The sequence below is a fragment of the Prosopis cineraria genome, unplaced genomic scaffold (genome assembly GCF_029017545.1).
Source record: "Prosopis cineraria cultivar Desert tree isolate PC_DT_omini unplaced genomic scaffold, ASM2901754v1 PC14, whole genome shotgun sequence".
Classification (NCBI taxonomy): Eukaryota; Viridiplantae; Streptophyta; class Magnoliopsida; order Fabales; family Fabaceae; genus Prosopis; species Prosopis cineraria.
This window is the reverse complement of record NW_026555345.1, coordinates 3,620,409-3,692,497: the sequence shown is the minus strand read 5'-3', so window position 1 is coordinate 3,692,497 and position 72,089 is coordinate 3,620,409. Positions and strand designations below refer to the sequence as shown.

At 33.4% G+C, this 72,089-nt stretch overlaps 4 protein-coding genes, 1 long non-coding RNA gene, 1 other non-coding gene and 2 pseudogenes across 6 annotated transcripts in view; 3 read left to right on the top strand and 5 right to left on the bottom strand.

Moving 5' to 3' along the window:
• The window catches only part of LOC129292858 (DNA repair protein REV1), a 13,774-nt gene extending 4,080 nt beyond the window's left edge, over positions 1–9,694 (top strand). Inside the window, 17 exon segments of the mRNA XM_054930523.1 lie at positions 121–171; positions 253–456; positions 1,158–1,277; positions 2,438–2,530; positions 2,986–3,045; positions 3,138–3,224; positions 3,416–3,499; positions 3,605–3,677; positions 3,774–3,842; positions 4,080–4,154; positions 4,341–4,412; positions 4,415–4,633; positions 4,703–4,773; positions 5,427–6,022; positions 6,371–6,431; positions 7,356–7,579; positions 8,952–9,694. Coding sequence (XP_054786498.1) covers positions 121–171; positions 253–456; positions 1,158–1,277; positions 2,438–2,530; positions 2,986–3,045; positions 3,138–3,224; positions 3,416–3,499; positions 3,605–3,677; positions 3,774–3,842; positions 4,080–4,154; positions 4,341–4,412; positions 4,415–4,633; positions 4,703–4,773; positions 5,427–6,022; positions 6,371–6,431; positions 7,356–7,403 — 1,983 coding nt within the window. The 3' untranslated portion in view covers positions 7,404–7,579; positions 8,952–9,694.
• Positions 9,695–22,166: 12,472 nt separating this feature from the next.
• Positions 22,167–23,092, top strand: LOC129291974 (uncharacterized). The gene has a single exon (XM_054929464.1). The coding sequence runs from the start codon at positions 22,335–22,337 to the stop codon at positions 23,016–23,018; it is 684 nt and encodes a 227-aa protein (XP_054785439.1). The 5' UTR covers positions 22,167–22,334; the 3' UTR covers positions 23,019–23,092.
• A 6,829-nt stretch (positions 23,093–29,921) lies between these two features.
• On the top strand, positions 29,922–31,167 carry LOC129293816 (uncharacterized; annotated as a pseudogene).
• Positions 31,168–44,463: 13,296 nt separating this feature from the next.
• On the bottom strand, positions 44,464–45,685 carry LOC129293920 (uncharacterized). The gene is made up of 2 exons (XR_008589238.1): positions 44,957–45,685; positions 44,464–44,869 (listed from the first exon to the last, which is right to left on the bottom strand). It is a non-coding gene; the product is annotated as an uncharacterized LOC129293920 (long non-coding RNA).
• On the bottom strand, positions 45,391–45,493 carry LOC129294008 (U6 spliceosomal RNA). Its single transcript, XR_008589253.1, has one exon. It is a non-coding gene; the product is annotated as a U6 spliceosomal RNA (small nuclear RNA).
• A 2,709-nt stretch (positions 45,686–48,394) lies between the features above and the next one.
• LOC129293818 (methylthioribose kinase-like) lies at positions 48,395–52,571 on the bottom strand. The gene is given in 8 exon segments (XM_054931932.1): positions 48,395–48,765; positions 49,085–49,299; positions 49,572–49,773; positions 49,864–50,038; positions 51,032–51,147; positions 51,149–51,330; positions 52,384–52,533; positions 52,536–52,571. Coding segments are annotated over 8 exon segments (1,242 nt in total). The 3' UTR covers positions 48,395–48,599.
• Positions 52,572–57,431: 4,860 nt separating this feature from the next.
• Positions 57,432–58,819, bottom strand: LOC129292781 (uncharacterized; annotated as a pseudogene).
• Positions 58,820–61,904: 3,085 nt separating this feature from the next.
• LOC129292780 (methylthioribose kinase-like) lies at positions 61,905–67,652 on the bottom strand. Its single transcript, XM_054930425.1, has 6 exons — positions 67,141–67,652; positions 66,703–67,012; positions 66,028–66,202; positions 65,740–65,941; positions 62,809–63,023; positions 61,905–62,220 (listed from the first exon to the last, which is right to left on the bottom strand). Exons 1-6 carry the CDS (start codon positions 67,324–67,326, stop codon positions 62,055–62,057), a joined length of 1,254 nt encoding a protein of 417 aa, XP_054786400.1. The 5' UTR covers positions 67,327–67,652; the 3' UTR covers positions 61,905–62,054.
• Positions 67,653–72,089: the final 4,437 nt, after the last annotated feature.

Genomic DNA, 72,089 nt, shown 5'->3' with positions numbered 1-72,089 from the left:
ACATCCATGGTTGGGGGTTTTGAGTGGTGGATGAAGTATTTTCTGTTATTTTTTTTTTCTAGATCTCTTTTTCCCTTCCAATTGATTTGTGAGATATTGTATTACTTGGACAATTTGTAGGTGGCTGATCAATTTTATAGTATATTGCACCAGGGCTGCAGCAAAGTTCAGGTTTGCTTATGGTTGGGCTCTCTTTATCTAATTTTGTATTTTGTTAGCTTGCCTTTAGGGCATAATTTATACTTGGTGCAGGCTGTAAGCTGCGATGAGGCATTTTTGGAGTTCACAGTTGCAGAGGGTGAAGATCCTGAACTTTTAGCTTCATCAATCAGAGAAGAGATCTTTGAGACCACTAGATGTACTGCAAGTGCTGGTATAGCTGGAAACATGCTTATGGCTCGTATTGCCACTAAAACTGCGAAACCAAATGGTCAATATTACATAACTCCTGGGATGGTATGGTTTGGAGTATGCTGTTATTCAGAAGTTTGTATTGATAAATTTCAAGTTGTCTATTGTCTGATATGGTTTGACAGAGTTATAATATATATGAATCCTACATCTTACTCCACTATCAATTTCTCCATGTCTATCCATAAACTGCTGTGCCATAATTTTATGCTAAAAATTCCTGCTTACCCTTGTTTATTTGCTGATCGAACCATTTGATAGTAACTGCTGTCAATACAGTTATGCAGTAATATATATATGTATGTATGTATGTATGTATTTTGAAAAATAGTTGAAGATAATGTTATGTTGTGCCTTAAAGTTTCTTTGCGTGACCAATAAATACTATCTTTCTAGACCTTGGGGCTTGTCTTCAGATTATTCTCAGACTCAATACCTGTTCAAAAGGAAGAGTTTACGTTTATCTATGGGGGAAAAAACTTGTACATTGACCTCATCTTGCTGCCCTGGGTTTCTAATGATTATATCTTCCTTGAGCATTAGAAATTACTTCTCTGCACTGCAATCTCTATTCCCTTCTCAATAAAAATTTAGGACTTGGGAGTCAATATATCCCTCTGTGATCTTCTTGATTAATTAAGTTCACCAATGATCATATCTGTGCATTTGTACAGCTGACATGATTTGATATCATAGTGGAAGTTATGAAAATTACCTCTCTGACTTATTCAGTTTGACTTTCTCAGGTTGATGACCATCTGTGTCAACTTCCGATTAGTGTACTTCCTGGAATAGGGTATGTTTTACAGGAGAAGCTGAAGAAGCAGAATGTTCACACTTGTGGAGAATTGCGTATTATTTCCAAGGTTTTACTGTTTCTTCACTTGATGATTTTGGGACATGGTGTTTTGAACTCATTGATTTTTTGAACAAGGTGTAATGGAAATTATGTAGTAGAGATAGAGAAAACTAGAGAATGAGAAGTTCATTTTCAATATAGCAGCCAGAATCCAAGGAGAATGGCTTTCATTTTATGACCTTTTAAGATTTAAACCCTTCTTTTAATCCATTTTGAAGTGGCTGGCAGATTTGGAGTGACTGTTTTGGTTTCTTTGAGGTTTGTCAAGCTGATCTACATGTTTTACTTGCTATCAATTTTATGGGTTTTGGCTGAATGACAGAGCATAAAATTCGCGGCAGTGTGCATTTTTTAGCTGGTTTGCAGTGTCTTTGCTTATAACAAATTAAGATTTTTTTTTTTTTTACTATACGAGTTTTTAAAAATAAAGCTTCTTACATTTGATATTTCTGGGAAGGATTGTTTTTAGGGAAAATGACACTCAAGTCCCAAAAGATTAATTTAATGTAAAGTAAGTCCCAAAAATTTTTGTCGAGAAATGAGCTGCAAATATTGATCTAGATAGATGCACATATGAAAGTCTCAATGCAAATAAGGTATTTAAGTTTTATTGGTTACTCCCAGTGATTTGTAGTAGAGATTCATATTTGCAAGTGTCTAGATCACTATTTGCAATTTATTTTTCGGCAAAAATTTTTGAGATATAATTCTTATTAAATTAATCTTTTGGAATCTAAGTGTCATTCACCCTTATTTTTACAGGCTTTTGTTTGTTTCTGCAATTTTTTTGGGAGGAGTGTCCCTTGTGGATTTTTAGGGAGATTGGAGAGCTCTGGGCTCCAAATGTATCTGTTTCCACCTGTTTTTTTTCCCTTTGTTTGAGGAGGATTCTTTGTCCTCTTCTTTTGTACCTTCTGCGTTGTTCTCTGCTCTCAGCAATAAATTTTTCGATTTTTTACCAGAAAGAGAACTGACGATACCTGATTCAGTTCATGGATCTAGTAGTCTACATCATTTTTAATTGTTGCTTTGTTGATTTTATAGTACGTTCATTGTGGGGGTATTCTTTAACTTTTTCTTGCTTAATTTGGGGTTTTGTTTCACTTTCCTTACGTGTATGAATTATTCATGATAACGTAATACTCAAGACTCTGTATGTGCGTGTAGGACTCCCTGCAGAAGGACTTTGGAATGAAAACTGGAGAAATGCTATGGAATTACAGCAGAGGAATTGATAATAGACTGGTTGGGTTCATTCAGGTAGTTTGAAAGGCCATAATGTTTTCTGAATATTGAGTTTGAAAATTCATATTTTTCTGTGTTTTAAGCATTTTGATACGTGATGCCAGATAATTTCTTTTTCATCTGCTTTTTATTTGGCCTTTTAAGTGTTTCTTGTGCTTGTCTGAAGGTGTCCGTTTTCATCAATCTATTACAGTTTTATGTTTAGGTTGACTAACAATAGTGTCGTGGACTAGAATTACATGATATAAGTTGCCCAGTTGATATGATAGATGATACTTGGTCATGACGAACTCCAGAAATTGTGCCACTTGTTGGTGGCTAATGTCGCTTTCAGCCTATTCGTTTAAATAACGTATTCTTCATTTTTCTTTTCTTTTTAGCCTGGACAGGTTAATCTGTCTATTCTAATGAGCTTGCATTTGTTATCATTTCATGCTTCCTTAAAGGTGATAGTATCTGCACTTATGCAGGAAAGTAAGTCTATTGGTGCTGAAGTAAATTGGGGCGTGAGATTCAATGATATGAAAGATGTTAGTATACTGGCACTCTATGTAGCTTACTTTATAGTACTTTATCTTGCAAACTTGGATCAATCAAAATACTGACATACAAGTAATTCCAGTGCGAAAGCTTCCTCATAAACCTTTGTAAGGAAGTTGCATTGCGATTGCATGGTTGTGCAGTGCAAGGGCGAGCATTCACCCTCAAGGTGTTGGTTCTATTATCTTAAGAGCTATTTTTGGGTTACTTATGTGGCACCTTCATTTTTAGTTGGTTACCTTCCATGATTATATGCTGTTTGGTTTCTTGAGCTAGAATGCATTATTCAATATAATATACTTCATATTCTCAGAGTCAGCAAATTCGTATTTCTTATTTTTTATCTGACATATGATCTAGATCAAAAAGAGAAGAAAAGATGCCGAAGAACCTGCAAAGTATATGGGCTGTGGAGACTGTGAAAATATGAGTCACTCTGTGAAGGTAAATAAGGAAATATGCTTAACTACTCTACTTAGTCATGTTATCTTATTTAAGTGTTTTTTTTTTAATTTTATCTTGGGGCTGATTTTGTTATTTCTATGGTAGATTCCACTTGCTACTGATTGTGTGGATGAAATCCAAAGAATAGCAAAGAGGCTTTTTGGACTTTTCCACATAGGTAATTCAACTATGTCATCTTGGATGGGATCCATATCTTTTAATCAACATTTAATTAAAATTGTAAACATAATTTCAATTTGGTGATTTGACCTAGATATCAAGGATATTCGAGGTGTTGGTTTGCAAGTTTCCAGACTTGAAGCTGTTGATGCTTCTAAACAAGGTGTCTGTTTATTTTGTGTGGGGTTTAGTTTGGCGTTACCTTTTTAATGCTGTGATGTAACATTTCATCATACACCTGTGATGCAACTGAATGTATTAGTTTTTCCTTTTACAAAAAGCAATGGAAACTTCTTCTATCTTGATTTTCTGCCTGCACAAATGCTATGGTTGCTTCATCATATCATCGTCATCGTTGTCATCACCTGCAATCTGACATCTTCATTTCATTGATTTAAAGGTTCAGAAAAGAATTTTTTAAAGTCCTGGCTTGCTTCAGGCTCCACAAGTACGAGACAAAAGAGTTCTCCTTTAGGTATTGGAAATTATTGTGAAACAGTGGATACCTGTGTTATTTTTCATGATATTATTTTTCGCATTGTTTATACATGTATGAATGTGATCCCAACTCCCCCCACCCCAAAACTACCCGACCTCATTTTTGAGATTAAGCTCAGTTGATGCATTAATTGGAATAGCTTCTGTTTGTTTTGTTCTACAGTTCATGACAATCAGAATTTGGGTCACAATTCAGGTCAAGCATCTGGAGATTCAGATGGTCTTTCGCTCAAATAGATAGTAAAATGGTAAATGATCAAGCTAGTTCTGATCGGATTTCAACTCCACCTCCTCTATGTCACCTGGATGTGGAAGTTATCAAAAATCTTCCGCCAGAAGTCTTCTCAGAGTTAAATGAAATTTATGGTGGAAAATTAGTTGATTTTCTTGTAAAAGGGAAAGGAAAAAGTGAAAGTACTAGCACTTTTCGAAACTTGTATATGGAGAAACAAGAAGGTAATATTTTATATATCATTACTGCTGGGCTGGTTCTCAAATTGCTTACTGCTTTTTGTTTCTTAACAGCTATGAACAAGGAACAAGAACTTCCCTTTTTGGAGTCGAATCCTCAAAGCAAGATGCCAATAGAAGAAAAGGTAATTCTTATGTTATTCTACAGAAGTCTTTTTTTCCCCCCTTGTTAGACCTTTTTCATTATCTCTATATTCCTTGGCTTACACCTGGTATTAGATTGGACTGCTCAGAGTTGCTTGAATTAACTTTACTATGCTTGTCTATTTGCCTTCCCTAATCTCCATGCTTAAGTTATTAGGCATGGAGGGATTATTTTATTTTATATACAAACATTCTTGTCCTAATTAATTCTCAGTCCTACTGTTTTGGTTTAATCTTATGCTAATATTTATTAATAATTTTCTTAGAAACTGATGAACCACATTCATGCACATCTCACGCTTGTTTAACTTTATTTGCTCTGCCTTTAATCCAGACCAAAATTATTCAATTTTAATTTTAATAGCCTGTAAAGCAGAGGTTTTCCTTCAACTAGAACTTAAGCTTGCTCTCATTAAAAAAGGGGAAGGCTTCTCTTCACTGTCAAGTAAATCATTAGTATCAGCATACTCGGCAGCAGCTGAGTTCTGTTTGATGGTGGCTTGTTGCCTTGATTTGACATTTTTGATTGTTTGATAATATATAAAGGTGAATATGGTTTGATTTTATATGTATTGTTTGTTCTATTTTTTTCTAATGAAATTTGTTGCCGTTACAATGTTATGTACACTTCTAGGCAAGGCAGCATGAAGCCAAGGGAATTGTAGGTTCAGGTTCAGAAGCTGGAGCCCATGGCAAGGTTCCTGACAATTCAACTTTTGAAAAAGATGATCTAATGCCTTCTTCATTGAGTCAAGTGGATGCTTCAGTGTTGAGACAACTGCCTGAAGATTTGAGAAGTGACATCCTTGAGCAGCTTCCTAAGCACAGGAGTCTAGCTTTTTGTTCCAAAGCTGTCTTGACTCCTCATAAAGAAAACCATCTGGAGTCATCAATCAATACTTCTGAGCATTATCCAAGATCCAGTGATACTGTTTCAAATGAGGATGACAATCTTTGGGTTGGGAATCCTCCTCATTGGGTTCACAAGTTTAAAGCTAGCAATTGCTTAATATTAAAAAAACTTGCTGAATTATATGAAAAACCAGGGGTCAATAACTCTTTATCTTTTGTTTTTCACCAAAGTATGTCTGAATTTAGGCAGCTAGATCCTGCTTTCCAGGGTTCTGATGAAGCTATCAACATCATGTGTGAGCTCCTGAAGCAGTATATCATAGTAAAGATAGAACAGGATATTGAAGAGATTTATATTTGTTTCAGGCTTCTTAGAAGGTATGTCTTCACGTGTTCTATTGAATGACATATTGTTTCATGTTTGTGAATATTCATGTTTCTAATCATGCAAAATTAGTATTTGTTTTGTTAAATTTTCAATCAAGCCTAATTTGCTTGATTGTGGAGATGAGATAAAATTGACCTAGCGCTGTTTGAAGTGAGGTTAATCTATATGGTGCCCGTCATATATGTATTTAGAGTGATATGACTCTGTTTTATGCCGGTTCTTCACTGGGGAATTACAGAATGATACGACTCTGTCATTGTTTATATTGATTATTGGATTTTTCTTTTGTTTTTTTCATTATGTTGACATTCTTTATAGTAACTCAAAGTCAGTGTCAGGTTTGCAGCAAAGTCACAATTTTTCCTACACGTGTATGAAATAGTTTTGCCATACCTCCAGGTAAGCCTGCTTTCTCCTGTTGACTATTATGCATGCACACATATACATAGAAGGACGAGGGAGGGAGCACATTAGTTATTTTAATTGAACTAAAGTTTACTACATGCTGGTTTGTGAATATCCAAATGTCATACAAGAGCAGGCATTTTGTTGTCCCTGTTCTTAAATCCTTGAAAACACAAACTGCTCTTGAAGACATTTTATTGTATATGCAGCTTTCTTTTTGTCTACATTTAGCCATATAAAGTCAACATTGGCTCATTCTGTGTTTGTTGGCTAATTTTTCTGACTTTTAATATGGTAATTTTCTGTGACACATTAGATTTTGTTGCAACTGGTTCCTCATCTAGTTTTACATAGGAAATAGTGGTGTACACTGATTTTGAGTACATTTATTGGGTTATCTGTCTAATTTTACATGGCACTAGACTGTCGATACAACTCCCTGAGAATAATAGTCCGTATCATCTAATAGCCTTCATCACCCTTTTATTACTTGTACATTTAAGTCTACTTTGTTTCATCATTTCTGAAAATTGTTTGAAGGAGTAATTCTTAAAAGGAATTCTCTCTTTCAGATGTATTAAATAATCTATATTCACACAGAGAACAACTTTGCACTTAGGAGGCAGAAAAGAATGAAAATCCCCTGAAACTAGGAAACTAATAACTGAATCCACTGACTTAAGAAGCCACTTGTTCTCCGCATGTTAATCCTAATATATAGGATTTCTAGGTCAATGATTCAGATATGTTGAAATAATTCAGATATATCCAAATAGTCCAACGGTAGTAATGTTTTATTTGAGATTTGATTCATGCTTTTTCTTTGTGTTGCTTGATTGATGTTTTAGGAATTGTATCTTGACTCCGAGGTGGTGTTTCACCTTCTTCATGCTTACACGTCAGAGCTTATTTTTGTAGGCAGCTGTTGATGATCATTATGGAGGGAGCTTGCTTATACCAACATAGTAATACTGGAATATCTTAATATGGGAAACTTTCCTATCATATTCTCCAGTTTAAATGTGTGAGGTCACAAGCAAGTGTTGCCATCCAACATTTACATCCTGCAGAATGTGCTTAACTCTGCAATGTCTGCAGGATATGTTCTTATTTCATCAGATTTCTATTCAAGGTCAATATAGGTAATTAATCATTTATCTTATATTCAGATTTTTCAAATGTTGCCTGTACCTGATATAAGACTGACGCTTTTCTATGTCCAAATACATTTTGGAATGCTTCTCAGTCAAAGAAATTTTTTTTCCCTGTTCTTTGGTCTTACTAGGCATATTAAACTGCATGAATGTCTGTGTTTAATCATATTAAACTACATGAATTTCTGTATTTAATAATTCTGCGTGTGCACGTGTGTGTATGTGTGTGCTGTGCAATTTTGATTGCTGAAGTCCTTGGCGGTTCATTTAATCTTTTCCATGCCCTGACTTAATCTCTCCTGTTATTGATCCTGATATAGGCCTTAACTCTGACAATGTATATTTATATTTATGGCAAAACTTTGTTTCAATTAGGCTTGATATGCATATTTTATTTTTTATTATTTTCATAGGTTTCCTCAACAGCTTGCTGCTTCATTCTTTAGATTTTATTATTGAAAGTTGTTCTTTCCAATATCTTACTTTTTCTCTTCAATAATTTCCATGACTAAATGGATGTTTTCTTATTGTGTCGGCTGCTTATTGCATTTACTCCTGAAATTTTTATCCTAATTGCCAAGTATCTTCTTTTTCTTTGTGTAACCCTAGTGTCTTTTGATATTATGGCTAGTTGACTGCCCTTGTTATTATTTTGCTTTTGGTTTGATACTAGTACTTAGCATCTCCTGCCCTCGTCTGATCCTCTGTATTGATATGTCTGCATAAATCCGGGAACTGCTGAATTAATTTAGTTTTTTTTATTAAAAATGAATTTTGAAAAGATGTCTTTTTGTTTTGTCCTTTTGAAAAGGTGTAATTAATTATTAAAAAGTTTAAGCAGCAAAGGGAACTAAGCTGGGTCCAATGTTAGTATCACTCTTTTACGGGCTCGGTTTACTTTTTAACAAGTTTGATCTACAATCAAGTTTAATATACATTTGATTATTTTGGGGTGGCAATATGGCTGTATACTCAATCACTCTAACCCAATTATCTTCTGAACTTTTGATCCAACGGTCGATTGGATTGGGTCAACTAAAAAATTAGCTTCCATGTGTGAACCCATGGTTAAATTGTTGACCCACCTTATATTCCTTCTAATCATGTATTGTTAATATGTGAATACACATAAACATGTGAGGGACTCGGACAGGTGCTTGTACACGCATGCACGTATATTCATATAAACATACACGTATGTGTGCACACTCATAAATAGACATATATGAACATGCGTGGGAATACATGTTAAACCCTACTGTAAAATCTTCAACAGTTCTAAAATCTCTTAACCTGGATAAATTTACATGTTCAGTCATTTTTAACGTTTTAACATCATTTATTTTTTTATTGTGCATAGGTGTTCTCTTATTGAAAATAATCTTATTTGAGGACTTGCATTTCACCATGACGAGGTTCGTTTGGATGGAGTTAGACTTGCAAAAGGCAGAAGATGAATTAATTTTCTTACTGGTAATCATACTGGGAAGGTTTTCCCAGTCAAATGAAGATGGGGAACCTGACCCAGCAACTCTATTCTCCTCAAGACGAGCTGATTCAATTTTGTTTGGATTGGTCCTAGCCGATCTATTGGTCATCATCGGGAAGATGTGTATAGTGTTAAGAAAATCATTAGGTAATTGACTTTTGAATTTGGAGCAACAGTTGAATAAGCCTAGTCACTACTACTGATTCAGACCGAGCCTAAGTCTTCCCAGATTGCTCACTATGGCAGTATGGCTTTGGACCACTTGGACATACAATGATAGCAAGCAAAACGAAGCAGCATTTAATTACATCATTTATTTAGAATGCCAACAGTGGACTGGTTCAAAGTTCATTTGCCAGATCCCAGTCCTTTTCGAACACTGGTTTGTCCAAGCACGCGTTATGGTGCTTTGAATCAACACTACATTACGTGACGGGACTGCCTCAACAAAGGTCTTGAATAAATGTTCTTTCAATTATTTCAATTCGCTTAGAGTTGGAGGGAGCTGAATTCAGTAATTCAAATTTATTTATTTGGAAAGATCTTTGTAATGTATACTTTTGGTACTTTTATATTTCCTTTTATTCCCAGTCCAAATAAAATATTTTATGATATCTCGTTTTAGATATTCTAAATAATTATGATACATTATTAAAATTATGTATTCAAACACACCTTGTCAAATAAGTTCGGCTTGAGTTAGCTTGGTTCCATTTCACATTTCCTTCGCGGGGTAGGATTACAATTTAAAACACCTCTCCACATTTATTTCTTGTATGGGATTTTTTGTTTAATAATTTGTGATTGTTATCATTGCCGCCATTTTATGTCCATTTTTAGTTAAAATTCGATTTCTTCGTGTGTAGGGGAAGGTGAGGTATTGTGAAAGATCAGTGTGATTAATGGTAAAAGACATGGTCCAAAATAAAAGGTAGGGCTCAGATAATAGCAACAAATATTCTTTGAAAATTTTAATAATGAACTACCAATGCCATGAGAAGTTAAATAAAATTATAAGTTAAACAAACACACCCACATGTATAAGTCATAATTTTATGTTAACAGTACAAAAGTGCATTTGAAATTTTGTCTATAAATAGTTCTTCTTCCTAATGCATTTATCTAAAATTCAATACTAGATCAAATTCAAGTATTGTTGAATTCAATCAAAACTAGTTTTCTCAATTTGATTTATTTTTATTCACAAGATTTGAACACTTATGGCTTGACATTACCTGAGCAAATTGATCAACTCTTTTCACTCGATCTAACAACTAATGATCTATAATAAATTCTACTTTAGGTAAGAAGTGACAATCATTTTAAATAAATTGCGGTTGAACAAATTAAATTTTCTAGAATAATTGTTTATTATTATTCATTAACAATTATAAACTTTTCTAATTAATGAATGAATAAAAATGATTCAAAATAAATTATTCTTTATTTGAAATTAAGAAAATGAGTGCTAAAATTTTCTGAGGAGTAAGTGGCACCGATTGGTCAAAGAAAGTTTTGGACTTTGCATTCTGAAGTTTTAAGGTCAAAACTCAAAAGTAAACGTGAAATTAAGGTACAAGTGATACTAATATTCATGTGGAAAATGATTTTTAAAAAAGGTTGACACGAAAGGGTGAATTAGAAATGAATAATATATTTTATAGTTTGGTAAAGTACGTTTGGATTGCATGGTAGGTAGATTTTCATTTCACAAGATTTGGTTGTAATGTGAAAACAAAAACGACAGCTAGCTTGCTTGCATGGAAAGCCAAATTCAATTAGTGGTAATTATTTAGTTATGTGTTTGATTTAAAGAGATAATAATATAAAGGAATGAGATTACGTGTAAGACATATTTATTCATATTAAATATATTTTTAATTATACCATACACAGTTAAACTTTAATTATATGATATCTTATCTAAAATTAATGAAAAACTTACAATTGAGAAAGACATTTAATTAAAAATAAACCAAAAATTGAACCCAAAAATTCCTTCATATAAGTTTATAAAAATTAAATGATTTGTAAAGGAACATATGAATACAGGCCGACTATAATGTTAATATTGCTAAATCATATCATCAATAAATCGATAGAAGAAACAAGTGGAACTGCTTAAAGCAACTTTTAGTTTAAAGGGATTACGAAATCATGATGGCATCACAAATCACGAAATGAAAAACATAGAGTCGGAGGAAAAGGTCAAAGAAAGATTTACAAGTAGCTTAACAATTTTTATTAAAAAAAAAATCAAATTGAAGGCCCACGCATTCACCAACTTCACTAATATTCTATTTCTTCATGTTGACTTGTTCCTAATGTCCTGCCTCCTACTAACTATAAATCTTCATTGGTCAAAAAACGCGTGATTCGCGTCCTAAAATGTAACCTTGTTTCCTTTTGCCTACAAATCTTGTTGCCATGAATTCCTACTTCAACTTCGCACTGATTCAAATTCAAACTCAAAAAAGTTCAAAACTCTGAATAAAAAGTTAACCTTTCAACTCCGCCAACCTCAGCCCATGCCAAATAGTCAAACAATGCAACTTGAGTATATATCTTTTCTTCCGGGCCCCACTCTCACCCTATATATGTGTGTGTGTGCACACACAAGCATTCTTCATCAGCTTCAAACCATATTCTCAGTTCAATACAGTTTGTTTCGCTTCTTGTTGCTTTGAGACTTTGGTTACCAGTTTCATTAACGTTGTCAACTTCAAGTCCTAAGAAGCTAATTGCAGAAGAAAGAATGAAGGGTCATCGTGGAGCTGTGGCATGTCTTAACGCCATTACCATCGTCGTCATCGTGTTCTTCGTGTTGACGTTGTTCTGCATGAATGTTGAGGGCATGAGGCCTCTGATACATGAATCGAGACCGGATTCGTTCTTAAGCTTGATCATCAACAGGGCTTATTCTGGACCAAGCCACAAAGGAAGAGGCCATTGATCTAATTCAACACCTGTTTTTGATATCTTTCAAGACTCTTGTTCTTTTTTCTGCAGACACACACACACACACACACACACACACGACACCTATCTCAATGCTAAGCAGCTAAGCAGAAATGATACATGGTTTTCGGGGGATTTATTGTATGTAGAGAAAGCATAAATTTATTAGTACATTAATATTCTTCATATACATTCTGTTCGGTGAGAATATATACTGTTTGACGATGAGCATGTGTGAAGGAAAAATGTTGTAGCAGTAACCATGCGTTGAAATTAATCAACTTACGCTTTATTTTATTAAAATTCTGCTCTGTGACTTTGTCTCCAACAAGGTTGAGATGCTCTGTTATGGTGTTTGGTTGGTGAAACTTGGTTAACAAATAATTATAAACCAAAGTTTTCTTTAAAATTAGCTAATGCAATATGTGGGTATGTAACTATTAGTTGATATTATTTACTTAACGAAGTAACGAGCCCAAATTAAAAGACAATAAAAGCTTAATTACATCTAGGCTAACTAGCCAAATTAATGTCTTTGGCACGAGCTTGTTTATCGATATGATATACAGTAAAGAATATTTAAGTGAAATAAATGACTAGGCCAACCGATCGATTTTATTAGAAGTCCAATAACAAAGTTCATAAGAAAAAATAAAATAAAACAGACAATAACTGAATTGCCAAGAATATTGTTGGATGGGAGAAAGTAATGCAATATTACAATTTAATTAATTAAATTCAATCACAATCAAACTACCCATTCTATTATATAATTTTGTTCCACTAAAAAATACTAGACTTAATAAATTGGAGTGGTATTGTAGAAAAACTATCTAACAAAATACTAGACTGAATTAATTCACATTGGTCAGTTCCTGTATTGAGAAGTTGACATATTAAAATGGATAACCATTGAGAGGAAAACCTGCAAGTGGGCCACATATGCCATAAGTTTTTGGGCTCCACGAGTGGGCCTGGATGAGGAAGAGTGCATTTAATATAAGGCCACAAATACCCAACGAACTTCTGGTTCCAGCTTGTGTAAAAAAAAAAAAATCTTGTCCCACCTCATGTTAAAGAATAATGTGAAAGTTAAATCTTTGGCAATCAAGCTAAAGAGGTGGACGGAGCTGCCAATCAGATTAGTCAAGTTAAAGATCTAGAATATCAGAACCAAAAAAAAAAAAAAATCAGTTCTCGTACTTTCAATTTTGTAATCAACTTCCTACTCTATTTCAACCGTTAATATTGCATACTTCTTGCTAAAATACTAGAAACGTGGCGGTTAGTTTTACACAGTACCTCCTTTGGTAATTAGTAATTTCTTATGTATGAGTCGCAAAAGCAAGTAGGAATTTGCGGGCATAAAATGAAGTGAGCCAAGGTCCAAATAAAAATGACAGCCGGTAATACTAATAAGCGATGATAAATGGTGGTAAACATGTTTTTAAATATAAACACTTATAGAGCCTCAAAGTATGTCTTAATTTTAACGAGCTTTCGAGATTTAAGTTACCTAAATGTTTTGTTATAAAAAACATATTTTTAAATGAGATATTTTTTTTCACATGATTTTTTTTAACTTGAAAAATATTGTTTAAATTAATATAATCAAATAAATTTTTATTTTGTTTTATTTAAAAAATAAAATTTTAAAATTATTTTAAGAATTTTAAAATAAAAAATGGAAGAAATCAAACAGCCTCTAAATCTAGCTACGTGTTAATTTTTGCAGTAAGATTCTCGAAAAATAAACGCGTCTTTACAAATTTTGATATACATTGACTCAGTGTTTGAAAATTCTTTTCAAAGTGAGGTTCCTTAGTGCTAAGGGTATAGACGAAGACTTATACTTCTTATTGCGATTGTGATTGCTGATAGCTCGCAAAGTTATTATGATGATGGAACAGAAGAAGTCAGATTTTAAAACAAACATATTTTCATTTTCATTAATATTAATAAGAACATTAGGTCATTAGATTGGTTTGTGTAACTTATTATCAACTTATCTTTATCTTGATGTCAATCTTCATAAAATCACCATATGTTATCTTCAGATTAATGATTTTAAAACCAGATCAAACCGAATGATCCAACTAGTTAGATTATCGATTAGTCACTATTATGATTTAGTTTGGACTAACTAACCATTTTTTCTTTTGGACTGAGTTGGATTGCTCCTGAGAAGTGGTTGGACTGCGAACCAAAAGCGGTTTTTAATGAATTGGGCGGTTCACTTTTTTCTTAGTTTTTTTTTTTTTTCCAATTTTAATCCTAAAATGTAAAAAAAAAAAAAAAATTTGCCGCCTTTGTCACTCGCACTCACAGACGCAAGTCTTTGAGTTCAATCCACTCGACAGTGCTTAGGCCCGTGCTCCTCTCTCATGTCTTTGGTCTTCACGATTTCAGAGCTCCGATGGCGAGTCCATCCTCCCTCGTCCCTCCGTCCTTGCATCACCGAGTAAGTTCCAATCACTTCTTTGTTTATTTTGGTTCATTTGTTCCTATGCTTTCTTCAAATATTATTTAATATTGTGGGATTTTGATTGTTGAACTTCCTCCAATATGGAAAAGAACTTGCCTCTCTACACTTCGTCTCCCTTACTCCACTCTTGCCCACCTCTTATAATTTCCTTCTTCATTCATTTTGGTTCATTCGTTCCTTTCCTTATTTGTTGTATGCCTAAGTGCTAATGCCTTGGAGATCTAGTGCTTCAATGCTTGGCGTTCTCGGATGATCTTTTCTTTTCCCTTTTTTTTACACCGAATAATCTTTTCTCTTGGATAAGTTTATATGAAGAATGAAATATAAAAAAAATGCATAATTCATTTATAAATTTAATTATATATTATCAGTATCATTCGATTACACTTTTTATTTTTAATAAAAATAAAGGGCTTTTGTTTTTTATTTTTTAACAATAAATATTTCAATATATATATATATAGAACAATTTCATATTTATTATATACATATATATATATATATATTATATACATATATAATATTTTAATTTAATTATTAAATTACCGGTTTAACCCAATTGAACCATGCGAATAGAAAATCGCTAATTTTTTTAGTTCAATATCCGGTTCGATTTTGAAAACATTACTTTAACAAATTGTAAATCTACATGTTGATATTCTAGCACAGAACTTCTAATCTTCAATGAACACTATTTTTCTGAAGCTACAATATAAAACATTTTCTAAAAAACTTCATTAGCCCAAGATATAGGGCATTTGATATTTTTTATATTTGTTTTCTCAAGTATACCACTACTTCGTTTATTACTTTTTGTAAGGGTTAAGATGAGTGCCATATCTGCATGCAATTGCTTCCAACTATAAAAGCAATGGTCGTTTTATCCAACTTAACAACAAAGATTCAAGCATTTGGAATTTAAAATTTGAGGGGTGTTTTTGCATATTTCAGGAGTTCAAAATCTAAGATACTATTTGTGTAATAGTTTAGAGTTTAAGATGCTCATTAACGCTTTATAATATCCAATTGGTGACTTAATGGTTCAAGTATCAAGATTGGTTTTTATTATAAGTTGAACCATTTTATCTTCTTCTTGTCTTTATTCACACTCCTTCTAATTTTATTTATAAGATAAAGAGATAGTGATTTTTTTATCACCTATATTTATAAGTAACGTCATTGATCTTTTATTATAATTTTTTTAATAAAGGTAGAATGAAAAATTTAATAAATTCTTAGATAGAGTTAATTAATCATAATATATTTCTTTTAATTATGATAAAATATATTAAAAATGACATATACATATATTAAGGGTTAAGAGGTAAAAATGCCCTCGAAAGTTTTCTAAAAGGAGCACTAGGTATCCCATCTTTTAGTTGGAGTAATATTACTTTGGAAGTTTTGAAAAGGGTGCAATTTTGCCCCATCGTTTATATTGTCTAACGTTTGATTGTTAATTTTTTTTTTTAACTAGATGGTTTACACATTTCAACCTCTCCCTCTCTGTACACTCTTCTTCTTCCTCTCTCTCCCCTCTTCCCCTGCATCTGGTTTCATCGTGCTTTAAGTCAGCCTCCCATTTCACTCTACTCACTTTCGATGAGGCAAACCTCCAACTGAAGATTCATATCAAAGTCCAAAGTGGAGGCCATGACTATGAAGGCATGTCATACATTTAAGGATTAAGAAGCCTTTCATAGTCATTAATCTAGGCAAGCTTTGCTGGATCAACATCAAGAACTTCATGGGATCAATGTCAAAATCCTAGACAACACTAGGTGGATTTAGGTTGATGACAAAAGAAAGCACCAATAATGAAGAGTAAAGGAAGGTTGGCAACCACACTGATAGTATTCAATTGTCAATTTGATAGCACAGGAAGCAAATTTCAAACGTGTCCCAAAACTTTATCTGAAATCCGATTGAGGTAATTTCGGTGTTTACACGGAGCTTTTTCCTAAATCTACCTATTGAAATAAGTTTTACGTTCAAATTCATTTTCTATAAAGAGTTGGAGGCCAAAACTCATTTTTACTCCTTTTTCACAAAAACTTACAACAATGGTGTCCAAATTCACACACAGGTGCCAAAAGCTCACATGACTACTCAACTACACTCAATAGACCTTAGAGGACTTGTGCAATACACCATACTTATACAAATGCACACATATCAAATATTTTACCACTCAACCTCAAATTTCATAAAACACAAGGAGGAGGAATTTTTTGCACAAAATTATTTTCATTTCAAACAAGTCAAAATACATATTTTTCTACTTGTACAAGTATTTTGGCCTTATAAAAGAGTTTACAAACAAAACTTACTAACCAAGGGCGTAAAATACATAAGTTATACATTATAGTAATGCAAGTAGTTCAAAATAATCATGCGAATCCTAATTGAAAAATTAACATGACACATAAAACAAACACAATGAGGCATACAAAAAGAATTACTCTATAATCCTATGCCTTGGCATGTTTTTCTCGGTCTGGATTCAATGAGCTAGGCCCTGAAATATTAAGAATTGAGAGGTGAGTATAATCACTTAGTAATTAAGTTTCACCTAATCTATACAGTTGTATATAAATTAAAAATAGATGCAAATGGTAATAACTAGACAATTAATGCACGTTTGACAAGTATGGCCACAGCTCACAACACTAATAATTATGTGACCGAGCCTACATCACAATATTCATATTTATCAACAATTACATCATGGGGTCATAATAATACCAATCATGCACTCCTAACACATGTTGGACCACAATAATAACAATCATGTGGCCAGATTTAAATGCATGATCAAATGTCAGCCTTATATCCTCTTGTTACCTCTAACATGAAACTTGTGGCTATTATGTAGATTGTCCTTCATGGATTAACCTAGTCTTCCACTTATGAGGGGCTATTAGGCCAGAATTAACTTACTCATTTATGTATCATGGTTTCTCCTAATACTAATAACCATAGGGTGTTGTACTTCTAATCTAGCCTTCTCATAAAACAGTCAAAACTAGTTAGGTTTGAGTTCCTTATAGAATAAGTGAGATAGTCCTGAATCAATCATGAGACAAGGACTACCTCTCGATTTCAACGGTTGCTGCTAATACCATGTGAATTTACCAACTACTCCTCTCTTTAGGTGAACTTCCGCCAATAATCATGCTATGTACACATATCTCTCACACACGCATTCTAATCAACCATTCATATTACATGAATCCACATATCCATACTCACATACTCAAATTACTGCACATTCCAAATACCACATTTTTATCAATTTCACAATGACATGCCATCAATCAAAAATTAACAATCACAAGGTGTGACATGCATAAGGTTTTCCATTTCTAAAATCATTTCATAAGCTCATCATTTTGGCAAAAATTCCATTACTAGTTTTCTAACATCAAATAAGTTCCAAATAATGAAATATCAACAATTAAGTAATTAACATACAACTATACACTTTAGGTTTCTCTCAGTTATCTCAAACCTTTAAGAGGTCAAATGTTTATTCCTCATAATATCAACTTCCAAAGCTTTTAAATTAGATTGAATGGTGTCAAAAGAGTCACTCTACAATTAATTTCACAAGGATAATATTATTATCCCATCTTTAGTAATTTTCAATAATATAACTCCACATATCCCCTTTCTTCCAAAACATAAACTCACACCCAAACATAACTAATGGGTTTATTAGGTTTCATTGACATACATTATCACTAATGAATCATTAAACCATTATAAATGAACATCAAACACTCCCAACAACTCCATTTATTTTAAATTTTAGATATTTATGGCTCCTCCCAACTAACCATTCATAAAATCATCAATATAGGATTTAGATGTATTAAACAACTCTTATTATATTTATTTTAATCAATGGATTCGAACCTATAGTTTATATAGATCGAAAATCCATCTCCTAACTCAACCCTTAAGTTAACTCTTCTAAAAAATGGAAGTAGAAGGAAGGAAAGAAGTACATTATATTTACCTTAGGTATTGGAAAGCTTCAAACTGTCCTTAAGGGTCCCAATGTTGTGTGCCCTAGAAGAGTAATTTTGTGTTCTTCATTTTCCTTCCCTCCTCTTCTATTTTCACACGCAAACACAAACTAATAAAGCTAGATTTTTAGTCGTGTGCCACAGCGCACACTGCTCTTCACTGTGGCGCGTGACACAGAGAGGTCTAGTTTTGTGCTGAGTGCCTCTATGTGTCATGAAAAATCATCCACACGTCGCAGCATGTGGCATAGAGGACTTTTCTTCATATTTTCTTCTTCTTCCCATGCCCAACTTGACTTTGCTCGAACTCGCATTTTAGGTTAAAATCACAATTAAATACACTAATTAGACTCCTCTAGCTACATATCTTATCATTGACTAATCACCCCCATTAACCTAATTAATTATGCTTAAATTTCTTGAATGTTACACTGTATAATCAGGTTCCATAGTTTAAGTGAGTTCAACAAAATGGTGGGTTTGATTTAGTGAGTCAGCGAAGGAGCAAATGGACATGGAGTAAGGTATAGGAGGATAGGGGGGAGGGAGGGAGAAGGGAGAGGGAGGGGTTGACGTGTGTAAACCATTTAGTAAGAAAAAAAGTAACGGTCAAATGTTAGACAACATTAATGGTGGGGCAAAATTGCATCCTTTTTAAACTTTAAGGTAATATTGGTCTAACTAGAAGGTAAGGATATTCAATGTTTCTTTCAGAAAACTTCCATATATTAATAATACTTGAAAAATATAAGTTTTTCTCTAAAAAAAGAAAAAAACGCCCAACCGTGGCATCAATTCGTCTTTAATTTCAAGGAAGCAGCTGAAGATATGACCTCCTGGTACTCTATATTCTCACATCTGTTGGGTATTTTGTCTCTGACTCTCTCTAGTTGATCTCTGTACGCACTCTGTATCCATGTGTGTGTATAGTTCGATAAGTACCATTAATAGATTATTTTCAAAGTATTAAGAATAGTGTAAAGGTGTATATTTAATCATAAACTATTTTTTGAGAATCACCAAATAGCCTATGTTATAAGGTAGTGTAAAATAAATTATTAGCTGTTCAAAACGAAGCACTCAAGGCCTCCTGTTAATTTTGAAGAGACGAACATTTGTTGACCAATCTTTTGACTGAAGCTTTGTCTATGTGGCTATACATTTTTCGACTGTCTTCTTCCATTTTTCTTTTTCATCGTATATCTTTTCCCTCCATTCTTCTCATTCTGAACTTTGAACGTCTTTGTGCATCTTTTCCACAGAACCCGGCTTGAATTTGTGCTTGTAAACCAGGTGTGCCCTTTCTATTTTCCTTGTTCATCATGCTCCGCTTGATCTCTTCATTCTACACTTATGCTGCACTACTTTGATTTCTCCGTTCTACACTTGTTCTTTGTTGATTTTTTTATTTTTGTTTTAATTTATTTCTTCGTTTTGCCCTTCAATGACTACTATTGAACATCTTCCTTCATCTCGGCCCACGCGCTCCCCTCTCTCTCTCTCTCTCTCTCTCTCTCTCTCTCTCTCTCTTCGTGTGAAAGCTTTTCAAGATAGGATATGGTGGAAGCTCCATCGTTGCCGGTGATCGAAGAAAAGGAAATAGACGACGAGTTTCAACCCTTCCCTCAATCCTGGAGGGTTTCTGTCAGCACAGGCCGAGTGTGTCGGGGCGTTGCCTCTGGCTAGGTGTGATTGGAGGCCGATTTGGGGAAAATGGTGATCGTGGAAGGGCGGAGAGTTTTGGTTACAAGAATGAGCAAGGTTTGTGGGTAAGGGTGAGTTTTTGGCTTTCACGTCGATTGCGCTGCACTAGATGAAGACTTGCGATGGGTGCTTCCGAGGATTGCCATGAAATGAACTACTTTATTTATTTTGATTAGATCCATCTTCTCATCAATTCATATATTCAGATTATAATATATGCGCCCGTGTATATCAGAGTGTGTGTGTATACATGAATTTTACATCCCATAATTATTCCTATCTCGAGTCTCGATTCTAGTGTTTTTATTCTCCATATATTCATTACATTTATTTAATTATACATATGAATGCTGGACTAATCTTTAAAATCGACATTAACTTAGAAAAAAGTTGGAGATAATTCAAACCAAAGCCGTTTGGGAAGAGGGTGTCTCCTTTTCCCTCTCATCACTCTTGGGTAAAAATTTCAACTGTTCAAGTTTAATGTTTGGTAAAATTATTATTTTAATTTTATATAAAGATGTATAAATAAATTTATACTATTAAATTTTAATTTAAGTAATTCAAAATTATAATATTTTATTTATATATTTCATGTAAATTTGAACTATTAAAAAGTTTTGACCCAAAAGTGATGAGAAGAAAAAGAAGGGAAATGGAGAGAAGGAAAATGAAAACACCCTCTCCCCCTTTCAAGCTGTAATTCAAACTTGAAGGTTCCAATATGCCATCAAATTAAAACAAGTCCAAAATCATTAATTAACACGTGCATGTGTTAATTAATACAAGTTTTTCTCGTTGGATGCAATATATAAGCAAACTTTTATATATGTGAGCAAACAAATAATCAACTATAAAAACATGCATGCATGCATACACGTGTCATATGCGTATACACACACACAACAAAAAATGTTAGGTTTGGCTTGTCATTTTTTCTTGGAAGCAAAGGAAGCCGTTATCCATATCCAACAAACATATATCAACCAGAAAAAGAGATCGATTATGAAGGTCAAGATCCTCACTACTGTGTCATCATCCTAGAGATCCGGGAAAAGAGGTGTCCAAAGATTTGAATTAGTCACCCAAATATTTGGAAATAATGAAAACTTGAAAACCACTCTAATTTCACAACAGAATACGGTATAATATTAATATATGTAACCAGTAGATTAGTCTTAGCGCATTAAAAATAAATTAGTAGACAAGTCAGTTGAACTAAAAGTATAGGCTAATTGCTTTTTTATATTTTAAAAAAAATTCTAATCGCTAAAATTTTTTAAATTGCTCCAAATGTATACTTGTGCTCGAAGCCATTGCCAACAAGTTTCTAACAAATAGGCTTATTTTCCAAATTTGGTGCTCCTTTAGTTTTATTTATGAGGTAGAGAGAGAAAATTTATTTTGGCCATATTTAAAGGGCACTTTAATAATTATTATTGCATCTATTTTTACCTTTTTATCCATATTAAATATTAAGAATGTTATTAAATATTAAAATATTTTATTTTAAAGTATGTATATTTAATAAAGATAATGTTAAAAACTTGTTAAATCTTTATATAAAATTAATAAGGTTTAAAATTTTTCTTTTTCATGGTGAATATGTTAAAAGTGACTCATAAATAAAACTAGAGGAAATAACATAACAAGACCCACTTATAATTGAATATTAGCTAGATATTATTTTTATTAGTCTTTTGACAAAAATAAGATTAAAAGAAAAATATTACCATTGTTAAGATTAAAATAAATATTGAAAGAATGATCTATAAGAAATACAACAAAAACTGTGTCTTTCTATATTTGTAATCGGTGGGAAAATTTGACCAAAAACTTCACAACCTCTCACATCGTCTTTTTAAAATGATTGTCCGGGTCAAAGCAGACTACAGCCGGCCTCTTAACCATTTCTGAATTGAGCAAGCTTCCATTATTGGAGACGATCATTTGCGTGAAGAGAAACGGTCACCTTCTTCATCCTTTCCTCATCTTCTCTGTTTCCTATATAAACCACTCAATCTCCATTGATCTTATGAAGATCCCAACCTCATCTCCTCCTAAAATATAACCCACATGGCTTCAAACCTTATGCACGTCATCTGTTTGATAACATTCCTAGCTGGTATGCAAGCGACACAGGCAGTAGAATACACCGTCATCAACACCGCCCTCGCAATGGCTGGTGGCGTACGCTTTAACAATGAAACAGGCACAGATTACGCGAGACAAACACTAGATGCCGCAACCCAATTCATATGGGGGATCTTTCAACAGCAAAACAACGCGTCAGACAGAAAAGATGTGCAGAAAGTGAGGTTAATAGTGGAAGACATTAATGGGGTTGCATATACCAGCAAAGATGAGATTCACTTAAGTGCAAGATACGTCGGGAACTATTCAGGAGATGTGAGAAGAGAAGTAAGTGGCGTGCTGTATCATGAGATGACTCATGTGTGGCAGTGGAATGGGAAAGGTGAGGCTAATGGAGGGTTGATCGAAGGGGTTGCTGATTTTGTGAGGCTAAAAGCAGGGTACGGACCGAGCCACTGGGTGAAGGCAGGTGAGGGAGATAGGTGGGATCATGGGTATGATGTTACGGCTCATTTTCTAGATTACTGTGAGAGTTTGAGAAGTGGGTTTGTGGCTGAATTGAACAAGAAGATGAGAAATGATTACAGTGATCAGTTCTTTGCTGAGCTACTTGGGAAGAGTGTTGATCAACTATGGAATGAGTATAAGGCGAAGTATGGGAATTAGTGGCAGTGGAAAAAAGACGATGAATAATGTAATGTTGTTTAATTTACAAAGTCCCTTGAATTATTTGTTAGTAGGCGCAAACATGTTGTATTGCGATGAAACTAAATGTTTGACCAGACCCTTGTTTGAATCACTTAAAACTAAATACTCCGTTTATTTTAAATTATAAAATACTTTTAAATAAAATTTTACATATCAATAAATATCATTACATACACTTAATAATTTTATCTTTACAAAATAAAATTATAAATTTTTAAAAATACCCATCATTTAATACATTAAAAAAAGAAGGGACAAAAATTAATTATAAAAAGTAAAAGAGTAATATTAAAATTAATGTATTTAATAAAATATTAATCGACTAAAGTGTTTTATATTTCATGACAAATTTTTTTTTGTCAAAAGTGATCTATAATTTAATACAGAAAGTACTAAATAGGACTTCGGTCAAAATTTGTCAAGGCAAAGTCAAATCATGGAAAATTCATATCACCGATACCTGCAGGTGAAGTGTCTATAGCGTGTTCCTCTCCTTTGGTGATAATTGAAATACATAAAATTGATTGATTTTCCTTTTCTGTAATACCTTCGTTTATTGCAGAAAATATTTTCAACTGCTCTCTACGTTTTTATTTATAAAAGAAATTATCATTTTTAGTTTTTTTTATATAAGTAAAATCAAATTTTTTAGTAGGCATTTATTGCAAACTTTTTGAATTATCCCTTATAATTTTATCATTTGTAGTCATAAGAAATAATTAGTGAAGACTTGATTAATACAATTAATAAAGGGTATTGTAGTTCACTTCTTTTATTTTTAGATGCAATTAATATTGTTAGTAGATTTTTTTAAACTGTATGATAATTTTTTTCTTTTATAAATAAAGATGGAGGGATAACTCTATAATGTTCTTCTTTCCTCATCCTATCAAACAAGGACACAATTAGGGAAGGACATCTTAAATAAAGTGGGTAAATAATACTTTTTTCTTATATTTGAGACCGACAAGTCTCCCTCAAAAGAGAAATTTGTTTATATACAACATCGGCGAGGAAGCTTGATGCTTTAATTATCTATTAAACATTGTTGGTAAAAAAAAAAATCTATTGGATATTCATTCTCAAGTGGTAATCACTCTCTCAATTTTGTTTTTTGCTTAGGATGCAAGGCTTTTAGCTTAAGGGGCAAGTGCTCTAGCTTGGGTACAAGGCTTGTGACTAGAGTGTAAGGTTTTTGGCTTATGATGCTTGAGGAGTGACTTGAATGCAAGGGGTCTGGCTTGCTTTATTGATTTACTTGTAATCATATGCGTTTTTCATGTAATTCTTGGCACTCATAGAGGCGTCCTCTCTATGTGATTTAATTTACATATAATCCTTAAGGATTATAAGGATTACATGTAAAATTCATTATTAGTCTTGCTAATGACTTTCTCCACCTATTAATTTACATGTAAACCGTATATGTTTTCATGTAATTTTTGGCACTTATAGGGGTGTCCTCTTTATGTGATTTGATTTATATGTAATCTGCCAAAGATTACATGTAAAATTAGCTATTAGTTATGCTTGTGACTTTCTCTACCTATTGATTTACATGTAAACCATATCCATTTTCATGTAATAATCGGCTACTCACAGAGGTGTGCTCTCTAAGTGTTTGAATTACATGAAATCTGCCAAGGATCATATGTAAAATTGGCTATCAGTCATGCTCACAACTTATATAAGAATTTTTTGGCTCATATTAATATAGATTTATAATAGAGTAAAGTATGAACTTTAACCACATCTGAGAATCAACCATGAATTTGGAACATAATATAGGCCAAGACTATAACCTTTAATGGTAAAAGACTCAAAAGAATGGTCTAATAAAAAGGCAAGTGAAACACATGATTAACAATTAGCCTTACAGCTACTTTGTGCCTTTGTGTTTGCTGCTTTGTCTCAAACTTCAAAACACATGTTTTAGAGCTGGCATTTGAAAACAAAAAAATTAGCTTTAAATGTTTGATTGCTCATTATTATTACTAGAAATTTCTGTCTACTATTCCCAGTGATTTCAAAATTAAGTGTTAGAATTTTATACCTTTATCGGTTTTTCTACAAAACCTTTACAAACCATGAATGAAGAGACATCATATGCAATGCTTAAATAATAGTCTAGTTTATAATGAACCACAAGTCCACAACATGTGCTACATCCAAATCATGAAGAACTTCCTTCACCCTACAATTCTTTCCTCAACATGTGTAGAAGATAATGAAAGGAACTGCACTATATGGTTCATAACTAAAATCTATAATAATATTCACTTTAGGCTCATCAACCATTCAGCTTTAAAAAATATTAATAACATAATATGAAATAAAGTAGACTTAAAGTAGCTTTGCAAAGTTGTACTCCTTCTATGGCAGTGAAGTAAATCAGTAAAAATAATATTTGAAGTTTCTAATATTGCTAACAAGTCAGGAAGTGGAGACCTAAAGCAATAGTGACATTAAATGAACAAAAATATGGCCTTCTACTCGTCTACACAAGATTAAAAATTCAATAAAAGAACACATGAATGTTGGGAAACCATGTATATAAATTCCTTAAAGACAAAGACTTGTGTATTTGAACTATTCATTCTGTAGTCTTAGAAGGATCTTTATATCACAAGCATCAGTCTCTGTATCATAGGGTTAGTGTTCATCCCTTCTTTTTCTTTTTCTTTTCTTATTACAATATTTATACTAATAGGGGATACAAATAACAAATCTATATCATACCAATATGTGCACCAAAAATGAAGTTGTTTAATTTTTGGCTCATTCTTTTCAATAGTTTTGTAGCATTCATAGGATGGATAAGCATAGCCAAAAATCATCCTAACAACACAGGAAAATATATTAATTTTTGAATATTACAAATTGAACCTCTAGCATTATAAAAGATGATAGGTTAGGGTGGTATAAAACATAAACAAGCACCTTAGTAAGAAAGGATGCTATCATTTTGTGTTCCTGGCATAAAGAAAAGGAAAAATATTAAGTAGAACTATAATGATATAATTATTAAACTTCATGTAGAGCAATTTTAAAACTTTGATAATGGAAGAACATAAAATCACAAAGACATAAGCTCAAAGAACAGGGGGATATTTTAATATTGTAAGGCTCTTTAGGTAATGATTATCAGTGAGGAAACATGGAATAGTAAACAAAGAAATCATAAAGTCTCTCCTACTAATGGAAGTAGTAAGTGAATTCAACTGAACCCCATGGTAAATAAAATTTAAATTGCAAAGACATTAATATCCTACATCCTATCATTCTTCATGATTCATAGTTGACTATCTCTTCATACCTTCTACAGCAACCAACTATAAATTTTTCAAAATATAGGAAAAAAAGAAATAAACAAATAGAACAAGAAATCAATTCACATATTCTGGAGAAGGGCATTTGAACATTTGAAATGTGATTCTTGATAACCTAAATAGCAATTTATACCTCCAAAATCTAGATCTATAATGGCGATGAACTTCTCCTATGAGGTGTCAATGATGACAAGCTTCTCTGACAAAGTCTACCACTAATGCATAATTTATATTTTACGTGAGACTTTTAACATCGATTAAAATGAACCTACTGTTGAAAGTAAAGATGGTAGCATTTTTGTAATATTAAAGCCAATATAGGACTTTTTGTTGTTGAAAGTAGGAATTTAAAAAAATAAAAAATTGCAACCTTCAACAGCCAATGGCTCCACCCTTTATTGAAAGGATGAATTTAAAAAAAATAAAAAATTTCTACTTGCCACAGCGGGTGGTCCTCACCCGTTGTTGAAAGTGAATTTTCAATAGCAAGTGGAGCCACCCACTGTTGAAAGCAAGAATTTAAAAAAAATAAAATTTTTAAATATTCAACAGCAGGTGATGTCATCGGCTATTGCTGATTCAAATTTACATAAAAAAAAACTGCTCCCTCTCCATTATTCATCATCTTTTTCCTCCCCCCCATACCTCCCCTACATTGTAACCTGCCCCCCTTCTTCATTATTTATCATCTTCTTCCTCCTCCCCCACACCTACCCTGTTGACCCCTACCCCCTCCCCTCCCCTCCCCTCCCCCTACCTTGTTGCCCCTCCTCCACAGTCACCCCACCCCCTCACCTCCCCCATCAGCCCCCCTCCCTCCCCTATCACCCTCTTGCCCTCCACCCCTATCCCCTCCCCCCCTCTAACTTATATAAATTGTATAGAATATTTTCATTTGAGAAATTGAGAAAATAAGTAGAAACAAAATTATTATTTTTCTAAAAAAAATCACTTTTAACAACGATTATGGCCATAACCATTATTAAAAGTGCACTTCTAACAGCAATTTTTGCCTTAACCAATGTTAAAAGTCTTTAAAAAAAATTCAACGAGCAACTTTCAATAGTAGACATAGACGTGTTATTGAAAGTTTATTTTTAACAGTGGTTGTCCAACCAATTTTAAAAGTAACATGCTTTTAACATCTCCTGAAATAACAGCAGTTGCAGAACTGTTGTTAAAAGTATTTTTTACCCGCTATTAAAATCCTATCCTATAATAGTGTACGGCTCTTGCAATGATGGATTGGCTGTTATAGATGGAGGACATCATCAATGGAGAAGGGGGGAGAGAATAGAAGAGTGAGAGAGCTGAAACCACAAAAACATTTTAGTCAATTAAATAGAGTGCTTTATGAATAAAATATTAGAGTCCTTAAATTTTACTTAGTCCTTGAGAACAATTTATGTTTCAACTAGGTTTTTATTACCAATTTATCTAATAATTAATTAATACACATCCACATATTAATTAATTAAATTTATTCCAACGGTGATCAGTATATTTATTGACAATGTAGGCACTGACCATTGAATAAATAATTGTGAGAGAGAGAGAGCCCACCAGCTTCCAGCCTTCCACTACTATAATGATTCATTCACATCAACCGGGCGGCTTCTTGAGAAGATAACATTATTATAAAAAATACAAAAATACATTACTGCATAAAATGACCAAAGTACTAATATAAAAATTAGTACTTAAACCATGGTCAAACTACAATAAGATTGGCTACGAACAAAATATTTTTATTAAACTAGTGATTAACACACTAGGTCAACATTTTATTGTTTGCCGGTTTAATCGGGATACCCCATTTTCAATACCATGGTAAATTTGAAAATTTTTCTTTTTTTTATATGCAATATCAATAATTTAATTACATTTTTTATTATAAGTTAGTTAGAAGTGATTTATATATAAGATTTGAGCCAATATTTTTTTTATCTTTAAAATTACTCCAATAAAATATAAAATCAATTTTTTATCAAAAAAATAAAATCAATAATAAATTATACTATTCAAACATGATGAACAACACGACTTGTTTTCCATATTTAAAATAATAATCCAATTTCAAAAAGCAAAAAATTAGTTGAACAGTTCGTTGACCACTAGTTGGTGTTCCTCAAACTTGTTCCTATAAAATCTTATAGTTTTTCTTAAAAAGACAACTTCATATAAATTTATAGATTTCAACTTCATATAATTATCTTAGTTACGTGCATGTTTGGTCATTATTACTTTACTTTAAGTAGCTAATCTAGCTAATATTGCACCTGTCGAGAAAAAAAATCCACAGATAAGTGACTAAAATACACAAAATATCATATTCATCTTATAGTCTCTCAGAAAAAAGATTTATATCATAAGGGGTTAATCAATTTATCAATGATTAAGTCATATTTACAGGCAGCAGGTTGATTTCGTGATGGACTTTTGACTTTTGAGAATGATTTCATGGGTGGGACGACAAAACAATTAAAGCTTATTTAAGACTATCGGACAAAATTAACTGATAATAATCAATGCATTCCATTACTTGTGTGATCCAACATCCCGTTGCACACTTTTCTTTCATTCAAAATTAATCCAAGAATTATTCCAGAATATTCCCAACCACGTATCAGCATGAGAAGTATACTTGAACATAATGTGACTGACCAATTTCAGAGCGTTGAGGCTGATGCCTTGCACCCTTCCTTTTGGCTGCTATTCCATTCGTTCTAATTTATAAGAGATAAAATTATATACATTAATAAAATTTTTAGATATATATTTTATAATTTTATTTTTTTAAAATAAAAATATAAACTTTAAAACATTTTTTTTTATTTGATATTCCATTTGTAAAAACATATTTCTAATTAAAAAGAGATAATACACATAAGGGAAACGGTAATATTAGAAAAGCATTAGTGATATATCTTAATTTTTTTCAAAGTATCTTATATTTTAAATATTAAATTTTGTTTTGAAAAATATTTTATAAATTGGGATGGAAGAAGTCCATAGAGAAACAACAGAGAGATGTATTTAATTATTTATGTTATATTATTATCAGAGAGACTAGAAAACGTTAAAGCAAGGTGTTAAGAGGATGAAGAAGGACTTATCAGTATCACCACCGATTCATTGTCTGCGAAATTGTTTTATGTTTCGTGGGACAAAGATTATCCCTCTTGATAAGGGCCTTTAATATATATTATGTTTTCCAGGAAACTACGAAATTTTTATTCTGATCCACCAGCGTCGGTTCTAGTGAAAAATGTTATGGTTTTGAGTTTGAATCCGTCTGAATACAGAAAACTTCTTTAAAAGAGTCCTCAACTGGATAAACATCTAATAGCCCTTCAGAAAATCAACAATTAAAGATTTTTAAGATCAAAATTTATCCTCCAAAGAAAAATATGAAAGCAATAGCATTAGTTGAACAGTTCGATGACCACTCTATTGTTGCTATGTGGATGCAAGTTGCAGTTATCCCTCAGACTTGTTCCTATAAAAACCCCCAACAGACACCTCTTGTCTGAATCATCTTATCCTTCAAGAGCTCCAAACACAACCATGGCTCAATACTTCATCCATATTTTCTCTTCGCTTCTGGTAATTCTTGCTGCATTATTTGAAGGAACCCAAGCAGTCGAATACCCCGTCACCAATAGAGCCCTCGGCACAGCCGGCGGCATCGTCTTCCGTGACAGAATCGGCAACGCCTACGCGGGGCGAACAATGGAGTCTGCAACCAATTTCATATGGTGGATTTTTCAGCAGAATTCTCCTGCAGACAGAAAGAACGTTCAGAAAGTGAGCTTGTTCGTGGACGATATGGATGGAGTGGCATATGCTACAAACAACGAGATTCATCTAAGTGCAAGGTACGTCGGAAGATATTCCGTAGACGTCAGAAGAGAAGTAACCGGCGTGCTGTACCATGAGATGGCTCAGATATGGCAGTGGAATGGGAATGGTCGGGCTAATGGAGGGCCGATCGAAGGGATTGCTGATTATGTGAGGCTCCGAGCAGGGTAAGCACCGAGCCACTGGGTGAAACCAGGTCAGGGAGATAGGTGGGATCGAGGCTATGATGTTACAGCTTACTTTCTGGATTACTGTAACAGTCTGAGAGACGGGTTTGTGGCAGAACTGAACAACATGATGAGGACTGGTTATATTGACGACTACTTCTTGCAGCTCCTTGGGAAGCCTGTGGATCAGCTGTGGAGAGACTATAAAGCCAAATATGGCAATTCCGAAGTGTTGTCCATATAATTAGCTAAGATAGAGCTTGCTAGTTTAAAGAATAAGATGATATAAATGTGTGCGCGCTGTATCATCGTCTGTGTCGTATGTTGCTGTAGCTGAGCAAGCTTTTGTGGATTAATCCAACAGTCTGAGAAATTGGTTTGTGGCAGCAGAACTGCACAATAGTGACAGCAACTTTGTGCAGCTTCTTGGAATCAAGTGGATCTTCTGTGGAGAGACTTATAAAGACAAACATGCCAATTTGGAAGTGTTCTATATTTAGTAATTAGCTAAGAAGAGCTTGTGAGTTTGAAGAAATAAGATGATATATATGCACTGTATCATCGTCTGTGTCTATGAAAGCATCAAGTTACTGCTTATAATGGACATGTTAAGCGTATGGTGCTCTAGCTGATCAGTAAGCTTTTTAAATGTTTACATTTAAGGATGAATAATGATGTGCCACTATATATACCACAAGGGTCGTCAAGGATTTTGGCCTCGTAAATTTTTCTTCGGATCCTTTATTGATATTCTCTCTCTCTCTCTCTCTCTCTCTCTCTCTGTGGCAATCCTTTTTAACCTTAACTAAACTAGTGTTTGGGTCTATTTATTAGAATAAAGGTTTATTATCATAAGGGTGAATCAATTTATTAATGATTCATTAAGACAGGCCAGTTAAAGCTGATTGAAGGATATATATATATATATATATATAGTAAGACAAAATTAACTGATAATAATTAATGCACTCCATTAAGTGTCATAATGGTAGATCCAAGAATCAACAAACACGTACGATCCAATTCCATTGCACATATTTCTTTCATTCAAAATCAATCCAAGAATCATTCAAGACTATTCCCAACCACGTGTGTGCAATAAGAATAGGATTCCCAACAACGTGTGTGCAATAAGAATAGTACAGATGTATGTTTATATCTATATATCCTTGAACATGACGTATACTTGGCTGACTGATTCCATGAGCGGAGAGATTTAAGCTTATTATATAGATTTCGTTGTTAATCCTTATGATAATAAGGACAGAGGGAGTATTTCTTTATGTTCTATATATAATATTAAGGGGAATTGCTTACGTGAAAGCAAAGCGCTGAAAGGATGAAGAAGGACCTATCAAATGCATTGATTACGTCATTGCTTTATTAATCAATTTTATGTTTGGAGGGACATGGATTGTCCTCTGGATATAAGGCCTCTAATACTAATCCTGCGGCCTATCACTTTGTTCTTAATATAATAACATGTATACACAATACCAGCTCCCCCTATTATCTTCATTTGTTTCTTATATAGATAGTGTTATTGTATCCAAGTTATTCTTACTATAACTTATTAAAACATAGAGCCAGTAAACAAGCTTAAAAAAATTTAGGACTAGACTTACAAAAATTATACAGTTTTTTTGTTCGGGCCAAGCTTGTCCAGTTTCGGACTTGCCTAAATGCTCAAATGCAAGTTTAAATTTTTGAAGAAATATATTAAATATATTAAATATTAATTAATTCTTTATTTCTTAGCTTATTTTATGGTAAGAGATTATATATTTGAGTACATTATGAATCTATAAAATGCTAATATTGTTATTATTTTTAATTTATAAAATAACTTAAAATAATATTTAAAATATATTTTAATACTGATTTTTAAATTTTATGACCCTCAAATTTTTTTAAAAAAAGTTGAGTCTTCTACATATTTTAAGTATTATAAAAAGTATATTTTACATTTTATCTAATTATAACAATAATCATTTTTTAAATAAAAATAATTTAAAAAAAATAGGAAAAAATGATAATTTGGATACTTGAGCTGATTCGAATAAGTCTAAAATTTAAAAATATTTGAGTTGAACCTGATTATATAATTTCTTTCATAAGTTCGGGCCTAAATAAATCCATTTCAAATAAAGTCAATCTATCCAAATTACCAGGCTGTACTAAAACACTCAAACTTTTTAAAAAAGAGGACTTTATAAAGCCGTTGACCCAATCTTCCCTATATCCTCCTTGCCCTGTATTGCCTCCTATTTACTTATCCTTATACAGGACATACACACATATTAAGGGGGATAAAAAATTTATGCAGGATGTAATAAACATGTTTTCTTTTTTATTTTTGTCCTCCATTTAATATTACAATATTTTAACTTTTAACTATTAAAATTTTTTAAAAAGATATTACTGAAAAAAAGTCATTATTATACCTAGAATTTTGAAGAGGGACAAAATAAAAATAAAAAACAAATCAAGACAAATAAATTGGAACGGAGGAAGTGACTTTTCAGTTTTCACCCTTCAATTCTATTATTCATTTATTACGTCATCGGCCAATGTCTCCAAACTAATCGGATTCAATAGAATTGGGCTTAAATACGCACCATCAAGTCAGGCCCAACCACCAGTCAGTCACCTCGGGCTCATTTTCTTCTCCTTATGTTAAGCCCAAACGCAGCCCACCTTACTGTCTTTTAAGCGGTTAGTGCATTTCAAATTTTAGTATTTGAATAATCTTGCCTCGAAATTTCTAATAAGAAGTTACATGTGTGTACTATGAAAATTTTCAAAATGAGAAAGAGTAAGGAGTAAACAGTTCTGACAGTACAAAATTTACGACGTGGTTTTCGAAAATTTAAACTACAGGACCTTTCTCAAAATTCCGTGGAAGTGTAGGGATCATTAGTTCATTTTCTTTAAAAAATAGAAAAAAATTAATTTGCCAATTCATATAGTTTCATATAATTTTTAATCAGGTTCTTATAATGTTTTTCTTTTAATTGAGTCCTTGACATTATCTCTGTTAGTGGTGTTGGTCTTTCTTTTTCAGAAAATGTCAACCTGACATTAAAAGCTATAAAGTGACTGACGTGTACGTGCAGGGTTCGGTCGAAGTTTATTTCTCTCTCTCTTCCAATGCCTCATCATCTTCATTGCAAATGGTTCATTCACACCATCCAATTCTGCACTGTCAATGAATCTCTATCTAGAAGAAACCTACACGTCCCTGCCACAGCAACCTTAAACTACTCCACCGTCTTCCATGAGCATCCTGCATATATAGCCACCTTCAAACGAAAAATTCCAAAACGCTATTCAACCCCGTGGCCTGTATTGTGCTCATAATGATCAATACTACTTGGAACCTAGTACAACTCATCAGTTCCTGTGTTCCATTAATTAAGCAACGTCATGCTGGCCTTGATATCAGTAATGATTTTTTTTTTTTAATTTTGAAATGCTGCTGCACTTGTTCGTAGTCATATAATCATATATAGTTAAGAAACGGAACTGAAGATGAAGAATTTGAATTTGAATGAATATTCCAGTCACAGTTAAGAAGCTGGTGAAACAAGGCATGCATATTGTTGAAATCCCAACACAAACATATTTTGTCCTAGTGCACCGCTCAATGTAAAAGAATTAATTTTTTCACTAAATATCTCAATTACATTAAGGCTGTGTTTGGTAGAGTGGAATCACAAATATGGAAAAGGAATTGAAGCTGGAATCATAAAATAATGATGTTTGGTACATGTGAATTTAAATTCTCAAGAATCTTGATTCAAGCAAAAAAGGTTGAATTGAATTCTTTGATAGGAGCTATGGAATTGGAGCAACTCTATATGAAATTGTATTTTTTGAAGGCAATTTTATCCTCATATAAAAATAGAGAAGACAACTATGCCCTTGCTCATTTGTGATTAATACCGAAAAAATTGACCATGCAGACAGTAGCACAGTGAACAATTGAAAATGCTCAACTCGTGCTTTCATATATATATATATATATATATGTGCCCAATTCAAAATGTCCAACTCAGACAATTCAAATTTTTATATATATAAATTATCATGTGTGTGTGTGTGTTTATATATAATTTAAATATTTATAATATTTTATTTAAAAAATATTTTACTTATTTTTAATATCCATCATCTATATAATATTTCATTTGTATATTAAATAGTATATGAGAAATTAAATCACAATATTAATACATTTTAATTTTGATTTTAATTTTTAGGGGTATTTTTGTCTTTTAAGCATAATTCCATTTTTTATCTTACATACCAAACAAAAATAATACAAGGATTTCATTTATTTTTTCTAACATACCAAACATGTTTTTAAAATTTAATTCTATTCCAATTATGATTCCGATTCCAATTCCGATTCTAATTCCGATTCCATCAGAAATTATTCAATCATACCAAACGGGGCCTTAGATTCATACTTTATCTACCTCTCTTTTGGTCCTAAAAACAGAGTTGGACAGAGCATCCCTTTATTCTAATTTAGTTTTCTTATGATGCTGTTGAACCCCTAGCTTCATAATAAATAGACTCCTTCATGTCTTTCACACTTTTAGCATCCAAACAATATCTTCATATTGTAGATACTTGCTTCGCCTTTTCCAGTCTAGAATCCCCTATTTTCACATTTTGTTTTCTTAAGAAACAAACACAAAGCGAGAACACTTGCCTAGGTCTTGAGCCAAGATGGCGACGGTGTAGCCAAGGTGAGCGAACTTGTGGGCGATGGATCTGCCAAGTTTGGGGCCCACGCTGACTACAGCAACTATGCCTCGAGCTCCATTGGAGAAAGAGCTTGCCATGCTTCGCATATATCACAAAACCAATGTGATTGACTGTGAATGAGAAAGATGAAGGAAGATGCAAGAAGTATATACAGATCAAAGAAAGAGAGAGAATGGAAGGAAGAGAGGGTAAAGAGTAGTGTTGGGGGGTGTTTGGCATGTCCAAACCATTGCCTCCATTATAAGGGGCAATCTTGTTCTGTAACGAACATAAGGTTTTATTCCTAGCACTACGTATCTTGCTACTCCATCTCACACTTAATTATCACCCTCCCTATTTTGTTTGCTTTTAAAATTTATATCGTAATCAAAGTCTGTGATGGATTCTCACTAGATGTGACTAGATTGCATCATTGAATTGATCAAAAGTTCCTTTAGTGATATTATTGGCACCTTGCATCACAACATTTTCGTTAATAAGCTTCTTTTTGATACAAAAATCTCATTCTTAGCCATAGGAGTGTCTCTGGTAGACTTGGCAGCCGGGGAAATAAGGTTGAAAGCATTACTCGCACCAAGACTCACCTTCTCTCTCTCACTCAGGGCCGTGGAGCCTCAAGGCAATTAAGACAATTGCCTAGAGCCACAAAAAAAAATCATTAATATCCTTAATAAAGGATGCATTTGTACATATTTATAATAAATGTTAAATGAAAAAATAAAGCCCCAATTCTTTTTCCCACTGAAAAATGAAAAACATTTCATATTCTTAAAATAATGTTAAATTTTAAGGTTGGCTCCAATCTAACCATTAATCATCATGTTTCTCCCTTTTCTTCTTGTTTCTACTCTAGAGCAGTAAAGCCTAAAGAAAGCATTCATCAAATACCTTTCTTGCTACGATTTTTATTTTTAATCTTTTGAGCGAACCAAAGCAGTGGAGCCTTGGAGGGAGGACATCTATGACTACTCTATGAATTTTTGATCTCTCGATGCCTAAATCTCCAGAATCCAAACAAGATGTGTTTGTTCCTTTCTTTCTTTTTAGTCCATTTTTAATCCAAGCTAAGTGTTTTCTATAATATCCTCTTTCTCAAATTCATGATTAACTTTAAATTTCAATTACTTAAGAGATTAGATTATAGTAAAAACAAACTTACTAAGTTTGCAAATAGGTTGTAAAGGTTGGATTCCAAGTTTTCAAAATTAAAGCCCTAACAAAAGACTTTACAACTGACAAATCAGAGTTATTAATTATACGGAAGCATGAGATCACTTTAGGAATTAGTGCATTTGCTTAGAAGTCATAAAACAATGCAATTATATAATTTTTAAGGTGTGCGTTGTAGCTTGCTGAACAAGAGCCGCAGTTTGTTTGCCTCTGTGTCATGCGTCATGGCATATTGCACGGTTCATGACAACAAACTTTTGCTATCAGTTTGATAGCATTTGGGGCAACTTCCAACGCGCCCTATTCCTTCGTTTGACGTCCGATTAATGCGAACTAAGTGTTTATAGAAAGTTCTTTTGAGTTTTAACTAATACCTTTGGTTTCATGACCAAATTATTATACATTCAAAATTTAGACGCTCTTTTCAAAACATACACTTTTACAACATTTTTCACAAAATTAAGTATCCAAATCATTTACCAAAAGTGAAGAGCTATTGACACCACTTAGACCACATACGATATACCAAAATTAACATGTGCAATGCACCACATCATGCAAAATGCTTATAAGTTACATTTTTAACACTTAACCCCTTAATTCTAAAAAAAAAGGAGAGTTAAAATTAACCATTTCATCAAATAATTCATAAACTACTTAAGTCATATCCAACTCTCACTTGTACTAGTATTTTGGCTTTACTATCAATGTCATAAATCACAAACACACACCTTAGGGCCAAAAAAACACTTACAACTCACAAAAATACATAATGCAAGTAAGACGCAAAATGGATTATTCTTCATTGACAATTTCAATTATTATATACACATAAATACTCAAAATAAAGAGGCTTACTAATAGGATCATAGTCCTATGCCTCTAGATGTTTTTCTCTGTCCAATCCCCTTGAGATGTTTCTTGTAATATTGAAGATAGTGATATATACAGCTACTCAGTAACCAAGGTCCAACTAACTTAATTAATGTATATCAAAATTATGCAATGCATATTTATGCATTAGTTCATAGCATGCAAGTATTCACTATACAAGCATGCATAACAACGTCATGTTATCCATTTCAAATCAAGATACAGGATTCAATCATTAAACTCTTCTTATTCGTTGAACTCCTCAAACATGTTTTTCATTGAACTCCACAATAATATGCACATTCATTGAAATGCTCATAATACACGCAATCATATGACTCCATTCACAAATAGCCATTGAACTCCCCTATTGCAAATTCACATCATTGCACTCCATAACATAAACATTCATAAACTTTCTAAAACACAATTTTCATTGAAACTTTTCACTTTTCAAATGATTGAACTTCATTAACTAACCACCTTTTAGTGGGTTTTCAAGAAAACCATGACATACTTGCATTTCATCCAAGTTCATGCATTTAAATTTATCACATACTAATCAACAAACTAATTAACACACAAAAGCACAAGGTAAAATTTTTCTGGTTACCTCAAATCTTTGAGAGGTTAAAGATTTCACTCCTCAAATACTCACTCTTAAAGCTTTCAAGAAGCTTGAGTGGTGCCAAAGATAGTCACTCTATAAATGTTTACAATGTAATTCATTAATATCCACATTTGAGTTAGTTTTTAATATCAACCCAACACTTCTTCATTTTCAAGATTCATTCTTTACTCTTATGAAAATATCCATAGGATTTCTTAGCTTTTTCTAACTTTCATTAACATCATCGAGCTTTTTAATAGTCATTAATAGAGTCATATTGTTCCCAACCATCATATTTATAATAGATTTTTGCATATTAAATGCTCCCCAACCATCAATCATTATAAATCCATAAATATCAAGTTTCATTAGCTCAATCTACTTTTATTTACATTATTTAAGTCAATGAGTTCCAACTTATAACCTATATGGACCGAAAATCATCATTATCAACTAAATCCTAGCTTCTAACATCAGGTAAATAGAAGAAGATAGGAAGATTAAGGTGTAGGAAATTTACCTTTAAGGTTTATCCACTTCAAAATACTCCTAATGCTCAAATTCCTCAAGGCCTAGTAGAGCATTTTTATCCCTCCTTCATATACCTTTGTTTCTTCTCTTTCTCTACTTCATTTCACAATCTTGTTATAACAAAAAAAAAAGTGTCTATGCATTGCTGCAAACACACAATGCACCATAGTGCATGGCACAAAGAGCACCTCTACAGGCATATCAACACACACACACTGTGACGGCCTAATCCACAAGCCGTGGTGCATGGTACAGAGTCTTTCCCTTCGTATCTTCTCCCTCTTTTCATTCTTAGGTGACCCAACTTCTTTTGGATCCATGTTTAGGGCTGGAAAAATAACCAAACACATCCGTTTGGCCTCTCTGGCCATACACCTATCTAATAAACTCAATTAATCTAATTCAGGCTCAATTAATCAGGTTTAAAATTTGAGGATGTTACATTTTCTCTTTTCTAATTTTTTTTATTATTTCTAGTGTAAAAAATGTCAAATAAAAAGTATGAATCTGGTTATGAAAAATCAAAGAAAAAAAAAGGAAAGTTGAAAAACTGATTGAATTATAATGTGGTGCTCTTGATAAGTTTGTTACTACTAATAATAAAAGAGATATAACAACAACTTCAGTTGATGAAGAAGTAATAGAACAATCACCTATGGATGATGTTAAAAATTCTAATAACTTTAATTCAAATGAAGAGCAACAAGAAGATGATACAAATTTAAACAAAGATAACAAATTAGAAGAGAATGCTAAATAAAAGAGTTCATCAATCAACATTTCTAAAAATATTTATGACCCATGACAATGGAAAAATATTGATGAGAAGTTTAGAGATTTAATGGTAGAAAAGGGTCCAATCAAATATAAAAATTTGTAATTTTCAAAAGATAAAAATAATAGGCATTTTCTTCATCTTTTTGCCAATGAATACTGCCAAATGGAGAAAAATATGATAGAAAATGGCTAATTTATTCAAAATATTTTGATAAACCGTATTGTTTTTGTTGTAAGCTTTTCTGTTAAAAAAATAATATTAACCAACTAGTTAATGAAGGGACTAGAGATTGGAAAAATCTTGGTTCCAAACTTAAAAGTCATGAAACAAGTCATGAACATATCACTAATATGACCAAATGGATTGAACTAGAAACAAGATTCAGAAGAACAAACACAATTGATAAAAGCGTACAAGAACAAATTAATAAAGAAAAGGAACACTAAGAAAAGGTTTTACTTAGAATCATAGCTATAGTTGAATATCTTTCTAAAAATAATCTTGCCTTTCTTGGGACTAAAGAGAAGATATATCAAAAAAATAATGGCAACTTTTTGGGCTTGATTGAGATGCTTGTAGAATTTGACCCAACTATGCAGGAGCATGTTAAATGAATAAAAAATGGAAAACTTCGTGCTCATTACTTGAGTAATACTATACAAAATGAAATGATAGGATTGTTAGCTTTCCAAATAAAAAATGTAAAAATAAAAAAAAATTCAAAGACATAAAATATTATTCTTGATTGTACTCTCGATGCGGGTCATAAAGAACAAATGACTCTAATTTTGAGATGTATTGATACTATGAGTTCTTCAATAAAAAAATAGAGGAGTATTTTGTTGAATTTTTAAAAGTCAATGATATATCAGGTAAGAGTCTTTTCAATGAACTTATCAACGTGTTAAAAAAATATGAGCTTGATATTAATGACATAACGGGATAAGGTTATGATAATGGAGCTAATAGGAAAGGTAAAAATCAAGGTGTGCAAAAAAGATTACTGGACACAAATCTTAGAGCATTTTACACACCATGTGAATGTCATAATTTGAATTTAGTTTTGTATGATATGGCCAACTCATCTCCTAGAGCTATCTCTTTTTTTTTTTTTGGAGTTCTACAATGTACTTATTCTTTATTTGCCTCTTCCACCAAACGGTGGAAAATTTTGCAAGATAATGCATGCAAATTTTTTGTTAAATCTATCTCAAACTTGATGGGGAAGTAGAATTGAAAACATTAAAGCAATAAAGTTTCAAGCACCACAAATAAGAGATGCTTTGATTCAATTATCAAAATCAAGTGAAGATCCCAAAATAAAAACCGAAGCAATGTGTTTAGCTACTTATGAGATTGAAAATTTTGAGTTTTTATTAGAAATGAATATCTGATATGATATTGTTTGCTACTAATTTTATTAATAAGATCCTTCAGTCCATAGATATGCACATAGATATTGCTATAAATAATCTAAAATGCCTTTTTACTTATTTAAAGAATTATAAAGAAAATAGTTTTGCATCTGCTTTGGAATTTACAAAATAAAAAGGCTATTAAAATGAATATAAATCCTAATTTTTGTGAAAAACATATAAGTCATAGGGAAAAACATTTTGATGAAAATATGAGTGATGAAACCTTATATTTAGAATAATTTTCTTTTCGTATTGAATATCTTGTATACATTTTAGATCAATCAATTTCTTCTCTTAAAATTCAATTTGAACAATTTTTAGAATATGAAATCATTTATGATTTTTTATTTGAATCCAAAAAATTAAAAACTTTGGATGATGATGAATTGAAAAAAAATTTGTATTAATATTGAAAAGTTCTTAAGTTTTAATAACAATTCTAATATTGATGGTTTTGATTTATTTTTAAAATTAAAAGTTTTGAGAGAAATATTAACAGAAGAAATTAACAAACCAATTAAAATATTAAATTATGACAAAAGATTAGATAATTTTTTTAAATATTGTATTGCTTATAGAATATCATTGACAATACATGTAACAGTTGCTACTATAGAAAGAAGTTTTTTAAAATTAAAGTTACTCAAATCCTATTTGAGATCATGTATGTTATAAGATAAATTAAATGGACAACTTTGTTATCTATTGAGAATGAAATGCTAGAGTTATTAAATTACAAAGCTTTGTTATCTAAATTTACAGTTCAAAAAGCTAAAAAAATATTATAAGAATCGATAATTTATCACATGTTTGGTCCCTCTATTCATTTCACCTTAGGTCTCAAAATCCCTTCATATGGCCCTGCTCTCATTCATCTCGCCCCCAAACGATGCATTTTCTTTTTTAACGATAGTTTAACGTTTTGGAAGGAGAGGGACCAACACATCAAATGAAGATAACATGGAGGATTCAATTAAAGGAACTAAAGACCTAATTAAAAATTAGATGAAATTATAAGGATTAATACAATAGTTTTCCAAAAAAAATAATTCGGTAATTTAAATAAACAAGCCTTGCATGGGTGAGGAAGATTCAAAATTTCTAGAAACAATATTAACGTTATCGTACCTCCAACACGCAAGCAAGTCTTCTGATTTCTCAACAATGTTAATTAAGGCAGAATCACGTAAAACTCGGAGGGGGAAAATGATATCTCATTAAAAGGGTGTTTGGTTGGAGGGAATCCCTTCCAAATTAAGGGAATTGAGAAGAGAGGGATAAAATTTGTCATACCTTGATTAATATGCCCAAGGTGATAAGCTCAAAAGATATAGATACATTTCTTCATTATTTCAACATTAATAAAATGAGGATAAAGCTGTTTATATATAATTATTTTTTTTCTCTTTCCCTCCTAAACCAAATAAAATAATATCAAACTCCGCCCGTCCTCTCAAACCAAATACACCTTAAAATGATTCATTATCTAACTCATTTTATGGGAGAATGATAGGAGTTTCAACAAAAAAAAAAAGTTAAAAATAAATTATAAATATAAATATAAAAAATTATAGACTGAGTTTACTTTTGAAAAAGTACCAATGACGATTATGCTTTTTATCATCTTTGAAAAAAATCAATTTCTACAAATATTAATAAATTATTATTATAAAATTTATAAACTTTAAGTTCTTAAATTTTAGGAAGGATGACAATTAAATTCTAAAATACTAAATTAATAACAGTTAAATTTCAGTAAATTTTTTTAAAAAAATAAATTAAAAATATTGATATAAATTATTACAAATTCAGGAGTTTTAATTATAAATAAATATTTAAATATTAAATATAACTCTTGTCACAAAAATTTTTGTTTGTAATTCTTGAAAATCTGTCATTCATCTAAAAGGTCACTCTCCCTAAATTTTACTTTTGTTTTTCAAAAGCCAAGCACGCCGGCACGCCCTTATCTCCGAAGACACTAGCAGGTCCTCAAGTCAAAGTCAATGCATGGAAAATTCAACACCACCGACACCTTGAAGGCTTGAGCGGTGACCATGTCAATTGTCCTTTGTCACCAGTGCCCCTTCTTTCGGGGAGTAAATTAAAATACCTGAAATTACATTATTAATCATCATTAAAAAAAATTTCATTCAAAAATAAATATTTTTTATTAAAATCATAAGATATATTGTTAGTTTAGAAGCTTAGAAGCTTGTTAGTTTAAAGAATAAGATGATACATATGTGCCGTATTATCATCGTTTGTCTGCATGTAACAAATGCATTCTGAATTCTTATAATGGAAATGTCGAACTTATATATGTTGCTCTAACTGACTAATAAACTTTTCTGCAAAATTGCCAGGTTTAAATTTCACTGTATATTATATATATACACCCACAATTTACAATTTTAGAAAAGAAGGAAGATTGTCATCTTTAGTGAAAACAGTCTCTCGCTTTCATCACCCCAACGATATTATTATTACTGCCATTTGATTCTTCTTTCTGGCTATTCCACTCTCTGTTTGGCGATAATGATTTTAAAAGTAAACATTGTTGACCACTTTCAAGGACGTCAAATAAGAGATGCCTAACCTAAAAGGACAATGCATTTATTGTCTTCTTTTTTATTGTCAACTTGGGAACCCCTTTTCTTCCAAGCGTGAAATATCCCGGAATTATTGCGATTCTTTTAAAATATCACGTCTTGTATCTTGATTTTCACAATCACCTCTGTTCAATAATGTTGATGCATGAAACTAAGAAAATTTTTCAATGATGCACTTAATATGGGCAAAGTGATTTTTTAGACAAAATTAATGTGTTTAAAGGTTTCTTTGATTCTAATAAAAAAATGTTAGAAGCTAAGTAACCTATAAATGAAATTGGAAGGAGTATATTATCTATATCCACTTATCATATCAAAATATATAATATTAATAGTAAATACTCCTACATTTCAGAATATAAGCATTTTTTCATAAGCTTTTTCGGTCCAAAATATGAGTATCATTTGGTAAAATTTCGGCCATTATTTTTTTCTTCTCAGGGTCATCGTTTGGTTGTGCTGTAATCTTTGACTTGGATTTGTCTGACGTGTTGGAAAAAGAAGTTGGCAATATTTAGCGTACCTGGCTGATTTGATGAAATGAGAGTAAAGTTCCTAAGTGGAGTTTGATTCTAATCAGAAAATATCATGCAGCTTAATTCAGTCAGTCTCTTAGGTGAGTGCGGATAATACGATTTTCAAAGAATAATAGAGAAAGAAATGATGAAACATGTTCTGGAAATTCCAAAACTTTCCCCAAAAAACAATGCCTTCTTACATTAACCTCTCACTTCTTTTTCCATGGCTCTAATAATTTATCAGAACCTACTTTCACACACACACACTGTAAATTTCACAGTTAACAAGATCATTTTACTGAATATGAATGAGAACAGAAAGCATCATTACAAACAACATCACGATTAGTCACAGTTATCATACTATTTTGTTTCTACATTCCTGATCCCAATATGCTAAAGAAACAGAACAACAAAGAAAGGTTTTTTAGTTCAGCTATATTTGAACTTTTCAGCTGACAATAATGCAAATTGTAACACTACGTACTTCTCTGCTCAATATGGTTTTGGAGGCTTTTTAGCTACCGTTCTCTTTTGGAAATTAAATTTTCTGATATTTTACATTCCTCAATTGTACATTTCAACTATTTTCCATGACATTTATCTGCTAATCTACCTCTGAAAAGAAAATTACTGAGACTTAAAAAAGAGTAAAAAAAAAGATTCTGATCACTTTACCAATATCCGCACCAACCAGACTCTTCCACTCACAAGAACAGACAGTAAAAATGTAAAAGGATGATGGTATAAAACCTTGCTATGACTAGAATTCAGGCTTTCTATATACATAGATAAAAATGACACAGATTTTTAAGATGAACTTTAAATGATACAAACATGGGAGTTCTATGAATAGTCCCACGTTATCATTGAGGTGAAAATAAGAATGACCACGTTATCATTTTGGCAGAACCGAATCCAAAAGTGTCATTGAACCCCAGGATTGTTAAAAACCGATGGAAAATAGGCCTTCACCAGTACTCCTTTTATGATCCTACCAGAGTGCAATGAATTTCTAGTGGAAATAATTCCAATTATCTTTAAATGTCTTTAGAAATCCACTCCTTACAGAGCCTACAAGACATTATAGTATGTCAAGACAAGTCCTATGACCTTTTCAATCCTTCAATGATAGGTACATGCCAGGTCGCCTTATGTCATTTATCCTGATATGAAATGGCAATGACTTGATTAGAAGGAAAATTCCAGCCTCATGAAGGTGAAGATAACACAATGAATGAATACTACAGCACCTGTCTAAGAAGAAATCAGAGCCAGTTTCAACCAAGTCAAGTTGCTGGTATTGCATTAAAAGAGTTCACAGTTATCTGGAGCCAAGGGAATACATTGATCCCGAACCAGATAGATATATATATATATATATATAAAAGGATTTTGTTTTTGGTGTGAGAAACAATTAAATTCAGTCAAACAAAAATCCTTGAAACATGATCAGGGACGGAAACAATAAAATGCATCAGGTTCTTCGTTGCCCTAACAAAAATTTCCGATCACTGGAATCTTTTTGACATCCACCTTTCCCTGGTATATCGAAAGCTGTAATATGTCGGATTAAGAAACGCTTATAATCTTTTCCGCATCAACCCTGAAATCGGAGAAGAATCTGGGTTCTGAGGAAAGCCAAGAACGGAAAGATCGCGAGACGAAATTTGACAAAACCAAAAAAAAAAATTTGGACCATTTCTCGATTTGTGCGTGTCATCCTTGCGCAGGGGCCATGCTAATCTTCTCTGTATCGTTCCAATTTTATCGGATGCCCCCGAAGGGACAAGCTAAAGCCTCTGTTTCTTATATATAAATACTGCAGAAATAGGGACTTGAACGATGTGGGCTTACACTGAAGTAACTCCATCGCTCAAGAGAAGTCGTGCCCAACGTCAAGAGAGAAAGGAAAGATTCTATTAGCTGGAAATGGCACCCCACACAGACGAGCATCGACGAACACACAGACAGTAAAGAGAAAGAAGAAAATACTCTCAAACATTTATGAGCTCAAGATTGGAGAGAAGTGACTGGGAAAATTTTTTGACTCTGGACCTCTAACTCTAGGCCCGTATCATATTGGGCTTCACATCCGCTAACAAGTCCTTCAAACAACAAAAACGGAGGCACAAAGTTAATGAAGCGTCATCTTAAAGAAAAATGCAAAACAAAAGGAAAATATTAAAAGAGATGGAAAAGTAAGAAAGTGGAAGATATGAATGTAGCTCAATGGATGCTTATATGTTTGTTCTCCTGCTAATCGTTTACAAAGTTCTGAACAACTGTCATGCCTCAAGTTAGCACGTCTGAGACTTATTGCACCTAATTTTGACTGCTTTTAAGTTATTATCTCTTCTATGCATCACATTTGGATATTAATTATAAAATAACAGTAAATTTGGCTAGTCATTGTGAACAATTTTGATGAGCGTCAGCTGAATGTTCTCACTAGAGCAGAACATTGAAAATTTTCTATCACCTGTTTCTTCAGGATATGGGGATAATGACACAAATGTAAAATGATATAATAGCAATGACTAATGATGTCGCTATTTGCTTGAGATAATGCGTTCTTTGTTTCTTTTGTTTTTTGTTTTTTTAACTAACATGCTTTGTTTGAATGGACGCTTAATCCACTATTAAATTTCCGTGTATATAAATTAAATTCAATTGCAAACTCCTATTCTTCCATTTTTCAAATTAATAAAGTTATCGTTTGGAGTGGTTATGGATTAAAGTGTCCATTATTTTTTTACCTTGCTTACTCATTTCCACACCATATTTGAATGGGGTCAGCTATGATGCTTATTAGCAGGTTAAAAAAGAAATCTGATTCTTGTTAATTCATGATTTTAAATCTTTAGATAGTAGCTTAGCTATAACCATATTCTTCCTCTGTCTCAAATTTTAAAACATTTTTAGATAAAATCTCACATATCAATAAACTTTATTAAATATATTTAATAAATTTATCTTTTTAAAATTAAAATATAAACTTTTAAAAATACCCATCATTTAATATATTAAAAAAAAAAAGGCAAAAATTAATCATAGAAAGAAAATGGATAATATTAAAATTGATGCATTTAATCAAATTTTAATCTACTCAAAGTATTTTATATTTTGAGACAGAAAAACTCTTTAAAAAATATTATATAATTTGAGACGGAGGGATTAATATTTATGGTGATTGTTGAATCAGAAGTAGAATGCTCCAATTAAAGAAGAGCAACTTGTTCGATCGGGAAAAGAAGAAGAGCAGCAATTATTAATTTTTTTTTTAAAGGGATAGAAGAAGGGCAATTTGAGAAGATATAAAAATCTTAATTTGGCCCCTTAAAAAAAGCATACTTCACCATTGATCCTCCTTGAAATCGCTCTCTGTTTGCTATGTGAAAGCAGTGTTTTTCAATTTCATACCTGGACATTTATATTTTGTAATATGTTTACGAATAAGACTTTTTTTTTGGGACAAATGTTTTCGAATAAGATTATTATTATTACTACCAACATTCTCATAACAATTTAAAACCACTCAAGTGTGCAACAGACCATTAGTTTTCCGGAAGGAAAGTTAACTGGTGTGTAGAACAAAAGCTAAGGTTGATATTTGTACAAAACCAAGGAATCCCCAGAAGAGTAAAATCATTACAAATTCTTATCGCTTCATCAAGGACTTCACTAGACCAGATTCTAGCATTTACAAGAACAGACAATATAATATAAAAGATTGATTATTGAGAGGAAAAAGCTTTGCTACATTGGTTGAGGAAATAATGAGAGAGCATATTGTCACGGGCTGAGAGTCTAGCGCAGCACACAGTGCCCGTGCAGCGTCTGGAAGACCCCATAATCCTCAGGACAAGCCTTACTACATACGGATCACACTGGTTTCGCCCTGCCATGGGCTCATCAGGGAGGCGGCACTAGCCCCCGATCAGTTATGCACACAGTCCGAAGACTGAGGCAGAACACCTCCAATGCTAATGTCACCCCCCTTTACCCATATTGTGTGAGGCTAACCAGCGGATCGTTCTTTACATTGGTCTTTACACGGTCACGGAAATATCATCCGTGACATTCTCCCACACCCAATCTAGTACGCCCTCGTGCTAGGGGAGAACGACTCCGCCCAAGGATCGTACGTACAGTACTACCACAAACACATCAGCTTACTGCTGAGTGGCCACCCGAGTCCTGCACTCTTCGGACCCACTCGCACCCGCGAGCCAACAGGAGTGGAGTTGACAACGGCCAACCTTCCCGCCCGAGTCCCCACTTTTGGACCCACCTGCTCGGAAGCCTTTCTGGAGCAGTGCCGAGGCCGACCAGTCCCAACGTGGGACCCCACGCGCACACGACAGTAAAGTACGTCCTGCTCTGATACCACTCTGTCACGGGCTGAAAGTCTGGCGCAGCACACGGCGCCCTTGCGGCGTCCTAGAGGACCCCATAATCCTCAGGACAAGCCTTACCACATACGGATCACATTGGTTTCGCCCTGCCATGGGCTCATCAGGGAGGCGGCACTAGCCCCCGACCAGTTATGCACACAGTCCGAAAACTAAGGCAGAACACCCCCAATGCTAATGTCACCCCCTTTACCCATATTGTGCGAGGCTAACCAGCGGATCGTTCTTTACATTGGTCTTTACACGGTCACAGAAATATCATCCGTGACAATATGCTCTGGTAATGTTGATTATTCATAACGTTGACAATAAGAAAGTCATGCAGTACATAGGGAATCTCATATTGGAAAATTCACTATATATGGTGTGATTGATTTCATGTTAGAAACCATCAAAACCACATTTTGATGGAAACAGAGAAATCTAGTTCTGGACGGCAAAACCAAACATGGAAGCTGCAGACAGCAAAACCTTGCTGTGGCTAGAACTGCCGAATAGCTTCAACAAGTTCAGCAATTCCTTCAAACTTTCTTCTTTCCTTGAGAATCATCTTGGCAAAATCAAGTGCTCGAAGTTCGCAGGTGGCTCGTTTACTAGCATCACTAATAGATTCAAAATCTTCAACATGTACCACACCAACGATTCTCCTAAATCAGTAAGATAATTAAAGGAGAAAGTCAACCAGTCTGTCTAAGACAACTACTTGAAAGTTTTTACACGCCCATTTCACATTAAGGACCAACTAGTGCATGATATAAATGCACAGCTGACACAAGGATGAATCCTAGTCCAGACTTGACATTTACCGAAAGCTCAATAGTTTATTCAAATTCTTTTCCATGCCTCAAAGACATGATGTGACATTTTTCCTTTCTATTGACAAATCTAAAACAAGCCCAAATCATACAAACATGGAATTTATATATCATAATGGTAACAATAAGAATCTCTGATCTTTAGTCTCACCTTATCATTTTGGCTGAACCAAATCCAAGAGTGTCATGAAACAGATCTGCCATGTATTTTTTCTGTGCAAGCAGCAGAACCTTGGGATTGTTATAAATCGTAGGAAGATAGGCCTCACCTGGACCCTTTCTATGCTCATCCCAAAGTGCAATGAATTTATCATGAAAAAGATTCCAAGTGTCTTCAATTGTCTTAAGAATCCACTTTTTATATGCCTGCATGAAATTCTGTGGTTAAACAAGTTCTACAACCGTTTCTCCCCCTCAATGATTTGTACATGTCAAGTTTCATCATGTTATATGTCCTCATACGCTATGACAATAAATTGACCAAAAGAAAAATTCCGGCTCAATAAAGATGAAGATACAGTGGATAAACATTAATAAACCAGTCAAAGAAGAAACCAGAGCGAGTTTCAACTAAGTCATGATGCTAGTGCAGGACCAAAAAAGTGTCAGTTATCAAAAGCCGAGAAACTAGGACCTACTTTTCGGTCATTTGCCTGATCAACATGTCCATCTTGAGCAAAGAAAGCTAACATCAGGTTTCCTAGGAATGCTCCTATGTCAAAACCTATAGGTCCATAAAATGCAAATTCTGGATCAATAACTTGAGTTGATTCCCGAGTAACCATGACAGAACCAGTGTGTAGATCCCCATGAATGAGTGCCTGGGCCCTCTCGCAGAACCTACAGGAATATAAATAAATTCTTTTCACAGAAGAAATTAAAGTAATATTACTGCTTAGTGCGATGGAAAGTTTGTCCTAGTCATAATACTTGGATTTCAGCTCAGCAACTTCAAGCTTCAGCGAATTGTCTTCTCGAAGAGCCTCAGCATCATCATCGAGATAAGGAGCAGTCCAATGATTATATTGAGAAACTCTGTAAGGGTCAGAGAAAACAACGAGTGCAGTATGTCTGCATAATTCCACATTCCCACAAAATTTGGCAACTGCATAAAGCCAATATGCATTAGGCTTATAAGCAACTAATTAACTCTTAATACACATATATCACCAATAACAGGTAAAACAACAAATTATAATCTTAAAATCATAAATGAGTTTTTTCTTTTTTTTTAATATCAGTTTTCTAAAGAAAACTATGAGCATCAGTAAAATTGGAAGCATGCGTAATTAGGCAATGTACATACAACGGAACAGGAAGACCCCTAGTTGCGATATAAATTAGCCTACATGCCACTATGGACTCACTCAACTTTTAGGCTCAGTATCAAATACAACAGAATCAGAACAAGTGGCCTTACAAGATAAAAGACAAAAAACAAACAAAATTAGAAATTTACAGTTTTTTTTTTATAACAAACTATTAGAATTTTACTGATTACTAAACAAAGTTGTGTCCCAATGACAGGTACTAAAGGCACTGTCATGCACTGTCATGAGTCCTATATCGAGAAGTCTCACAAGTGATGTGAGATTTATAAGTTCAAGAGACTCTTCTACCTAATAAGTTAATTTTTTAAGATAAGCTCTCCCTTTGAGCTTGTGTTTGTCACATTAATGCTTTTATTGAGGCTTTAGTATCACAAAAAGGGCTACCCACGAAGGGATTTAACTGGCAAGAGGCCAAGTGAAATGTCGTGAAGTGGAGCTACCAAGGACATTGGCTCTTGATGGGCTGGCATTGTCATGAGTCCCACATTAGAAAACCTCATAAGTAATGTAGGGTTTATAAGTTCAAGAAATTCTTCTACCTAACAGGCTAATTTTTTGGGATGGGTTCTCCCTTTAAATTTGTACTCATCATAGGCACAATGACAGTATCATGCAGTTTTAGAAGACAAAAGAACATCATGAATTACCATGGCAACGCTGGCAATGTTTATGCATGCCAGACATTCTAAATCCAAAAGCTCGACTTACAGTGAGATAAATGTAGCATGTGAAGCAACACATAAAGAAAAGTGGTGGAGGAAGATTACCATCTCTCTTGTGCTCAGTAGTGGTCCGAAAAAGGAGAGTTGTGAAGAACATTGTCTTCGCCATGTAATCTGCCATGTGTTCTGCCAGTAACGGGTACTCAATTCCAGCAATCAGGGATTATATGTGGAGGTTCTAGGTAACGCATGCCAATTAAAGACATTGTACTGTCAAAATGATAAACTTCAGGGACATGGTCAGGGCATAAACGACCATGTTCTTTAAGTGCCAGAACCTCAAAATATGCTCTCTCCTTTGACATAGGCCATGATTCTCCTATGCAACGAATATATGGAAGAGCCTGTACGATCACAAAATTGGAGTCAATTTCAACTTTTTAGAAGACTGTTCTTCTTCCCCCTCAAGGAAGGCAATTGATTTAACAAAGGAAAACATAATTATTGATCCCTGTAATTTTATTACATTTTATTATTAATTCATGTACTTTATTTTTATTGCTCCTAATTCCTATAATTTCCTTCCTTTGCAAAGTTAGCCTCTCTACTTTTAAATATGTCCAAAAAGATGATGATGTGGCACTAATGATATTAAATTATTTGAGGTGTAATTAATGTCATTAAATTTTGTACTGAATGTCAAAATAAGAAAGAAAGAGATAGTGCAATTACAAAATACAAGACAAGATCGGGAGAAGCTAAGATTGAGCCCAACTACACAAAGAATAAATAAACTCCAACATCAACATTAACAAATAATAATAACAATAATAACAATAATGGTTTCAAAATCAGGAGAGAGAAAAGTAAAATAGGATATCTTAGTGTGACGAAGAGATGGGTTTGAAATTTGTTTGATGCGCATGTTGTAATGACTGATGCGATATAAAATTAATTAGAATTAAAATTTTTATTTTATTATAATGATCTTTAAGATTTGATTTGAATAAATTTAATCTCTTATATTACTAGGTTATATTTTTAATTATTTTAAAATATTTACATTTAATTATTAGGATTTATAGAATATTTTTCTTTTAATGCTTTAATTTTTAGAGTTATAGTTGAAATACAGACATATAGTGCTTTAACACATTTGTTTTGGACACACTTTTAATTGAATAAAAATTGTTAGTATTTTGTCTCTCTTCTAATTTTTTCTTTTCTCTTTATACTCTATTTATTTATTTATTTATTTATTTTATATTCTCTTCTCCATTTCCCCTTTTCAAATATGCACTGAGAACCAAAAACTACAAGACCAATAACAAAACAAGTTAAAATTACACGGATGTTGTGTTATCGTTCCCTATAACAAAATAAGATGCAGTCCTCAATTCCCACAAACTTATCTATGAAAATTTTGATCAACAATTGAAGCTAAGAGAAATCCTTACTTGCTTGACGACAAAAGAACCGGCAGAGTTGACGACAACGAAGACGAAGTTAAGGTTGCCATCTCCGACTTCCTTAACCAATAAGTCATCGAACTTATTCCCAATCCGTAAAGAAAGGGAAGGTGTAGCCTTTATGTATTCAATCAGCGAACTCTCTCATCCAGCGGACGAAACTCCGTAAAAGCCATACTGGGAATCAACGGTGACCGTCAATAGCGGCGACAATAAACTACAGAGTTGGCAGGAGCAAGATTCTAAGGAGTGGGAGGAGAAGGCATGTATCAACATCATGGTGCTTGATTTAGGAAAACAAAAACGAAAAAAAAAATTAGAATCGTTATCCTTCACCAAAGTTGACAGGGAAAGCGATGAGGAGACTTTTCAACAAGGAAAAATGCGATTCAATGAACCGAATTTACACATTGTGAGAAGATGGTGAAGTGAGCGTTTGTACGAGGATAGCGTAGGGACCATGTTGCTGGAAAAATGAAAATGGAATCTTTATACTTTTCTAATTGGATGGTAAAAGCGGTGAATTTTCAACGAGTGAACGTATAGATGCATTCTGCCTCATCCAATCGAGAATCTGATTAATGAGAATGAGGACCTTGGTGGTACGAGATATGAAGCTTATTTCATGTACAAACATCCTTTTTTCTTTCGATTCAGGCAGGAAACTTGGATAAAATGCATCATCTTCTTTGTTTACATTAACCAATATTTTGATACCCCGTTCTAGCAAAGCTGTTTCTGAGAGGGACAAAACTCGAGAACAACCAAGTCGGACATGAGATTTAGCAAAAAACCAGTATGATGGTCATTTATCCTGATATGCAATGGCAATGACTTGACTGAAAGGAAAATTCCAGCCTCATGAAGGTGAAGATAACACAATGAATGAATACTACAACACTAGTCTAAGAAGAAATCAAAGTCAGTTTCTACCAGGTCAAGTTGCTGGTGTTGCAGTGTTGCCAGGGATGGAGACGAGGACCTGAGAGGGTCACGATTCCTCCAATTTTTTTTAAAGTAAAAAGTAAGAGTTACATATTTTCAATCCTTAAATTGGTATATTATAAAAATTTTGAAACACTGAAATTTTCATTTTGATTATATATATAATCTTTTATATATATATATATATATATAATATGATTGTATAAATTTTGAAGATACAAATGTTATAGTATCTACTTATTTTCAATGAGATGATGTTACACATGTTTTTAAAATATTGATGTCATTTGATTTTGTTTTCATTTAATATTTGATAAAAAAATTATTAAAATTATTACTAACAACTTTATCAAACATTACAATAAAAATATCAAAATATATTGAATCAAATGTCATGTATTTGATATCTATTATAAAATTATTTATTTAAAAGTTAAAGGATTATGGTTAAATTGTTCTTCTAGAAGAAACTACTTCTTTTTGAGATGGCCATGCTATTAAAATTTATCATACAAATGGTTTTAACTTTGATATAATTTAATTTCATTGGCATAAAAATATTGTGCAATTGAGCATCATTACCTTATTGAGATAGTTACCACGCTATCATTATTTATCAATTAAAAAAATTAAATAATAAATTTAATGAGCAAGTCAATGGCAAAGCCATAATCTAGAGTAAAGAGGTGCAATATAATTTGATTTAAAAATTAAGAATTTTTTTAAAATATTATAATTACATTATAAAAAGACTATAGTAACATAAGTAGATTAATAATTATTTTTTAAAAAAATATTAAATAGATTGATATGGTTTTTTATGTAAAATACGTCTTACATATCTTATATTTATCATTAAAATATTATACTTTCTCTATTCAAAAATATAAGGCATTTTTAATCAAATCTTACCTTCTAATAAAGTAATTACCTATTTTTAAATTAATCATATCTTTTCATATTTAACTCTATTAAATACCCTATAATATATATAAAGTCATTCATCAATAAGGGTACTTAAAAAAAAGACAATAATTACACCTCAAAATATTAAAAATGCCTTATCTTTTTTAACATCCAACTCTTTAAAAAATGTCTCACATTTTTTAACGGAATGAGTATATCTAATAAATTTTTGAGACCAAATATTTTTTATTTTGTCCAAAAGGTGCAGAATCTCAAGAGTAAGAGGTGCAAGCAAAGTATCAAAATTTACATATACAACTTATGATTTTTTTCTAAAGTGAGGGGGAGTATTTGCTCACCCTCACCATTGAGTAGCTCCACCACTTGAGCAATTAATAGAGTTTGTTATATTAAATGCAACTTTAAATTATAAGGATACATTTTAATCATTTACTAATTTTTAACTCATTCAATTGCTAAAAAGTTTATGATAAACTTAATAATTGATTATTTTTATACCACAAAAAATTAATGAGTAAGATTTAATTAAAAAAGAAGTTACATATTTATTTTTGTTATATATTTATAAAATTATATAACAGTGAGAAGAGTGAAACATATAATTTTGAGTCCGATTAAGAGGGGTAGAGGAAGGCTTAAGAGAACACTCTTGAAAGTTGTTGAACGCGATCTCTTAATTAATAATATTCCTAAAAGCTTGATAAATGATAGAGCACAATGACATCTTGCAATCCATGTAGCTGACCCCACCTAGTGGGATAAAGGCTTGTTGTTGTTGTTGTTTTATATATTTATAAAATTAAATATAAATATGTGTGTGTGTGTGTTTTTTTTTTTAAATATTTATATTATGCTAATAATGTATACAGATTTAGCTTTTTTCAATTATTATATGTTCTCTCATCTCGGTGACTCGGTGTCTTTAGTTAAAATTTCTAGCTTCGCCTCCTGGGTGCTGCATTAAAAAAGTTCACAATTATGTGAAGCCTAGTGAATACATTTGTTGGGACCTCGCACAGAGACAGGGTAGAGAGCAAGAGGAAGATATTCTGGAAATATTCCAGTCACTTTATATATGTGTGCCCAAGAGTGAAGGCTAACGAGTAGGGAGCAGCAGAGCAGGACACTCAAGTTTATGTGATACGACGGAAGTAACAGAAGAAAACGACATGCAATACTGAGTGGACTCTGAGTCTTGGATCTCCACCCTAGGCCCATTGCCAACAGCACGGAAAAACATCGAAGCCACAATGCAACGCCCTTGTATAGTGAACGTTTGCTCTTGATATGACACAAAAATTTCCCTTGAGGCATTCAAGGGAATTTTCCTCGTAGTACACATACTCTTTAAATTTAAAGACATATTTTTAATTTTGATGAATTTTGACACCTAACTCATCTAACTTTTTCTAATGAAAAACCATAAATTCTTGTTATCAATGTAAAGAGCTTGTCAGTAATTAGTTGATATGTAAATATTTTTATAAGTACTTTTTAAATTTGTAAATATGTTTTGGTCTTGAAAACCTCTCAAGAGTCAAAACTCAACTTATTTAAAATTTTCATTTACTTAAAAAAAAAACTTGCTTTACGAGATAACAATAATGTTGGCTATTCTTTGTTATTATTGCCATTTTGACATCAAAATTGTGTTACAATTCTGTGTTGTCGTCTATAAAGGTTATGTATGAGGGCTAAAAAGAAAGAAAGAAAAAAAGAATATGTGGCGGCCATGGCGTGGAAATAAAGTCATATATCAGTAATGGCCAATGATGGCGTTGCTTGTGATAATGCTATGTTTAAATTGGAACCAAGGGTCAGATCCACTCTTGAATAATTGCCATTTTCGACACATACCACTTTGCATGATTCTGTTTGGCTCTCCTATCATGCACTCAAAATTGCTCTTGAATACTTGCCAATTAAATTGCCCCTTGATAGTTTTCCCCCCAGTACCTAATGTCCATATTTTAGTAGGGTAAACTATGATGTAATGGAACATGTCGTTAATGAAGGGGCATTAAGATCCATGGTTTTAAATTTAAATGGAAAGTGCGCGCAAAATAAATAAATAAATAAATAAATTTAAGGTTGGATCCAATAAAACTCATGTTTCGGTCGAGCAAACTGAGGTTTGAGTCACAAAAGTCAGATGGGATCCAAAGAATCTTGTTTGAATAAAATTTGTAAGAAATTGATTTTAGGCTAAAACTTAAAGCTACACTAGAAATTTTTTTTAGGGCTTTTGTTTTTATGCTTATTTATCAATTTATTTCAGCCTTTTAGAATTTAGAAATAATACTTCTTAATTATATATGGACTCTTTTATTTTTAAAATATTAATTTAAATTTTATAATATTTTTCTTATATATATATATATATATATATCATAAAATTCATGTCATTTTCAATCACTATATATTTAAACCTGCTTTTGAATTATATCATTTAAACAAGTTTCAGTTTATTAATCTAACTTTTTAAGAAAAAAATTCAAACATAAATTACTTTACATTAGAATAACTAATTTTTATCTTAACTTCAGTTTATTAGCCTTAATTTATGTAAACTTGCTTTGTAAATTTTAATCCAAGCCCATATTTTCAGATGCTTCAGTTGACGAAAAAAATTATGATGCTACAGCAATATCACAATTCACAACCTTCAACTTGAACATGAACTAGGAGCATCAATTTATGCTAGAGTAGAACTTGTTTTGGCTCCCCTCAAAATTGGAAATCAACGGTGTATTTTCTCGATTAATGATCTTCAGCAAAATCATATTCTGTTTGATCTTCAAATAAAGGGCTTTTCAATTTCGTCCCCCAAGAATGCATATTTCTTAATATATGATTTACAGATAAAATTACTATCGGCAACATTATTCTACCAATTTGAAAAATACTCACCTGAGAAAAACACTAATTCGTATAATTTTTCATTAAAGAATATGTAAGAGGTGTAATAGCAAATTAAATCATGTCCTTTGAAGTGATTTTCCTTAGGATTCATCATAATACATAAATGCTACAAGAATGAAGAGTTGCATACATTTTGCCAAAAATTAAATGTTGAAATTAAAATTTTAAATGAAGCTCTACGGTGTTTTAAGAAATTTGTTTAAACATTAAACGAAATTTAAATTTAAAATTGGCAATCCATATGAGAAAACTAAGAGAATAATTAACAACATAAATTCCATATTTCCATTACAAACAGCCATCAGCATCCATTTAGGACACACGCATATGATGATATATACATGTATCATCATATTCTTTATTTTAAGTTTAAACTTTAAACTAACATTACATGCATGCCCTTGTTATCAGCTGATTGCAGAACACTTCCTAATTGCCATATTTTGCTTTGTAATCTTTCCACAGCTGATCCACAGGCTTCCCAAGGAGCTGCATAAAGTAGTCGTCACTGTAACCAGTCTTCATCTTCTCGTTCAGTTCTGCCACAAACCCATTTCTCAGACTGTTACAGTAATCCAGAAAATAAGCTGTGACCTCATAGCCATGGTCCCACTTATCTCCCTGACCTGGTTTCACCCAGTGGCTTGGTGCATACCCTGCTTTGAGCCTCACATAATCAGCAATCCCTTCGATCACCCCTCCATTAGCCTGACCATTCCCATTCCACTGCCATACGTGAGTCATCTCATGGTACAGCACACCAATCACTTCTCTTCTCGCATCTCCTTTGTAGTTTCCAACGTACCTTGCGCTTAGATGAATCTCGTTGTTGTCAGCATACGCCACCCCATCCATGTCTTCCACAAAGAAGCTCACTTTCTGCACATTTTTCTTTCCGCAGGAGAATCTTGCTGGAAGATCCTCCATATGAACTGGGTTGCTGAGTCTAGTGTTTGCATGGCATAGGCTTCACCAATTTTGTCACGGAAGAGAACGCCACCTGCGGTTGCAACATCGTTGGTTACAGCATATTCAACTGCTTGTGTAGCTTTCATAGCTACTAGAATTAAGAGCAGCGAGGAGAACAAAGGGATAAAGTGTCGAGCCATGGCTGTGTTTGGAGCTAGCTCTCGTACTATTGTGATTAAAGAAGTAGCTATGCTGGGGTTTTTATAGGGAAAAAACTGAGGAACACCTGCAAATTGCATCCATGTTTATTATCTTAGAATAATGGAGTGGACATCTGAGTCACCATATCATCTGTATCTTCGGGACACGGGAGTAATAACGTAGAGAAGTAAAATTATAAATAATCTTAGAATAATGTAGTAGGCATCTGACTCGCCATCTACTAGTTACAGAGGACAAAAAACTATAATAATTTATCACTAACTAGCAGATTTGCCAGATCACCTTTAAACTCGTGATGCGGAACACTTGGTCTTCCTGTATCTCCAAAATGCAATGGATGTTCCACATGAAAACCTTCTACTCCTTGATGATCAGAATCTACCATATAAACACTTAAATAAACTTATTTATTCCTTCAAAAATCAACTTAACTAAATCAAGTACCCGGCGTTTGCATCAGCAATAGATTCAAAATCCTCAACATGTGAACCACCGCCAATTCTCCTGTCAATTAAATCATTAAGATGAATGCCTGAAACAAAGACTCTAAGAATAAATCACTTCACTTGAGACTTAGGTCATTACACTTTCTTTTCTTTTTCTTTTTTTCAAAGAAGCACCTTGAATCTGCAGAATAATTGCAGAAATTTAAGGTCCTTACCTGTAAAAAAAACTTGTCAGTTGGTCCTTAAGCATAATTTTTTCATTTAGTTATTCACAGTCCCATAATTTTCCGTTAATCTCCAAATTCTTTCCTTGTTAATATTTTCATAGTTATTGCTTGTTAAATAGCATGGAAAGAAAGTTCTAGTAATACCAAGAACTCCAAAATGCTTTACAATGTACCATATAGCGTTGCTCAAGTTATATGAAAATATAACATAATCTTTTTACAAAATCATTAATGACCAAGGACACTTAAGTGAATCTTTAGCAGTTGTCTTCACAAAATCACTTAAATTAAGGTTGTCGTTGTCATGTTTACATGTTAATGTTAGGTTTGACTGATGGGAAGGAAGGAAAGGGATTTTACTAGAGTGAAGAGGAATTTTAATAATGTTTCGTTTGGTTCAAGAAGGGAGGGGAGGAGAGATAGTTAAAATGCACCCTTCCCTCCAAAGCCCCTAAATTTGGAGGGTTGGGTCCATGTGTGATCATGTAGCATCAAGATCCATATGGTATAAATGTTAGGAGACAAAAGCAATGGTTACAGAAGGAATAACTTCTCAATTGATGATCATGGAAATTATACAGGACACTAGAGCCAGAATTCGTGTCACCTAGATAAGATTTCCAACAGTGTGTAGTTCAAAAAGCAGGTACTCGAAAGTCTATGCCAATATATTGGAAAGTTAAACTAGTATTTACAAATTGTTAAAAATTTTGCAATGGAACAAAAGGCGAGAAAACACAGAAATCACATAACATCAGGATAAAAATACAAGTCACTGGTCTGCAGTCTCACCTCATAATTTAAGCAACACCAATCCAAGAGAATCATGAAACAAATCTGCCATGCATCTTTCCTTACAAGCAGCTCAACCTCAGGGTTGTCAGAGATTGCAGGAAGAAATGCCTCCCCAGGACCCCTTTTATGCTTGTCCCAGAGAGAAATGAATTTAAAGTGAAATGAAATTTCCGCGTTTCTTCACTTGTCTGGAGAATGCACTCCTTATATGCATGCAGGACACGTTGTGCCTAGAATCAATTGTCTAAGACTTTGCAGATCTGATATAGTACAATGTTACCACCTCTTCAATTTAAACACCCAGAGTTCCTTCTCTTGACCAAAATAATAGGGATTCATTTAATAATAAAGTATCATTAGTTATACATGAGACAGAAAATGCACAGGAATCCAAATCTATAATCATACATGATAAGGCGGCAGATTTAGGAAACTTATTAGATGTTTCAAAATTCTTGAATGCTATAAGGGCTTCAAAATGCTACAATGCTCAACGCACATCACATGGGTTTTCACAAGCTACAAGAAAAGTATCACATATTAAATATATCAAATTTATTAATATGATTCAGTTTGAAAACAAATATAACAGTCAACTAATATGCATGAAAAAACCTAGACTTACATAAAGTACTACGATTAAGTACTTGGACTTTCACAATGTGAAGTGGGGAAAAACACCAGGATTTTTCTAAGTCACTATAAAACGCAGAGAAGGCAGAAAAGACATACGGATGAAGATCATACTCACTAAGAGCACCAACATATTGTAGTCCCTGTTTTCTTTCTTTTCAGAGGAACAATTAGCTTTAGTAGAACAACAATCCATGAAACATGACCACGGAAATACCAACAAAGAAAAAACCGGCAAGATTTAATGCAGGCATTGGCCAAAATAATGCAGACAGAGAATAAACACAAATCATGGACTCTCACACGTCATTTTATTCCAGATTTAGACAGCAAACCCCTAACGCACACTGCGCATCATGTTCTTCGTTACCCCAACGAAGTTTCTGATCATATCTTGGATTCACATTAGTCTATAGTCAAATCTTATCTTATTGCTTTTTTAAAATGTTGTATTGCTCAACTTAATCCTTCACAAGATCATGTTCCCTATTTGTTCTTTCAAAAATAAGCTTTCCCTTTTAAAATTGCCGCTCTAGATACATATTTCTCGATATGGTTTGCATATCAAGGTGTCATCAGCATTCTTCTATCAAATATGAAATATATCGAAGATACTTACATTACCTGCCAATGACCTTCATACTGTAACAGAAGAATATTGAACGAGCGAAAACCATAGTTGTATTCACAACATTTGCTGCCAGACGTCTATAATAACTTTTTAGGATTCATCCAACTCTGATCCAGAAGAGTTGCATGTGTTTTTCCCTAAAAATTACACTTCAAGTTTTAAGCAAATAATGTTTATTTAAAATTAAATCTCTTCAAAAACTTTGGGATTTTTTTTTTTTTTTTTGGAATGCAAAGTGAAACAATTAACGACGGAAGGTAAAATCAGTACACAACTAAGAATCTCCTCTTTTCATTATCCACTACCTTCCTACAATAAGGTGGAAGGAATTTAAATTTGAAATTGGCAAATCTTTCACATGGACTCCAAATCTCCATTATAAAGTCATTTGTATTCCTTTGCACACGCACAAACGATGAAGTACACATAACATGCATCATCTTGATTATTCTTTAAACCAGCGGATCTTCTTAGCTAACAAAACACTTCCTAATTGCCATATTTGGCATTATAGTCTTTCCACAGATGATCCACATGTTTTCCAAGGAACGCTCAAAGAAGTCGCCGCCATAACCACTTCTCATCCTCTTGTTCGGTACCGTCACTATCATTCCTCAAACTATAAAAGTAGTCCAATTGTCCCTTCCGGGACATCCCGTAAGTTGGAAAAATACAGTACTATACAAAACAAGCAGTGACATCATAACCCTGGTTCAATCTCCATGATAACCCAGCTCCATGACTTGGCTTAACCCAGGGGCTAGGTGCTCGCCAATCCATGGGCATATATATCGGTCATCTCCTGATGCAGCACACCAGTCACTCTCTTCTCACGATTCTATTGCAGTACACTTGAAAAGATACTACTATTGAGTACAAAATTATTCTCTTGTATCTAATATTGACGACAACAATATCATGCGGTTCGTGAGAGATTTGATTATAGGGAGACTCAATATTCCATTGAAGTACAGATAGCAAAAACCTTACTGCTGACCGTGACTAAAACTGCCGAATTGCTGAAATAACTTCAGTAATTCCTTCAAACTTCCTCCTTTCCTTGAGAATCAACTTCGCTAAATTGAGTGCCTGGCGTTCACACGTAGCTCGTTTACTAGCATCACTAATTGATTCAAAATCCTCCACATGTGCCACACCAACAATTCTCCTGCCAATCAAATAATTATGGAGAAAGCTTAAAACAAGGACTTTCAAGTACTGTATACGTTCACTTCACATTAAGGACCAATTAGTGCATGATGTAGTTTCTCAATAAACATCAAGTCAAATATCACTACAGACGTTATATCTACCAGGAGATTGAGATCTATAACTTGTTTAATGTGAATCTATAGCACTGTCTATTGAAAAATCACTCAAGGCTGTTGTGCACCTATTCATATGTAAGGGTACACAAACCATAGCAAAGCTATGCAAAAGTTGCAGTGATACACAAGTGTTGCAGTGCCAAAAGCCATAGCATTGAACTACTAGCTACTGAGGTTTAAAATTTAAAAAAAAAAAAAAACTACTACATGCAGTGTGCTATTAATAACTATGAAATGTGTAAAAAATGTGAGCTACTCAGTTAAAATAGCAATATGTTGATGCTTGAAAGTGTTTGCCTATATGCATTAGTGTGCTGTTGAAAATCTTGCAATGGAGCCGAGGATGACAAAACACAGAAATCATATAACACGATGATAAAAATAACATAACATCGAGATAAGTATACAAGTCTTTGATGTAGTCTCACCTTATCATTTTAGCAGCACCAAATCCTAGAGAATCGTGAAACAAATCCATCATGTATCTCTTCTGTGCAAGCAGCTGAACCTCAGGATTCTCATAGATTGCAGGAAGATATGCCTCACCAGGACCATTTTTATGCTTGTCCCATAGAGCAATGAATTTATTGTGAAAAAGATCCCAAGTTTCTTCAATTGTCTTAAGAAGCCACTCCTTATATGCCTGCATGACATGGGGTATTTAGGATCAATTGGCTATGACTTCATAGATCCGACATGGTATTATGTTGTCACTTCTTAAATTAAAGGGTTAAGGGTCAAAAATATCCTGAAATATACACAAAAGGTCACAAATGACCCTAAAGTCAACTATTGATTATTTATATCTCTCATCCTCAAAAATTCTTCGCTCCGTTACCCTCATTTTTTTCCATCCATTTTTTCATTTGTGGGGCCCACATTTAAATTTTTAATATTTTTTATTATAAAATATTCTTTTCTCTCTCCTCCACTTTCTCTCTCTTTCTCCCCTCTCTCCCTCCGGCAGCTCCACATTTTCGCCCTCTCTCTCTCCCTAAAGCTCATTCAGCCTCGCCGCCACCACTGCCTCCTTCATCGTTGGGTTGCTATATAACATCAATTCAACCTGCACACCACTCACATTCTCAACCCCACTGATAATCACGTCCTCAAATCAGTCTTTAATCTCTAAGTAGTCATTCTTGAACCAGTCATTCTCTCTCTAAAAGCTCCATCCCCTTAAACGTTACTGCATCCTGTGCTTCACCTTGTTGCAAGTAACATGGCGAGTGAGTGACTCCCCATTCACATCTTCTACCATCACCTCCTCCTTCTCCACATTCACCACCTGCTGCGACAAAAGCCATAGCTAAGAGCTTCCGAGAGTGGCTCATCAATGGCATCAAGGAGGGTGACATAAAGGTGTCATTCGGGCGTGACTTGAGGACTTCCAAGGCGAATATGAGCGTTGAGGTGTTTGAAGGGCTTGCTCATGCAAGATTGGCTGCCACATCACATTAAGAGAGTGAGGAGGAGAGGAGAGAATGAAAGAGAGTAAGGACATTCTTTGCATGTTCTTCCCGAGTCTCTGCATGTTCTTTCGAGTCCTCCATTCCCTCTCCCTCTCTCTACATGTTTCTTCTCTCTCTATAGACACACACACGCACACACAGAGAGTTTGAATGGAGAGGAGGGAGAGGACGAGAAGAGGGAGACAGAGAAAGTGGAGGAGAGAAAGGGTAAAGGGAGATTGAATGGAGGAGAGAGAGAGAGGAGAGGAAGGGGGGAGATGAGAAGGAGAGTGATAGGAGAGGGAGATTGAATGGAGGGGAGAGAGAGGAGAGAGAGGAGAGAGAAGAAGAGGGAGAGAGATGAGCAGGAAGAAGGACAAAAGGAGGAAAAACTAGGTCCTTTAGTTTCAACTTGATTGGAAAAAAAGTTGGATGGATTGACTGTGTGATTACTATGGATAAAAAAGTCATGAGATTCCTGGTGCCTTCACATCTTTCAGACACTTGTTTGCTTCTAAACAAAGACAATGCATCACAACTTCTAGTGACAATGCTAGTTAGAATATGTTGTCTTCTTTTTACCTCTTCCATAAGTAATAATGTTTTGATAATTTTTTGTTACTGGGAATTTGGTTTTCTTCAAACGAAGAATTCAACATGTTGTCATTGTGAGTTGGTTGAACTATAATGTTTCAATTCATGAAAGAACTAACCCTATTTATTTAACTGTTTACAAACTCGTGATGCCAAAAACTATCACGGCTTGATGTTTCAAGGGTGAAACCGGTGAACTCTCAAGAGCATAACTGCGAACAAGTTTGGCACAAGTGTTTTAATGACTGAGGAACCCCAGCATCATAGTCATGAGAGCATCAGGGAGCCTACTGATCAACCTGCCCTGACTTTAGAAAATATCAATATTTCCAGCAACTGTCCTTTGCTCTCAACAATTTTAGGAATGGACTTTGTAGCCCGAGTGTCGATATTGCATAAACAGATTCACACGCTGAAGCCAATGAACGCCATCACAAGAAATGATTGCATGTGGCTATTCTCTCTCTGTGCAACAGCTGATGCACAGAGAACGCCATCACAATTTTAGGAGGGGACAATGGAATGAGAGATGGAGAGGGGGAGAGGAGAGAGAAGGAGGAATTAAAAAAAAAAAAGTGGGGCCCCCAAGCAATATTTTATAATAAAAAAATTCATATGTGAGAGCCACATAACGGTAAGTTAATGCCAAGGTTACGGAGCAACAATTTTTTGAAATTGAGGCATATAAATGACCCATAATTGAGTTTAGAATCATTTCTAACCCTTCGTGTGCACTTCAGGGATATTTTTGACTCTTAAACCTTAATTAAACACCCACAGTTCCTTATCTTGGCCACAATTGGATTCATTTAATAACAAAGCACCATTTTACATGAAACAGAAAATGCAAGGACGTTCAAATCTATAGCTATTCAAGAAGGCAGCAGATTTAGGAAACATAGATGGTTCAAATGCTTGAATGCTATAAGGGTTCATAAATGCTATCATGCCTATGACATAGATTTTCATAGGCTAAGATGAAATGAAGCACATTTGACATGAAATCGAAATAAATTAGTATAATTCAGTGTGGCAACAGATATAAAAGCCAGTAGTCAATTAATATATACAGGGCAAAAAAAAAAACAAAGAAAGAAACTAAGGTTACTATTAAAACACAATAATAATTTGACAGTCATCCAAAGTAATAGTTGCATAAGTTCCAAAGCATGTGATTTTCACAACAAAATGCTGCAGAAAACTAGCCAGGTCATAGAGATTGTGTGAGAAAATTAGATTACAGATATTAAACTATCAGATCATACAAGCAAATAAAACAAGGGAACAGAATGTATGTAGAAATCAGGGACTTACTTTTCTATCAGTCACTTGATCAGCATGTCCATCTTGAGCAAAGAATGCCAAAATCAAGTTTCCTAAGAATGCTCCAATGTCAAATCCCATTGGTCCATAAAATGCAAATTCTGGATCAATAACTTGTGTTGATTCAGGCGTAACCATGACAGAACCAGTGTGTAGATCTCCATGTATTAGTGCCTGGGCCCTCTCACAGAACCTACAGAAAATTAAGTTATCATTAAAGAACAAGTTATAGCTACAGAGCGTTCATGTAAAAGAAGATACATAGTAGAGAGACAATACTTGGATTTCAGCTCAGCAACTTCAACCTTCAAAAGATTGTCTTCTCGAACAGCCTCGGCATCACAATCAAGATAAGGGGCAGTCCAACGATTATATTGAGAGATTTTATAAGGATCAGAAAAAACAACCTGCTCAGTAAGCCTGCATAGCTCCACATTCCCACAAAATTCGGCAACTGCGTAAAGCCACCACTTAGAATCATAAGAAACATGTCTTGCAGAACCATTTATAGATATCAACAGGTTTTAGGGATCTGGATCAATAATATTCTTAAAATCACTAAAGTGACAATTATTTATTGTGTCAGTTTTCTGATGCAAAGTTTGAGCATACGGTAATATATAGTAAGTGCACTGGTGTAAAGTATAAGCTACAGATAACTGAGCAGGTGGATCACATTTTCCAGAGTAAACTAGCCCTAATGACCACTCTCATCTAAATTAATTCTTAGGCTATCACTTCATCCAAAAACAATTGACTTGTACAAGAGGACAACCAGCAGCAGATCTATAAAGCCAAACCAAAAATTAAAAAGAAATCTGAGAAATATAAATTTACAATTTGCTGCAATGACATATACTGAAGGCATAGCTGCACAGTCAAACACTGCGGATGACATATGGACATCATCAATTTATTGTATGAGGCAGCAAATAAAGAAAAGTAGCGGATTACCATCTCTCTTGTGCTCAGTAGTGGTTCGAAAAAGTAGAGATGTAAAAAACAACGTGTTTGCCATGTAATCTGAAACATGTTCTGCGAGTACTGGATACTCAATTCCAGCAATCAACCCTTTTCTCAGGATTATGTGTGGAGGCTCTATGTAACGCATGCTGAGTACAGACATGGTACGGTCAAAATGATAAACTTCCGGGGTATGCTCGGGGCAAAAGCGACCATGTTCTTTAAGAGCCTGTGCCTCGAAATATGCTCGTTCCTTCGTCATAGGCCATGATTCGCCTATGCAGCGAATATATGGGAGAGCCTGCATATACATTGGAATATTTTAGACAAAGGCAAGCGAACAATAAAATAAAAACAGGACACACAAAAACAGAAACTTGTCAATTTCAAAAATTTCGATGAACGCCTGAATCAAAACAACATCCTAACTTGCTTGATGACAAAAGACCCGGAAGAGTTGAAGACAATGTAGACGAAGTTGAGGTTGCCATCTCCGACTTCTTTAATGGTTAAATCATCGAACTTATTCCCCAGCTTGGAAGACAGAGAAGGGGTAGCCTTTATGTAATCAATCAGCGACTTCTCATCCAGCGGACGAAACTCCGTAAAAGCCATTATTAGCAACGACTGTGGTCGATGATTCCAGCTCGGCGATCAACGATTGTTGTGGTAGCAGTAGTAGGGTTTTGAGAAGTGGGACTATCCGTGAGAGTAGAGAGCAAAGATTGCGTGAAAATCAAAATGGCATCTATAGTGATTATCAAAAGGGATCGGAGTGGGTTCAGTGAATTAGAATACTAGGAACCTGCTGGGAGCCGTATCATAGAAAAGAAGAAAAAGAAAAACAGTCAAGAGACTGGAGAGGGAAAATTGGAGATGCAATGAACCTGGACGTGACATTGAATTGTCGACTACGATGAATGCGCCAGGCACTTCCGAGATTCTTTGTGAAAAACAGCACGGGGTCACCTATGCTGAGCACGAATCGTCCACGCGCACCATTTTATTAAAAGGAACAAATCTGGACCGTCCGTCACGTGTTAATCTTAACCCAACTCTGCTTGACGCCTCGGACCCCATTTTATAAAATCGACAGGAAGGAGGGAGTAAGTAGCGCATTGTTTCGGCGCCTTTTTTAACCCTTCATCAGGCTCCAAGTTTTTGCATAGCATTCTTGAACTAGAGGGAGGGACATTGTGTCTTTATTCTGGCCATTTTTTTGGCAAGCTTTATCCGACTTTTTTAGGAATGCCCAAGCTCTCTACGATTGTTCTGAAAAAAAGAAACTGAAAGTTGAGATAGCTTTAGAAATTAACAAAACAAAATAAAAATGATAAATGCCAAATGTGATATTGGATAATATATATGTATATATAATATAACAAAACAAGACAAAAGAAAGGAAATGATACGTGCATGTTGTATATAGGCACATAAAATAAAAATGATATATGCATGTTCTATTATCTCCTTTTTTTCAGAAAATTTAAATAAACATCATAAATATATATATATGTATGTATGTATGTATGTATGTATAATATTTTTGTTCTATGCAGGAACAATGCAAGTGGAGGGTGAATCAAAAGCCGAAATAAGGAGGGAATTTGAAAGTTTAGATGATGCATGAGAGTTTTGGAGAGAATATGATAAAAGAAATGGATTTGAAGTTATAAAGGATGCTTCTTCAAAGAGTAGAAAAGATGAGTTTATTATCATCACATGTAAATATTTATGTTGTAAGGAAGGTGTTTGGAGGAAAAAGAAAAACAAAATATATTCTTCCATAAATAGGCCAAAAACAATGACCAAGTGTAAGGCAAGAATGGTAGTATCTCTTCTTGGACAAAAGTTTAAAATTATTGTGTTTGATAAGAAACATAATCACCTCCTTCATACAAAAGACATAGTTTGCTTGTTGCCATCCCAAATACAGAAGACATAGTTTGCTTGTTGCCATCCCAAATAAATTTATTGGAAACTCAAGCATATGAGATAGATCCAGTAAAAGGATCTGGGCTTGAAGTTAGGGCCACTTTTGATTTAATGAGTACATATGCCAATGATCAAGAAAATTATGGTTATATGATGAAAGATGCGAATAACAACTTGGAGTCCAAAAAGAAGAGACGTGTGAAGTTTGGAGAGGTACAATGTCCTCCTTCAATATTTTCAAAAACAAATTGCAAAAAATCTAATGTTCTGCCACAAATATTAGTTGGACTTAAACCAATACATCACTAATTTTTTTGGGCTGATACTCATACGCTAATAGATTATGCACAATTTTATGAAATTATATCATTGGACACAACATGCAGCACTAATCGAAATCATCAACCCCTTGCACTTTTTTCTAGGTTCGATCATTATAGAAGTGTGGTCATTTTTTAAGTAGCATTATTGTATGACAAGACTATCAAGTCTTTTAAGTGGTTACTTGAAAATTTTTGGATGCTTATATCTAAAAGAAGTTTCAAACTGTATTTACAAACCAAGATTAGACTATGGCAAGAGCATTTCATGAAGTTCTTCCTAATGCAAAACATTGTTTATGTAGTTGGCATTTTTTGAAAAATGGTGTTAAAAAAAGAAGGGTCACAATTTTTGACTGATTTCAAAAAATGCATGTTTAATTATATTGATATAGATAAGTTTGAAGAAGATTAGAACTAGTTATTATCTTCTTCTAATATCTAGGAAATTAAGTAGTTGAACTCTACTTATGATAGTAAGGAGAAATGGGCTAGCTATTATGTGAAGGATGCTCGGATACTAGGTATGAGGAGCACACAAGCTAATGAAAGTGTGAATGCTGATATAAAGAAATGTAAGAAGCCAAAATTAAAAATCAATCAATTCTTTAAAAGGTTTGACAAAGTTGTAGCAAAAAAGTTCTAGACTAAAGAAGCAAGGTCTAGTGTTGTCCATGATGTTAGAGAAAATGAGATTCAAGCAGATCTCAAACTTGACATTACACATAGGTATAGACAACTAATGCGCATGATAGGAAGATTGGCATCAAAGAAAGCTATGTCACTTCATATTCATAGATGTGTCACTGAGTTAGAAAATGAGATTCTTGTTGGTGATGAAAATGACACTTCTAAACCAATCATAGAGTTACAAAATATGCTAAGGGAGTTTAAAAAAAGAGATGGAAAATTAAGAAAGAGATGTTACAAAGGTTAGGAAGAGACGAATTTAAAAACAAGAAGAAGAGTTGCATCAAAGGTATTGAATTTTAATTTATATATAAAACAAGAAGCTATAACTTCATTATATTTGTATTTATTTTTTTTTATGAGATTCTCAATAGGTTTCACTATCTAAAAAGAAATGTGAGAGAAAAAGAAAATGCTTCATCATTAAAAAGAAAAAGAAAAGTTGATCAAATAAAAGATACACGAACTCAAGTTTCAATAGTTTCAAATTTAGAGGTTCCAACACAACTTGCACAAATACAAGATTCAACGTTTTCATACACAATTTCTCTAGCACAACATATTTTTCCACTTTCTACATCATGATCATTATCATTTACAACTTTGTTAATAGTATGAATCAATATATTAGTTACCAGTAAATGTTATATATGATGGTCCTGTGTTCACATGACAGTCACTAACATTTGTAAATGTAGGCATAAGGTAATGAAATTTCATTAATTGATACCATAGATCTCATGACAAACTACTCACAAGGAAATGAATAGAAAAATAAATGTGCACAATTTGCATAAAAAATAAAACTTTATTCATTTCAAAAATGTCATATATAATTTGCTTCTAATAAATGAAAACAATCTCTGTACATTTCAACTTCTTCATAGTCTATACATGTTATAAACCTAATTAATAGCATAATTTTTTCTTCATACAAGGTAGTAAAATAGACGTTAGATTGTTTTTGGTTTGTAGGGATAGCTTGCTTTACACTTTCCTAATTTACAATTTATCATTGCATATGACAATTTTTGACTTTTGGTTTTTGGAGATTGTTTGCTTTACACTTTAATGGACACTTTTTGACTTTTTGTGCAACTCAAAAGACAAATTTTTATATGATAGCACTTGCTTTGCTTCAATCATCTCCCTATAACTTACAGGCAAATCAATTTCCATCCTTCACAATACTTTTTTTTTTTAACAATTTGTAGCAAGTGTCATAAAATTGCAATGTCCAATCAGTAACACATACTAGAAAGTAATATTTTGACTTTAATATGGAAGGCTTTTATTGCAATTTTCATGCTTATATCTCAGTTTATGAGAATTCTTTTTCTTCTAAGGTTGAAATATGCTAGTTCTTATGATTCTTAGCATTCCCTTGCCTATTGTTTGGCAACTATTGTAACTTGGTCAAACATCAAATTTGATATAATTGAAACTGTCATCCTTCAAATGACCCTCTTTAATGAACCATTAGAAATAAGTTTTATTGTTTAAAAGAGAAAAGATTAACTCAAAATAATTTATTAATGAACCAAATGTACTAATAAGCTGGAAATGTACATGTGGAATATGACCTCATGCAAAGTATTGATATATCTTAATCTATGCACTATGGATGCTACTTCTTTATCTAATATTGTAAGTTTTGCCTGTATTTGCTATCATCTATTACATTTGAGTTATGTGCATGAGAAGCAACAAGAAAGCATCAATTATAATTTTGCTATACTACTAGTTTACTTTGTAACATTCGAAAAAATTTAATCCTAGTTTATTAACCTAATAAGGGTGATTAGTGAGCTAATGAGGTGTGTGGCCAGAAAAGCTTAACTTGGTGAAATTGTTGTGATTTTAGCCCTAGAAGCGGGTCTGAATCAATGGCAGGCCACCCGGGCAAGGAAAGAAGAAGAACAAGTGAAGAATTATCCTTTGTGCCACATGACGCGGCATGCGGTCAATCCATCGCAACGCACAGGGATGAATTTGAATGCAACAGCCTTTTTTGTGTCATGCGTCGTGGCGAAGGGCAATGTGGCCGTTGTACCACCGCGTATGGCCAAAAATTAGATATATCTAGTTTGTATCTGCGCGAGGAAACAGAAGAGAGGAAAGGTAGAAAATGAAGAGCTCTACTTTTGCTTTGCTAGGACACATTGTGGGATTACATTGAGGCTAGATTGAAGTTCCCAAATACTTAAGGTAAGTTTATCATGCCTTCTTCTTCCTTTCTCTCCCTCATTTATGATGAGTTATGATGGGGTTTGAGTTGGAAGATGAATTTTCAGTCCATAGGATTATGGGTCCAATTTCATTAGTTAGAATGAGTATAATGGGAGTTGTTTAAATATAGAAACACCACATTGATAATTTTGAAAGTAGTTGGTCCATAAGAGCATGGTATCCGAAAATTGATATAAATATAGT

Excerpts from the sequence above, each read along its gene's own strand:
- LOC129291974 (XM_054929464.1), top strand. The coding sequence starts at position 22,335 with ATGGCTTCAAACCTTATGCACGTCATCTGTTTGATAACATTCCTAGCT.
- LOC129292780 (XM_054930425.1), bottom strand. The coding sequence starts at position 67,326 with ATGGCTTTTACGGAGTTTCGTCCGCTGGATGAGAAGTCGCTGATTGAT. Across the intron at positions 63,024-65,739 it reads ATCAAGTGACTGATAGAAAA|GCATATAAGGAGTGGCTTCT; the intron begins GTAAGTCCCTGA and ends CATGTCATGCAG. Across the intron at positions 62,221-62,808 it reads GGTGCTGCTAAAATGATAAG|GAGAATTGTTGGTGTGGCAC; the intron begins GTGAGACTACAT and ends TTTGATTGGCAG.